At 47.8% G+C, this 72,089-nt stretch overlaps 1 long non-coding RNA gene across 1 annotated transcript; it reads right to left on the bottom strand.

Annotated features, from left to right (window-relative positions):
* Positions 1-25,347: 25,347 nt before the first annotated feature.
* LOC144768521 (uncharacterized) lies at positions 25,348-65,503 on the bottom strand. The gene is made up of 3 exons (XR_013598559.1): positions 65,425-65,503; positions 26,636-26,903; positions 25,348-26,412 (listed from the first exon to the last, which is right to left on the bottom strand). It is a non-coding gene; the product is annotated as an uncharacterized LOC144768521 (long non-coding RNA).
* Positions 65,504-72,089: the final 6,586 nt, after the last annotated feature.

The following is a 72,089-nucleotide window of genomic DNA, read 5'->3' as shown; positions in this document are numbered from 1 at the left end:
CTGCGGTTGGTAGATGCCCCACCACTGGAGGCGGGTTCCCCCCTCATACTGGCTGTAGACATAGAAAAGGCCTTTGATAGCCTGGAATGGAACTATTTATACGAAGTGATGCGCCGATTTGGCCTGGGTGAGGGTTACATACAATGGACTAGAGTGCTCTATTCCACTGCGAGAGCCAGGGTGAGGATTGGTCCGCTGGTCTCGGACCAATTCGAGGTGATGCGGGGGACCCGACAGGGGTGCGCGTTGTCCCCGCTCCTGTTCGCGATAGCGATGGAGCCCCTCGCGGCTGCGGCCAGGAGCGGGGATTACTTTACGGGCCTGACCTTCAGAGGAGACCTCCATCATATCTCCTTATATGCTGATGACCTACTCCTCTTCCTGGACAACCCAGATGGGGCGTTAACGGGCGCTGAGAAACTCTTAGAATGCTTTGGCGATATATCGGGCCTGAGGGTTAATTGGACGAAGACATGTCTTTTCCCGCTCCGGAAAGGAGCGGAGTGCCCTGCACTCCGCTCACGCCTGCGGTGGGAACCCCGCTGTCTGAACTACCTGGGGGTCCACATTTATCACGACTCGGTTGACCTCCTAGACGGTAATATTGGCCGATGTATCCGTGCTCTGAAGGGTTGTATATCCTTCTGGGCCACCTTGCCCCTCTCGATGGCCGGCCGAGTGGCACTCCTGAAAATGATTGTCCTGCCGAGACTGCTCTACTACTTCCGAACCCTCCCCGTGTGGATACCAGGGTCGACCTTCAAACACCTGAAGACTATATTAGTGTCCTTCCTGTGGGGCACGGGTAGACGTAGGATCGCGCTGGCGACGCTGACCCGCCCTAGGGACGAGGGGGGACTAGCAGTCCCGGACTTTGAGTTGTACTACTTGGCGGGACAGCTGCAGTGCTTTACGCAGGAGGTGGCGAGAGTCTATCGGGGACCAGAGCAGGACAGGGACAGGGGCACCCCTCGCCATATACTGGCGTATATCACTCTACAACAGAAGTTGTTCTTGAGGGGACTCTCTCAGGAGGAGCGAACATTCCGACAATGCTGGAATCGTGCCCAGAGGCGGATCGGACCTGGTCACCCGTATGCCCCTGAAATCCCATTGGGCATGGTGACGGCCCTACCGCATGGCGGTGACTGGTCAGGATTACGCCTTTGGGAAGAAGCAGGGCTCCAGATGCTGGGCGACTTATACGAGGACGGAGTGCTTTCCCCATACCAGACTCTACAAGAGCGGTACGACCTCCCCAGGGGTGACTATCTCTTACACGCCGCAGTGGTAAGAGCCATGCAGAGGCACTGGGGAGGAGGTCTGTCGGAACCCACGACGTCACTAGCATGCCAGTACACGATGACGGCGGCGGGTACGTTTAAAGCCGTTACGTGCCTTTACCGCAGAATGCTTTCTGAGACACTGCTGCCTCTTAGGTCACTTAAGACTAAATGGGAGGAGGACCTGCAATTAGACATCCCGGACACGACATGGGCGCAGCTAGTGGGTAGAGCTCGGAAGAGCACTAGGAATGCGCGCTTTCAGCTCATACACCTGTACATCATTCACAGGGCCTACCTCACCCCGCAAAAAATCACTACATACTTTCACGTAGCTGACGCGGCTTGCCCCAGATGCAATCACATAGGTGCTGACTTAGTCCACATGCTGAGGGGATGTCCCGCGCTCCAAGACTACTGGACCACCATTGGGGAGACCCTGAACGCGATCACAGACAGGGAGCTACTCTATGACAATGCTGTCACTATACTACACTGGTTCCCCCACACCAAAAAAAACAAGTTGTCCAGCAAGTTCATAGACATGGGTCTACTCCTCGCCAAAAGGGAATTGACAAAAGGCTGGAAATCAAGGGTGGGGCCGACTCACAGGAGATGGCTGCATGAATTCTTGAAGTGGGCCGCTGCGGAGAGCACAATCCGTTACCAATTGGCCCGCCGTCACTCAGATGATAAGGCGCGGGATGCGGCGATGGCCTGGGAAACACTAGTACAGGCCCTCAGGGATAGCACTGTAGAGGAGGAGGAGGTGGAGGGGGAGGGCATGGATCGGCCCCAACCACAATGAAAGAGCCTACGTCACTACCAGGGGTTTCACACACGCAGTTAACCACGACTGATCCGGATTCCCAAATCGAGAATGCTTATAGTTGCACCACACGCAGGCGCTGGCACCGCAGAGGGTGGGGGGGATTGGGAGTTGTAGATTAGTGGGAGGTTACAATTACACGTCACTACCTATCGCTACACTAGTTCGACAGGGCTACTTTACTCGCAGAGGATGTCAACATAATAAAAGCAGGCAACTAAGAACACTGATCGTTGTTGGGGATGTTCGGCAGGTTAGCGCAAATATTTCCAAAAGTAGGTAATAGGAGATAGCGATGTTAGCGACTTGGCACGCCCACTTTGCATGTCATTAGCGATAAATATCGCTGACATGCAAAGTGGGCCCCAAGATGATCGCTATCTCCTACTAGCAAGGTAATAGGGCCGCTTTAGCGGGAAAAACTCCCCCTTACCTACCATGAGATTAAGGAAACAGAAAAGTTATCAGAAGTCTTCTGAACTTGAGATATTGGTGTTCAGCACGTATGGGGAGGGGGATACTTTTCTAGAGTCTTGAAGCATTATATATGGTATGTAAGGTTTGCTCCAGGAAGGAATCAAATGCGGGCTATTTCCTGAAAATGACTTATGGATAATACATAGCCCCTTAAGTAGGGCAGGCGTGGCCGAAGAACGCTTGGGAATGTTCAGAAGCATGCGAGCCGCACAGTTCTGTACTGTTTGCAATCTTTTAATGGTAGCCAGAGGGGCTCCCAGGTATATAGCATTGGAGTAGTGGAGCCATGAGAGTACAAGGGCCTGCACCAGCAGCCGTCTTGCACCGAACGGGAGCCTGGGGAGTATCTTTCTAAATCTTCTTAGTGTGCCATAGCAACTCGCCGCTACTATACGTGATTACTCCCTGAAATCAAGATTGCGATCAATCCAAACTCCTAGGCTCTTTACTCGTTTTTTTGGAGGAGGAGGGGGGCCTAGGCATTTGGGCCACAAATGGTCCAAGTTTAATGGAGCAGACTTCCCCAGGAGCAAAAGTTCAGTCTTGGAACCATTAAGTTTCAGAAAAGAACCGCTCATCCAGATAGAAACTTTCTGCAAGCAAGTGGCTAAATCAGGGTCAAGTTGGTTAGATTGCTTCAAAGAGACAATAAGTTGAGTATCGTCGGCATAGGTAACGATCTGTACCCCACATGGGAGCCAACAAACTCATATATACGTTGAACAACGTGGGGCTCAAGGAAGATCCACCAAGTCAACGGAATAGATTTTGAAGAGCATTCCCCTTCAAAAACCGAATAAACCCTGTTTTGAAGAAAGGACTGTAGCCACTTTAGTGCCAGCCAAGTCACACCAGCATCACTCAGTCTTTGTAGCAGGAGCTGTTGATTCATAGTATCGAAGGCTGCGCTGAGATCCAATAGGATAAGAGCAGCGCAACCTCCGTTGTCAAGGGTCCTCCTTATTTCTTCTACTGCAGCTAAAATGGCTGTCTCTGTGCCTTGTTGGGGTCTGAAGCTGTCTGCGTGGGGTGCAGAAGATTATTGTCTTCCAGGAATGTCGATAAGATCGAATTGATATATTTTTCAGCAATCTTGTTGACTCCGGGCAGCAAGGAAATAGGACCATAGTTTCCCCAATTCTCTGGATCAAGGTTTGGTTTTTTTAGAAGCGCGTTCACCCTAGCATGTTTCCATTGCGGTGGCACAATCCCTGTTTTAAGTGATGAATTTATACAGTCAAGAATAACTGGTGACACCAATTCAGACATTTTATGGAGAATAGTAGGTGGGACAACAGCAGGGGGGAACCCAATTTAAGTTCTCCAAGCAATCTTTGCAGAGTGATAAGATCCAGAGAGTCGAATTCCTTCAGTGAAATAGGGAGATCAGGAGTGATTGTATCACTTGTTTCACGTCTTTGTGGGACGATAACAGGAGGGAAAGAATTATAGATGGTTTGTATCTTTTCTGAAAAGAAATTGGCAATATGCTCACACCGCGATTGAGCATTATTGGTATCTATAGGAGGGGTGGGAAGGGTAAGAAGAGAGTTGGCGATTTTAAAAATCTCACGTGAGGAGATAAAATCTTTCCTTGATATAGAGGGCTTGAGTGTTTCTAGTTTCATTTTTATATATTTAAATAGCTTCTCTGTAATTAATTCTACTAGCGACAGAGAAGTCCTTCCTCCAACTTCATTCATGCCTTTTACATGTCTGTTTTAACTGGCGTAATTTTTGAGTATGCCAAGGGGTTTTCCTCCCCCATCTCTTCTGAGATTACCTTTTTCGGGAGTACTCCATTAAGTGCAAGATCAAGCCAATTGTTAAAATTATCGTTGGCAACAATAGGATTAGGATGAGAAAGGGGAACGGTGTCCTTGAGATTACTAATAAAAGTAACTAAGGGGAGTTTAGACCATTTGCGAGCCATTTTTGTAGTTTTAACAGTTGGTATGTAAGTATCTGATAGCGTCCAATTAAAAGGGAGTCGGAAGTGATCTGACCATGGAATAGGAACAGCCTTCTCTACCAACAGAAGGTCTATGTTGGAAAATATAGGATCCAATAGATGTCTTTTGACTTGAGTGGGACTGTCCGATTTTGACATGAATTGGAACATTGCCAATTCCTCAACTAATTCCTTTGTGGGAACAGATAGATCATCATCAAAATGCATATTAAAATCCCCCAGGATAGTAAAATTGTGGGAGGCACTGGCTAAATTTGCTCCTATATTCGATAGATTCTACCTAAAAAGACTAGAAGGGTCAGGTGGGCGGTAGATCAAAATTCCTGAAAAGGTATATGTGGGGGCTAGCTCAATCACAAAGGACATACTTTCGCAATCCGGGAGAGGGTTTGCAGTTGTCCTACAAATTAGGTTGTCTTTGTGTATTATGGCTAGACCGCCTCCACGGCCTATATTGCGGTCAAGCCTTTGAATGGCATAATTTGGGGGAAGTGATTGAACAATATCAAAGTCCGTGCCTATATTCAACCAAGTCTCGGTTAAAAATAGAGCATCAGGCTTTCTCTCTTCCAGAAGTAGATACATTTCACTAGATTGTTTGGGGAGCGATCGACAATTAATTAGCAACATCTTAATCTTTCTTTCAGTGGGGATATCTAGCAGAGTATGGGTGGAGATTTGAAAGCTAAATTTACAATTGGGGCAACATGAGCAAATAGTATCTGTCAGCATGACATGGGCACACTTACTATGCGCTTCAGGTCTCAGGGCATAAAGTTGTGCAGCATTAAAGGTGATTTTTCCGCTCTCTGGACTGGCAGAAATTCCTGCCCCAGGCCCCGTCAGGGAGCGGACGGGCACAGATGGGCTTGCCTTATGCGCGCCTTTGGCGCGCCAGCGGCGCGCCCGCTGCGCGGCCGTGTCATTGGCCAATTTATCGGAGCCGAGATTACGTGCGTTAGTGTCAGAAAACTAGACCGCTAACCTATGCCCAGGAAATATTTCCTCCCCGCGCTTCCCCCGAGCTATAACACAGCTCTACAGTGAAACGGTAAGGGATTCTATAAAGCACACAATCAGATTATTTAAAATCCAATTTCAGTTAAGCGAGGCTAAGTGATTAAATATTCAATTTGAAATTATATGAAGCTGAGCAGAGTAACACCTGTAGCTTCACTTAAAACCACTGGGCCCGATACAAGGAACGAACTTAAGACAAAATCCTAAACTTACTACTTTTGGTATTCACAGAAGTTAGGATTTTGTCTTAAGTTTGTCTTAAGACAGACTTAAGACAAACTTAAGACAGACTTAAGTTAGGATTTTGTCTTAAGTCTGTCTTAAGACAAACTTAAGACAAAATCCTAACTTCTGTGTAGTAAGTTTAGGATTTTGTCTTAAATTAGTTCTGTGAATCGGGCCCACTGTCTCTTTGGGCCTCTGGCACAGCGCCCCGGGTGTATATACAGGTGGCTTTGGCTAAGTTCAAGTGTAGTATTTACTCCCTATCACCTCCCATGACACCCCCTATGCTCCAATAGGCCGACCCTCTGCCTCTTCATTCCCCTACTCCCTCTTCTCCAATTCTTTACCCCTCCCATTGGGCCCGATTCACAGAACTAACTTAAGACAAAATCCTAAACTTACTACTTTTGGTATTCACAGAAGTTAGGATTTTGTCTTAAGTTTGTCTTAAGACAAACCTAAGACAGACTTAAGACAAAATCCTAACTTCTGTGAATACCAAAAGTAGTATGTTTAGGATTTTGTCTTAAGTTAGTTCTGTGAATCGGGCCCATAGTGAACTACCTCTCAACCCGCCAGCCATACCTCTGGCTAGCACTCTCCTTTTCCACTCTGCAACTTCCCAAGTACTTCTATGTTACATCTTCCCACCTAACCCTGCCCACCACCCCCTTATTTAGTCCACCTGTCCTACAACCCGACTTCCCAGTTACCGTTCCATACTGTTCCCCTTCTCTTCTTCCCTACGCACCCCCCCTTGTACCCTGAACTCTTCACATTTTTAAAAAAAATTGTATTTATTTTATTTTTAAAGTTTTCTATAGCGCGAACCAGACCCAAGGTAGGGTAACAGAGCGCTTTACATGGTGAGCAAGGAATGAATAGCACATTTGGTACCAACAAAGCAGCAGCAACCTTTCATCTCTCTTCATCATCCCATTCCTCCTGTAATGCTGCTCAACCCTTTATCCCCCCTTTGGTAATCCCCTCCTTTACCCTCCCTCGGACCCAGCAGAACCATGGGGCATATTATCAAGCAGGGCGTTACAAAATTATCGCCATTTTAACGGCGGAAAACTACTGCTAAAGCAGTGATAATGGGCTTGATAATATGGCCTTGTGAATGCCAATAGAAACCCATATTCTGGTGTGAACATGGGCTTCTATTTGAATTCTCCAGGGCATATTCTCAAGCCCTTTATCGCCGCTTTAGCGGCAGTTTACTGCTGCTAAAACGGCAATAATTTTAACACCCTGCTTGATAATATGCCCCCATATTCTTTCGTCAACTACCCTCTAGCCCAATCCCCTCCACTCTGCCTGGTGCCTGTCCCTTCACATTCACCTCTCTAAGTTTACGGGACCTTTCCAGCCCCTTCTCTTCTCTTCTTCCCAAACCTCTTCCATTCTATGCCTCCCCTCTTTCCTCTTCCAGCATTCCGCCCTCCCTCCTCACCTGTCTCCTCCTAAATATGATCTCAATTCTTCTCCTCTGTTCAACATCAGCAAAGGTAACTCTCTTTCCACCTTTCCATCTCTTGACCCCAGATACTTGGAAGGATACAGTGGTATGTCAGCATTGTAGTGCTAAGCTTATTCCTGTATTAAGCTCTCATGCCCATTTTCACTCTACTGTCCTTCGAGGGGGGCTTCTTAATGCCAGATCGTTATGTAAAAATGCCCAGCATGTCCATGACTTGATCATCGAAATGGACTTGGATTGCTTATTTGTCACCGAAACATGGCTTCGGCCGTGGTGCAATCCTGATTTAGCTGTAGCTTTGCCTCATGCCTTCTCAATCCAACGATTGGATAGACCATTGCAGCGGGGAGGCGGCTTGGCTATTATTTATCGTACCACTTTCAAATGTTCTACATTTGAATTGCCTGACATTAAAGGAGCTGAGGCTATGGCTTTTTGCCTTACCATCAATGACACCCTCTCTTTTTCTGGTGCCCTAATCTATCGTCCACCTGGCCCTCGGACAGATTTTATGGATAGTGTGGGAGATACTCTGAGCGAGCTTACTCTTAGGTTCGCACATTGTACAGTGTTGGGAGACCTTAACCTTCATCTGGACTCCATTAAAGAGCCAGGAACCAGTGATTTTATGGACATTATAAACACACTCGGACTTACTCTGCTGACATCGGAACCCACGCATGCAGCAGGCCATGTCCTGGACTGCATTTGTACTAATATGGAGGGTTTGTCAGTTAAGGCTCCACATACCTCGACTTGGTCAGATCACAAACTCATCCCATTCCACCTTTCTGCAAAACAGAAGGTTCCGATTTCTAAGGCAGACTCGAACATGGCCGGCTATAAGCCAGATTGGATCCATGCCCTGGCACGCCCGCAGCTCATGGAGAAGTTGAGGGCTAGTAAACCCGGTTTAACAGGGTGTACGTTAACAGATAACCAGCAATACTGCGAATGGTTAGCAACATTTGGCTCATCTTTAGATGCAAGGAAGAAGTGTGGTAACACACATGGCTCCACAAATAAAAAGAGCGCCCCTTGGTTCACATTAGCTTTGAGAATGGAACTGAGTGCAGTAAGATCCCTGGAGCGCAGATGGCGAAGGAAATATGAGCTAGCTGCTCGTGACATCTATATAGTTGCACGTAAGAACTATCATACGGCAAATAAGCTGGCTAAAAAAACCTACTATCTGGAGGCTATCTCTTCCTCGGAAGGGGGACAGAAGGAAATCTTTAAGATAGTTAAGAGTTTTACCAATCCCATCGCACTTTCCCAGGAGATCCCCCCCTCGCAATCACTGTGTAATGATATAGCTAATTATTTTGAAAAGAAGATCTTGGACATTGTTAGGGACTTTCCATCGAGTGCCTCCATTCCGGTTAATCCGGACAAAATGAGGACAGACGCTTTGACATCCAATACTTCTTGTTTGAAATCATTTGCACAGGTCTCCCTGGAGGACTCATACCAGGCCATCTCGGTTATAAAATCTGGTTCCCCATTTGATCCATGCCCGCCCATAGTCCTTCGAACTCTGGTTGCGGAATTAAATCCAATGATTAACAGTATCATTAACTCTTCGCTGGCCACTGCTGTAATCCCAGATGATTGGAAATGCACAGCGGTTATGCCACTGCAAAAAAAAGCCCTGTCAGACCCAACCACCCTGTCTAACCTGCGGCCAATTTCCCTACTCCCGGCAGTATTTAAACTGACAGAGAAATTTGTCAATCACCAGCTGTCAAGTTTCCTAGAGGAGAATAATATTCTACACTCCAACCAATCAGGGTTTCGGTCCAAGCACTCGACTGAGTCCGTTCTTTTGTTCTCGGCCGAGACATTACGTACGGCATTGGACCAGGGGAAGAAGGCCGTCTTGATTTTACTCGATCTATCGGCGGCCTTCGATACGGTCGCTCACTCAATCTTGACCGACCGTTTGAAGAATGCAGGTGTGGGTGGAATGGTGCTGGCATGGCTTACTAATTTCCTATCTCTGCGTCGTCAGGTAATAGTACTAGGTGACTATAAATCTGAGGAAAAGACCATCAACTCAGGGGTCCCACTGGGCGCCAGTTTGAGTCCTGTTTTATTTAACCTCTATATGGTCCCCTTGATAGAGCTGATTGCGTCCTACCAGATTGAAGTCATATCGTACGCTGACGATACTCAGCTGATTTTAGTGCTGGATAGGGAGTTGCCGGGGGCAGAAGAAAATCTGAGGAACTGTCTCCGGGCCACATTTGAGTGGATGACTAACAATCACCTCAGATGTAACTCGGGGAAGACAGAAATAATATCTTTTGGTTCTCTAAATACGTTCTCCCCCTCACAATGGTGGCCTGAGGGCGCTGAAGCTCCCCCTAACACTATTGCCTCTGCACGAAATCTTGGAGTCAAATTTGATGACCAACTTTCTTTTAAACCGCAGGCAGTAGCTGTGGCGGGCTCGTGTTTTCAGATCATCAGATCACTGAAGAAGTTCTTTGATCTACTGCCCCTGGCGGCCAGGAAGACTGTTGCAGTGGCCCTTATAACATCTAGATTGGACTACTGCAACAGTCTTTATGCAGGCACCAATAAAGCGGTACTGCATAGACTGCAGATGGTCCAACACGCTGCAGCTCGCCTGGTATTACGCTGGCCGAAAAGATCATCTGCTTCGGCGGCACTAAAAACTCTACATTGGCTGCCTATTCACAAGCGGGTACTTTTTAAGATTCTTGTGATTGCCTTTAGAGCCTTTCAGTCTCAAGGCCCTAGATATCTTCTGAGGGGCTTTCAACGCTATATGCCAACACGCTGTTTGAGGTCTACTAATCAAAACCTTTTAGTTGTTCCCAGATTTAGATTAGCCACCAAGGGAGGGAAGTCTCTCTTTGTGCTGGGATCAAAAGCTTGGAATAAACTGCCAGCTCAGCTCCGCTGTATAGTCAAGGAGACTGACTTTAGGAGATCATTGAAAACATGGATCTTCTCGCTCTCTGATGTAGCCTGCAGAGCATTGGTGTAGTGATTGTACAGTGTGTTACTGCCTTCTGTCTACCAACCTATTTCATCAGGGTTGGGTGTAGAGCGCCAAGATGCTCCTCGGAGCGATAGCCGCGCTATAAAAATGTGTGCTTACATTACATTACATTACATTACATTACATTACCTCAGATGCACCAACAACCCCTCTCAGTCACCATCTATCCCCACCTTTTACTCCTGCACCCAAATAACCCCACACCCCCACCTCTCCCTGCCCTCTCTCGCCAATTGCACTCCCTCCTGCATCCATGGAGCCACCTAACTCCATGCTCAGCCCTACTATCTCTATAATAATTTTATATATCTAATCTCCTCTATATTATGGTGTTTGCCTTCAAATCACAGATTTCTGAGCACAGTTCTACGCTCTCTGCCCCACAAAGACCTCAATGGGGTCCAGGGCCCTGGAAACTAAACTCTGAGACGCTTGCCAATGATGATTTATATACGAAATACACAGGGGCAGATTTACAAGCCCTGTATGCCACATTTGCGCCACCGTTGCGTCACTTTTGTGACGCAGTGGCGGCGCAAAGCCAGCGCCATGCTGCGGGGTATTTACAACGTGACTCATCTGGGAGATGGGTCACATTGTAAAGCCCTGCGCCACATGTGGGTGTTCCGGCGCAGGGGGGGGGGGCATTCCGGCGCAGGAACGCCTCCTAAAAGTGGCTTAGTGAAATCTACAAGTTTTCACTCAGTCACTTTTACGGCCATGCCGCGTCAAAACCCTGCGCCTGCTTGAAGCAGGTGTAAGGATTGACGCAGCATGGTAGGCATAGGGCACCCCCGAGCCTTGCTGGAGCTGGGTCACGCTTGCAACGCAACATCAATGCATCACCTTTAGGGCAGCAGGTGCGTCATGCATCTGTCTATTCTTGCCCCATGGTGCGCCGCATTGTAAATGCTTAAAGTTCCAAATTATTTGTGAGTCAGTTAAATGTAATTAGACTCTCAGGTGTCCCACTAAGACAACCAAAGTAAATGTAATTAACGAAGCACAAAGAAAACAAAGCACACAGAAGATCCTAGTCATAGAAAATGAATTTATCAGATTTTGGCATTTTTTAAAATTGAGAAGGGTACAGTTGAACAAAGTGGATATCAGCAAATAAAGTTATGACAAAGATGTACAAATGAATTTGGACACGCAATTCATAACCTACGTTAGCTCCTAAATATAACACAGCAAATATTATCCAAACATCAATAAATATTGCTTGAGAAAGAAAATTTTCTTGGAGTTGGCGGGACTGTCGACGTTTCAGTCTTTGTGGCTTCAGTCCATTAGACCATCCTCAGGACAAATAACTATATGCAGGATATACAACCTACTATGGTAATCACAAGGAGACAAAAGTTGACCGTGAGTTTTGAAAACAAGTGAAATCCCTTGTAGACATTTTTACTTTGATTGATTTTATTGCCCAAGACTACAAGGGTACATTGGGTTTACCATTCTTCTTTAAGCATTGCAAATGTGTCTCATCCATGGTGGCGCAAGAGGTGTCGGCTGTGACGCACAATAACTGGCGCATCCTTGCTGATATGCAGGGATGCGCCAGTTATTCTAAATCTGCCCCACAGTGGTTACTTTGAATGGGTGGTTTCCAGTGCTCGGTTCCAGCACATAATTGTCAGCACTGGCAGTTATGAGAAGCTGCCACATGGTGGCGATGTTTGTCTAATTTAGAGAAGAACACAACAACTGCTGGTTATGATTTCAATACACGTTAAAAATTACGAATACCTGCCTCCCAAGGCATTCTTATAGCTTTGGGGACTGGAATAGTCAGAATTGTCACATTTGTAGCAGTGTGATAATCAGTAGTTGTGTTGTTATTGTCATTGGCAGCGGTAGCAGGGGCAATGGATGGCATATGCAGCAGTGGCCTCCTGACGATAGCCCGGCACTTATGTTTTTTTTGGTGCAAATTAAGCACTTGAAACATACTACATGTTACAAAAAATGGGTGCACCAAAACACAGGTTCCCATCTGTCTACCAATAGTGGAAATGGATAAAACTTTAAACGAGGGATTTTTTTCAGGCTCAGGGACAAGCCTCTTGCACAAGGTGGCCTGAGAAGAAATTCAGAGGCAGATTTACAAGCCCTTGCGCCACTTTTACGTCACTTTTCCCATGTTAAAAGTGACGCAAAAGTGGCGCAACAGGCTTGTAAATCTGCCCCTCAGAGATTACAGAACTGGATCATCCTCCTGCAACAACCAGGGGAAGCTGGCAAGGATTTAAGGGTGGATGTTTGGCTCACAAATTACTCACCATGTAGCAAAATGAGCTCGTACCCATACTGCAATGAGTGCATGCGTGTCAGCAAATTGCTTATGATTTTTATAAAGATTTGTATGCGTGCCCCCCAACACTCCCTCAGAGCAAGACATTGCCGATTATTGTGTGGCTTTGACTGATGGCTTCACCAGGGAACAGAGCGAGTACCTTGGAGAACCCTTCATGGGTGAGGAATTCCTTTCTGCCTTAGGGACGCAAGTTTTGGGGACTTAGCACAGATTTGTTTTATCCATGCTGCTAAGTGGTTTTGAACATGATGGGCCATATTATCAAGAACAGCGATAACATTATCGCCGCTTTAGCGGCAGGAAACTGCCGCTAAAGCGTCGATAAGGGGCTTGATAATATGCCCTTGAGAATTCCCATAGAAGCCCAGGTTCACACAATTCCCACAGACGCCCAGGTTCACACCAGAACCTGGGCTTCTATGTGAATTCACAAGGCCATATTATCAAGCCCCTTATCGCTGTTTTAGCGGCAGTTTCCTGCCGCTAAAGCGGCGATGTTATCGCTGTTCTTGATAATATGGCCAGATGAGTTTACTAACGATTTCCCTGCAGGGGTTATAAAGTGACTATATAAGAAAGGAGATGAAACCTCTCTCCAGAACTGGCACTCTATCTCACTCCTAAATGTGGATTACAAGTTGCTATCTAAAGTGCTTGCTTAATTGTCCTCCATAAATAGTCCTGGGAGGTGAGCAGGGCTGGCAGGGAGCGGGAAAATGACGAGGGCGGGCGGCAAAAAGCAGCTAAATGAATCCCATATTAAAAAACCCCAAAGGAAAACAGAAGTACAATGCACAATGTTCAATGTAGATAAAATACAATTTACAACAGGGAGGGTCTTCAGTCGGACAGTTTTAATCTGCCCTGTGGGGTGCCGCAAGGTTCAGCTCTGTCCCCAACATTGTTTAATGTGTATGTGAAGCCGTTGGCTAGGCTTGTAAGGAAGCATGGTTTTACCCTCGTGTCGTATGCAGATGACTCGCAGCTGGTGGTATCCGTTTCAGACAGGCCGGAACTAACCGCGGAAGGATTCCATTCCTGTCTGAAGGACGTCATGGAATGGATGAGCTGGAGTTTTCTAAAAATTAACACGGAGAAAACAGAAGTGATGGAATTTGGGACCGGATCACCGATCTGGTGTAATCTGTGGTGGCCGCTGAAGGCCGGGGAATGTCCTTCACCAGTAAAAAAAAAGTGAGGAATCTTGGGGTCATTTTCGATGACAAACTGAATATGTCAGCTCAGGTGAATAATTTCACATCAGCTAGTTTCTTCTTACTCAAGATCCTGCGTAAAATCTTCCCTTTCATTCCCCTGGCACTTCAGAAAACAGTTATGGATGCCCTTTTTATGTCCAGACTGGATTATTACATTGCGATGTTTTTAGGCATCAACAAGCTCTCTGCTTGGTGCACAAAGCAGGGTATGGGGCTGGCTCAGAGGATTGTCAGAATAGGTTCAGGCTCTATACCCCCACGCGAGACCTTTGGTCGGCCAATCATGGTTTGATCGTTACTCTGAGGTATAGACGTGCTAGATGGGGTGGCCGTCTATTTTCTAGCTGCGCTGCCCAAATGTGGAACAAACTGCCGGTGGCCCTTAGACTTCAGCCGAACCTCTCATCGTTCAGGAAAATCTTAAAATCCCGGCTGTTTAATGCTGGGTAGTTGTCAGTGTTCTCTTTGCTCTGCTCCACTTATGCACCTCAGCGCCAAAACGCCTCGGCATTCCATTGCTTTATCAGCATTTTTATTACATTACATTACAACTGAACACAATCAATTACCCGGATAGTGGGTCCGATGTCGTGGGCTCGAGGACTGTGGCAGAGCCTCAGAGCCTGTTGATCTGTCGCAGCAGTGGTGGGAGAGTGTGACTCTTGACCCTAGAGGCTGAGGACTGCCCTTATGCCCAATACTCTCTTCCCAACCCTGTTTGCCCTTTATCTGCCATTCCTACCTGCTCTGAGTGGGGCGCCCTTGAAAGGGCCAGTAGCCTACTGGCAGCCCACTGCGGTAAAAACTGTTGGCGTGGATCGCGGGTTCCATTGTATGAAGCCACAAGTCATACTACTACTACATGCTACGGTGTGTAGGAGTGTCGTAAGAAGCGTCCTGAGGCGGAAAGCCGGGACTTTTTTAAAGCATAACGCTAAAAAAACTCTGCTAGCGCTTTTAATCAAACTGTAAATTCCATTTTGTTACTACCGTTTTAAAAATAATTTGTGAACTGATTTTAAAGTTGCAAATTTCATTGTGTCCCATTTTACTGTGTTTTTAACCGCCGCCGCCTCTCAAAATCTCTGGTGTGCTGGTGGCTAGAAGCGCCCCCTGCTCTCCCCCTCTGCAGCCGAGTAAACGCTGCTAGGGCACCCGCCATCTTAGGTGAGGGCACGAGAAGGGCGAGCAGACGAGTGCTCGGCCCCTCCCACCCTCCCGCCCTCGCCAATACAAAATGGAGCCACCACCCCGGAAGCGCAGCGGACGGGCGCAGCGGGCGCGCCAAAGGCAAGCCCGTCTGCGCCCGTCCGCGACAGGCCGGGGCCTGGGGCCACAACCCCTGTTCCTCCCACCAGCCACCCACAAACACTGATGAAAGGCATCATTACATACTCAGGCAGCGAATTAAGGAAATTCAACTCCACAGGCACATCGCACCATGCTTCATGTGCACAACTGGGACCCTTGAACACCATGGGCCCAGTTAGTTGTCGGAGTTGCCACTGGCTGAGTAACCCCTGGCACTGTCCCACTAACCTCACTACCCCCGACCTGGTCTTAAGATGCATCCTACTAAACGTAAGGTCCCTCCCCAAACATGCCATCGAAATTTGGGACATACTCGAAAACGACCAACCAGACCTAGCCTTTATCACAGAGACATGGCTGGACAACCACAGTACCCCGGATATCGCTGCGGCCCTCCCCGACAACTATAAAATACTCAACCTGAATAGGGAGAAAAAGAAGGGGGGTTGGGTAGCTTTACTGTTTAAAGACTCCCTCACTTGCAGACAGGAGGCAATCACACAAGCCAGCAGCCATGAAGCTATGGCATTTTCAGTATCCACTAACACCACCATTTTATTCGGTGGCGCCATCATCTATAATCCTCCTGGCTGCACCTCTGACTTCAACGCTCAACTCCTAACACAAGCTATGCCAATTTGCCTTCAGGACAAAAACATACTGCTCATAGGGAACTTTAATATCCACTATGACGACAGTAACAACCCCCTTACCAGACAACTAACCGAGAATATGGAGATCCTTCAGTTGTCCCAGAGAATCAATCAGCCAACGCACAGGACTGGACACACCCTTGACCTGCTGTTCTCCAATATTAACTCCATCTCTATTTCTGCTACAAAACCTTTATTGTGGACAGACCACTCTTTGGTCGAGTTTAACTTCCACCTACCTGCCAAAAACCCTAGGTCCTCCCACCAAGTAGCAACCCATAGGAGAAGTTATGCCAACTTCAAGGTTGAAACTTTTCGTTAGCACTTTGACCACCCCCCTAGAGGTAAGTTAGGTGTTGACGAAGCAACTGATAGACTTCAGAGCCACATCGCGTCGGCTCTTGAGCACTGCTCACAGCTCCGCCGCACTGCCAACCCCAGGCGCACCATGTCCGAAAACTGGTACGGGCAAGAACTGAAGTCACAAAAAAGGAAATGCACAATGCTCGAACACAAATGGAGGTTAACAAGAACTCAGGAAACGAGGGCCGTCTACAAGAAAGAACTGTCACATTACACTAAAGCCATCAGGAAGGCAAAAAAAGATTACTTTTCCAGCAGAATATTAGAGAATAAAAAATCCTCCAAAGAGTTTTTTAAAATTGTAAAGGAGCTCTGCAGTCCTACCAGTCTCTCATCTAATCTGACTCCCTCTCAAACAGGCTGCGACAAAATGAATGACTTCTTTTGCGAAAAGATAGACAAGATCTACTCATCCTTTTCTAAACCCATAACAAGCAGCCCGGCGGATTACGAGCCATCCACCCCCCAAGCCTGCTGCACTAGCTTTGGCCCATACTCCGAAGAGGAAGTAGGCAATGCAATGCTTGAAATAAAATCTGGCTCCCCCCTGGACCCCTGCCCTCATCATATCTTCCGGCAGCTCATCCCCCTGATCTGCCCTGCAGTGACTCAGGTACTTAATCACTCGCTAGATGCTGCAGAGTTCCCATCCAGCTGGAAGAATGCCACAGTCACTCCCCTTCTAAAAAAAGCGGGCTTAGATATCAACAATCCGGCCAACTACAGACCCATATCCCAACTTCCCTACCTATCGAAAGTCCTAGAGAAACTGGTCAACAGGCAACTGGCCAGCTTTCTCGAAGCAAACAATCTGCTGGACATCACACAAACGGGTTTTAGGGCCAACAACAGCACGGAAACAACTCTCCTAGCCGTGCTGGATCACATCAGAATGCACGTAGATCAGGGGAAGACAGTTGCCCTAATACTGTTGGATCTCTCGGCGGCATTCAACACCGTCCCTCACCATCTGCTTCTGGAAACCCTAGCATCTAAGGGCATTAGGGACAAAGCACTGGTTTGGCTGCGGTCCTTCCTATCCGATAGATCACAATCAGTGCGCATGGGCAATTTCTCGTCCCCATGCCGGAACATCAAATACGGGGTCCCACAGGGGGCCTCATTAAGCCCAACTCTGTTTAATGTTTTTGTGTCATCCCTGGCAGGAATAGGCAGAAAGTGGGGTGTGGAAATATGTTCCTATGCCGACGACACTCAACTCACTGTCATCCTGGATGAAAAAAACAACCCTAAAGACAGGCTACTAAACTGTCTTTCAGAATTGGCTGAATGGATGCACCAGCATTGCCTAAAACTCAATGCAGACAAATCAGAGATACTTCTGTTCGGAAGTCACACTCAGCTGTGGAATGACAGCTGGTGGCCAGAAGCCCTGGGCACTCCGCCGGCCCCGACACAAACAGCTAGGAACCTTGGAATATCCCTAGACACATCTCTATCCATGAAGACTCATGTAGCTACCATGTGCGGAAAAGGCTTCGCAATACTAAAAATGCTCAAGAGAGTCTTCCCCTGGATTCCAATGGAGTGTAGAAAGATCCTGGTCCAGTCTCTCCTGATGAGTAGGCTGGACTACGGAAACTCCCTGTTCGTTGGCATGGCAGAGTATCTCTTCACCAGGCTCCAAATGTTGCAGAACGCAGCAGCCAAGGCCATTTGTATGAAAAGGAAATATGACTCAGCCAAGAGCTGTCTACATGATCTCCACTGGCTACCAATGAAGCAAAGAGCAACTTTTAAAATGATGTGTATTACTCATAGAGCACTGCACAAAATTGGTCCCCTTATCCTTAGAAATAGGATTCAGTTCCACGCTCCCACCAGGAACCTCCGCTCTCAATTCTTGGCGCGTGCAAAAACCCGTCGGGTAAAGAGAGCCAGGATGGGCGAGCATGCCTTCTCCCACATCGCTGCTATCAAATGGAACGAATTACCTACAGCCCTCCGTCTTACAGAATGCCACCTGGCATTTAGGAAACAGCTAAAATCTTTCCTCTTCCCCCATCTAGAATAAACCCTTCCTGATTCTTACCTACGCCACATGCACATCAGCAATCATAGCGCCGTGATATCCTACCCTGGATGATTGTTAGCGCTTTACAAGAGCCAAATTAAATTAAATTAAATTATCGAGTTCACCCCACTTGCCCTCTGCATCTTCCACGAAACGTGCCTTGAATTCCTCATCATACTCACCCATGCGTATCCTCCAAACATTATGTGAGCTTTCATATCACATCCATGTACTTGAACAAAGCAAAACATCCCTACGGAAATTTTTCACAGTACACCCTGGCGCATATACAAAAAAAACATATTTCAATGGTGACTGGTACTCTGGGCCTCTTTTCCAACTCACACTCCTCCTCTTTCGACCATTCCTTAGCACATATCTCCCTAAGCAACAATTTGAACACTTCTTTATACTCCCCTTTCCAAATTAGTTCTTTTGTGGCCCCCCATTAAGTGTGTCATCAATGGCTTCGTAATCCACATGTAAGACAATGTTTTTATTTAACTCCTTGCTTTTCTTTTTCAACCCTTTTTCTTCCCTTTGTTCTTCACTACATTTGTCTGTCAATGTCTGAGCATCTTTATGCCCACCTTTTGATGTCACCTCTGCACCACCCCCCACCCTTGTTGCCATTGTCGTTCTGTCCATCTGTATGAGCCTCCTTCTTTGCTCCCGTCTCATACGTTCACACTCCTCTGTCCATTACAAATGTGCCTTTCCACAACCACACAACCCTGGCTGTTCATCCCTCGCCTATGCCATTCCCTACCCCTTTCAACACCATCAATGGTTGTGCTTTCACCTGTGTTTGCTTACCTACCTGCAAGGTCACTGCCCACGCTCAAGCTTGCTGTCACGCTGACCCCCTGCCGCCCACCACCTCAGCTTGCCGCACCGTTCCCATCTTCTCTCCACTTCCATCCTGTGAAACCCTAGTAGAACTGTGTTTACTGGGTCCTCCAACTGCAGCACCCTTGCCACTGCACCCTTCATAACACACCTGAACATCTGTCCTTTAATCCAACTCAACTAACACCCCTTCCTCAAGATCTGCCTCCTCATAACTAAGGCTCTCAGGGGGCATATTCACAAGGAGCTATCGCCGAATTAACGGCACTTTATCGCAGGCAAAGGCGTAATAAATTTACCACCTCATTCACAAGCTGGTGCTAACTGCCCACAGCACCAGTTTTTCAGCGCTAGGAGCAGCAAAAATCATCGCCACAGAGGACCCCCGCAACTATCGCTAATGAGATGCGGAGTGCAAAAAGCCACGACAACACAACACCTTAACATTCACAGCGACCAGCCAGATCCCTAGAGGGAGTACCTAGGGCTGCGAGCCTTTCGAACAACTTAAACTGTTTTTACCTGTTCCGAATTATTGCTGTGTTCTATTTTTAACTTTTTAACTTGCGGAGCATTTCTGTGTTCTCTGAACTCTGGGGGGCTTTTCTGAAGATTAGGGGAAATAATAATTGCCAGGCACACTAACACGCTACCCACCTCTTCTTTACTTTGCCCAGCCGCCTTGGACCGATAATCGGCGGCGGTGGGCGCCATCTTGGGTCAGGCAGGAGGAGCGCTCTAGTCGCGCCTTCCTCCCACCCTCCTCGCACCTATATAATGTGCCTAGGGACCAGACGGCGCAGCGGGCTGGCTCAGCGGGCGCGCCGGTTGCGCGCCGAAGCCGCGCCTAAGCCAAGCCCGTCTGCGCCCGTCCGTGCACATCCGGAGCCAGGGGCCAGGCACCATGCCCAAAAATATGCTTACTCGAGCTTGCAACTTCAGGCTCTCAGACCACCCGACCATCTATGCCCTATCGTTGTCCCTTATGTACGTAAACGCATTAGCACTTACGGCATTGCCTCGCACATATTTGTAGTGCCTGAGCTACCCCCCGAGACCCCCCGGCACGTCGGCAAAACTCCACCTACGCCCCTCACCAAGACCCTTAATTGTATGTACCTTAATACGCGCTCTATGGTACAACATCAAACAGATTTGTTTCTATTACTCACGGAGGAAAAACCGGATATATTGTACCTGACGGAGACCTGGCTAACCCAGGACTCGCTACCTGATATTCTGGCCACTCTCCCTGGCGACTACTATATTTTTGCTGTGAACCGCCCCTCAGGCAAGAGAGGTGGCGGAGTTGCCGCCATTTTCAAGAACTCCCTTAAACCCCTACTGTTACCCTCACTTGAATTGCCAGGCATTGAAAACCTTGTCTTCAAAATTGATACGGACTGTGGCGCTATTTTAACTGTTTTAATTTACCGTCCCCCCTCTTCCATGCCTGCTTTCCCCTCAGCCCTAGCGGAGCAACTTGCCCCACTGGTTACAACTTATTCTAAAACCCTTCTCTTAGGGGATTTTAACCTTTGGTTCGACGCAGTAGAAGTAGATGCTCAAGCAGGTGAACTAAAAGACCTCCTGGTCGACCTTAACCTATGCCAACACATTGAGTCTTCCACTCACCGGAAGGGTCACAGCCTTGACCAGGTATGGTCCTATGACCTTAATATATCCACGTTGGTCGCCGAACCATGCATCTGGTCAGACCACTACCTCATCCAATTCACCGTTTTGGCGAGCTGTGACAAGGCCTTGAGACCCCAGAAACTGGGGAAAATTAGGAAATGGAAGAGTATCAGTACTCCTGATTTTCTACACTCGCTAATTACAACCTTACCTTCTATTGGAGGTAGTCCAGACGAGATGGAGGAATCTATTTTCCATTGGATTGGAGGTGCTGCAGATCTGCACGCCCCATGGACTCTCCCTCCCCGCTCCCGCCCGAATAACACACACAGATGGTTTACCCCACAATTGCGGGCGGAAAAACTTGCAGTCCGTAAAAAAGAACGGATCTGGAGATCTAACTATTCTAAGCAGGATAGGGAGAATTACCGCGCTGCTCGCAAAGAGTATCAAAAATCCATCTCGTCACAGAAAACCACTTATTTCTCTGAGCTTATCGCAAATTCGCAAAACAAAAGCAAAGATATCTTTAAGATGGTGAACGAGTTGTGTGACAGCGATAGAACTGTTCCTCCTGTTGTCCCCACTCAAGATATGTGCGATTCTTTAAACACATTCTTCATCAGTAAAATTCTGGATATAAAACAAGGCATTATCAACTCCCCGGTCCCTCCTTCATTGGAGGACGCTTTTTTCAATCCTCACACACTTGAAGTTTTCCCATCAATTGACAACAAATTGCTGTCCCAACTGCTTACCCGAGTTAAATCAGGCTCCCCTGAGGATGTTTGTCCTCCACATATATATAGAGAAATAGGACAAACCTTGCCTCAAACTATTCTATCTGTACTGAATTCCTCACTGGTGAGTGGCATGGTCCCCCCCCGATTCAAACAGGCCCTCCTTATTCCTCTATTAAAAAAACCTGGGGCTGATCCTCAAGCCTTGGTCAACTATAGACCAATCTCTTTACTTCCATATTTGTCGAAGATATTGGAAGCGCACATCTCCACATCCTTTTCCAAATTTATAGAGGATAGTGACTATCTTGAAACTAACCAAGCAGGTTTCCGTCCCTGTCACTCGACGGAATCTGTCATTTTGGCCGTTCAAAACACATTAAGATCAAATGCGGATAAAGGCATCCACCAGGCACTGGTTCTCCTTGATTTGTCGGGCGCGTTCGACACGGTTGATTTTTCTATTCTAATTAGCCGTGTCGAGCAGGCCGGCCTCAGTGGCGCTGCCCTTGAGTGGATCACTTCCTTTATCTCGAACCGCACTCAAGCGGTTCGCTTAGGGCCTTTCACTGCTTCAAGAACCACCTCCACTTGTGGGGTCCCACAGGGATCCTCACTTTCCCCTTTGCTTTTCAATTTGTATCTGCGCCCCCTCCTTCACCTCCTAAAACAATTCAATGTCACAATCTTGAATTATGCTGACGATTTACAGCTAATTTTCCCTCTGAATACTCCTGATTCAGTCGCCCACTTTCACCAAACTATGCTTATGATACAACGCTGGATGAGCTTAAACCACCTCAAGCTCAACCCGGGTAAAACCGAGTTAATTCTTCCCGGGGACAGCAGTATCAGCTGGGGCCCTCATTATTGGCCTTTGAGCCTTGGTCCTGCCCCAGTCCCTGCTTCTTCAGTGAAGAGCTTGGGTGTTACACTTGCATCGGATCTTTCATTAAAAGCTCAAGTCGGAGCAGTTGTTTCTGCTAGTTTTTACCAGATTAGGAAAATAAAAAAGATTGCACAATTTCTGACATACTCAGCCCTTATCCAGGTCACCATCGCACTGGTACTCTCCAGGCTGGACTTGTCTAATAGTCTGTACCTGGGCCTTCCATCTGGCCTTTTAAAAAGACTCCAACTAGTGCAGAACCAGGCTGCCAGACTTGTTCTTAAACAACCTAGGCGGTGTTCCATCAGGCCTGGCCTAGAACAATTACACTGGCTGCCTGTATCTCAAAGAATCATGTTTAAGTCCGGCTGTATCATATACAAGAGTCTACAAAACATAGGGCCTCAGTTCATCAATCAGTTGGTCTCCAAATACAAGCCCACTCGCAATCTTAGATCCATCAATAAAGACTTGCTGGTTGTTCCCTCTTACAGGAGAAAGCGTCAGGGCGGCAGCTGTTTCCATAACTTAGCTGCTGTCCTATGGAACTCCCTACCACTTTCCCTTCGGCTCAGCCCAGACTTTCTAACTTTTAGACGTACTTATAAAACTTGGCTGTTCAGACAGGCTTATTTTCAGTAAGTTGTTGTGTTAGGTTCCTACTTCAACAGCGCCATGAAGCCCACGGGCGTACGTGCGCTTTACAAAAAAACCCTAACATAACATAACATAACATAACATCGGCGATAAGAACACAAAACAAGTGAAAAGGCACGCTAGCAGCAGGAAATTAACACCTGCTCTGACCTGGTGTAAAGTCGGACCGCAGCCTTCACCACAAAAGGGAGTCCAGCCCACAGCCACACCTGAAGACAAACAGATGCCATGGAGCAACTGAACATGCAGCACGGACACCCGAGAGGGCCACAACACCCACCAACACCACCCCAGGACCACCCCTCCCTGGCACCCTTGACATGCCACATCGGCTACACATAAACATGTACGAAATAATCCGCCTGATGTCGCACAATTAAAACTGGTGGCAAGCAAATAATGAAATTTTATTGAAATTAACACAAAAATGAAGTGAAGACACATGGCGGCTCCCCTCGGGACAATCCGTAGGTCACAGCCTGCAAGACAAAAAACATGATGAGAAGGTGTGTCCTGCGCTCATTAAAGGACAGAGAGAGAGCAAAGGAGAGAGAGAGAGAAGAAGAGAGGGATAGAGAGAGAGAAGAAGAGATGGGGGAAAGAGCAGAAGAGAGAGTTAGAGGGAGGGAGAGAAGAAGAGAGGGGGAAGCGAGAGAGAAGAAGAGTGTGGTAGAGAGAGAAAGAAGAAGAGAGGGGGAGAGAGAAAGAAGAAGGGAGGGGAGAGAGAGAGAGAGAAGAGAGGGATAGAGAGAGAGAAGAAGAGTGGGGGAGAGAGAGAGAGAAGAAGAGTGGGGTAGAGAGAGAGAGAAGAAGAGTGTGGTAGAGAGAGAGAGAATAAGAAGAGAGGGGGAAAGAAAGAGAGTAGAAGAGAGGGGGAAAGACAGAGAAGAAGAGAGGGGTAGAGAGAGAGGGGTAGAGAGAGAGAGAATGAGAAGAAGAGAAGGGGGAGAGAGAGAGAAGAAGAGTCGGGTAGAGAGAGAGAAGAAGAGAACGGTAGAGAGAGAGAGGAGAAGAGAGGAGGAGAGAGAGTAGAGAGGGGTAGAGAGAGAGAGAAGAAGAGAGGGGGGGAGAGAGAGAGAGTGCCACCCCTGCGCACCCAGGCCACACTGCTCACCTGCTGCCACCGGTGTGTTGCCAACCACTTGCCAGTATGTATAGCAGTACACCAGGTCACACATCAGTGTCAGAGCTGTCATCTGAAACAGAGTCCAGATACATGACTGACACAGTACACACACTTGCACAAGACAACATCGCCCTCCTGCCCATGCACACCCAGGCAGAGGCACCCTAGCCCCTCCAGCCGCATATCGGAGCATGCCCGACCATGCACACCCAGGCCTCACTGCTCACCTTCTGCCACCGGCGTGTAGATAGGATGTCCCACAACGTACCAAGCAGAAGCCCGGTGCCCGCAGACATGGCACCCTCCACACCATGCAGCCACGCAGCGCAGGCCACCGGGTCTCACATCTGGTGCTGGGTCTTGATTACTCCATGGCATAGGACATACCAGGGCACCCGGCACCATCGCAGGCTGCAAACACGCTCAGCCCAATGGGTGCCACTAACTCTGTGTACCCAGAAGCAAGGCCACGTGGCGGTAGGCCCGCGCAGTCCACTGGTTCAGCCTACACCGCGGTCCAGCAAGGCACACAAATCCTGAGCAGTCCGGACCGCCAGGATGGGGCATCATCGCAGGCTGCACACCCGCTCAGCAGCTTAAGGTGCCAATGACTCAGTGCACCCAAAGTCACTGTCCCGTGTCATGGGGCCTATGCCAGCCGCAATACAGCGTATGCCACAAATCCTGTTCAACCCCAGTCACCGTCCCGTGGCGGGGTGCCTGTGCCGGCAGCAATGCAGCCTGTTCCACAAACCCTGTTCAACCCCAGTCAGCGCCACGTGGTGGTAGGCCCAGGCCGGCCTCAAGGCCTCCGGTCCGTGGCTGTGACATGCTGACAACTAGACCAGTGACCTGCACACCACCAGCGAGTACGCCTGCGATGGGTAGCAGTGAGTCCCCTCTCAGAGCGTTAGCGAAGTGGTCTGGTCTGCCGTATGCCGTAACAGCGCAGGGCTTGCAAAAATGACTGAGCACTGGTTGTGGTTCAGTCCAGGTCCGGGCAAGGAAGTGGCTGAAGCATGTGTCCCTGTTTTGTTGTCCACGGGAACTGTTACACAAAACGCTATGTAGCACCCTTTGACTGGCATCCCACATGATTAGCATCATTGACGCAAGGGAAATCACTGTCCCTACATTCATCCACACATACATACATAAATGATGAAAGACATGACACAGCAGTGCATCACTGGATGTTTATTGCACATCCAGTACAGTTCTGCAGCTGGAGCGGTACAGGGCAATGCCGAGCACACTACACAATATGGGCCCATGGTGGGCCAGCCAGAGTCCATCCAGGTATGACAAGTCATGCGGAAGAGGATGGGTACAGTCCGCGGTCTGGTCGGCGTGTCATTGCTCATTAAACAGGATGTGGCGGTCCATATCGCTGTCCAAGGTGAGTGCATCTGAGTGAATCGGGGGTCAGTGGAAGGTCATGAGGCCATGTGCGGGACCAATCAGAAACAGGCCAGGTAGCGTAAATGAATGCTACTGAGTCCTTCTGATCGCAGGCACATCCACGTCCTCGTCCCGGATGAGTGATCTGCCCCACCTGTGGGTGTTGCTGTACCGGCTGCGGCACTGTGTGCCACAGACACATCAGGGGCCGGAGTGGTTAGGCCTGCCGCACTGGGAGGCAGAGACACACCAGGGGGTGGAGATGTGGATGGTGTAAGGACAGCAGCATTCATCATCGCCACGCCTTGTGGCAACAATGCCATGATGAGGATCTTCAGGGCATGGTAGATCCCAGCTACACTCCGCTGATGTGCAGCGGTGACTGCCATCCTTTGCGCCTCCATCCGCACCATGTCCTCCATGAGCCTCCGCATGTGTGACAGCTCATGGCTGGTATCGCTGGAGCCACTCTGAGAGGACAGGTGTTATTCTCTCTGCATCATGACTCCAGCGATGTCAGTCAGGGCTCGTTGGAGACCATGGAGCGGGCCTACACACCCAAGGATGGCGTCAAGTTTGGTTGCCAAGATGGCGAAGCCCAACCGCACCTGCTCTGCGGTCTCCCTCTGGCACTCGAGCACAGAGCTTTGGAATGCCATGTGTTGTTCCTGGGGGTTTTGGGGAGCGCCGGGCTGTGGGTGCCTCCTGCTGGGTGCCTTGGGTAGTGAGTGGGGTCTCCTCAATGTAGCTGGGCTGCCCTGATCCTAGAGGAGAGTGAACGATGAGGTCAATGATGTCTTGGATGGTTTGGGTGTCGATGCTGGTGTTGTCCTCCTCGTCATCAGTGAAGCGTGGCTGGGACTGCTCTGCAGGAGGTGTTGACGGTGCCCCTGCGATGTGAAGGGGAGATGGTGTATTACAATGTGTCCACATCTATGTAGCCGCATGGTAAATGTTGACATTCAGACAGTATGGGATTGTACATTGTGACAGTCTGTGGATCTGGGCAAGGACCCAGAGTCATTGTGGGTGTGCTCTGTGCTCTGCTTGATTGTGCATGTGTGCCATTGTGCCCATCTCCACCCGACCCCCCAGTACCTGGTGGTCACTCACCCTGTTGCGGTTGTGTTGTGTCCTGTCGAGCAGTGTCCGATCCCCGACTCCAGCCACAGTCTCCACACTGATGACTGTCGACATCAGCTCCTCCATGTCATCCAGCTCAAGCTGTGGGGCTGGGCCCCCACCTCCAGTCTGCGTTGCTGCCTTCTGGTTGGCGGAGAGTTTCTCCTTGGTCCACCGCTTCATGTCATTCCATCGCCTCTTGACCTTGTCCTTTGTCCTCTTGTGCTCCCCGACGACATTCACCTTGTCCACGATGTCCCTACAGATTTCATTTTTGATGCCCAATGACACAAACAGTTTTTTTGTTTTTAAAAAAAAGTTTTTATTGAAGAAGACAAGATGAATTTTACATAAATCGGGTGTCATACATAGAATACAATATAGCGATAGGTGAGCGAATAGACCAATGCAAAGAAATCAATTCACAGGAGTATGCAACGTTAGCAAAGATAGGTACATTAAAGAGGAGAAAGTACGATCAACAATCCAGCGAAGCAGCAGCCTGCAAGGTTCGCCCACCCATAATTCAGGATAGTGAAGACCAAATTAGACACCCAGAGAAATAAGAAAATCGATACAGGATAAACTCTTGTGAAAGGAAAAAGGAAAGAAAAAAGGCCATATAACTAAACAAAGGCAAAATAACAAACCCCTCCCCATTCCCCCCACCCTGCACCCCTGCAATGGCTACGGCCCATCCCCACTAGCAGTGTGCCTGTCGCCCCGGAACTAGACCTAAAAGTAGGAAAAAGAGTGGAGGAGGAAATATCAAACAGGCCCCCGGCCTCCCTTACCCCCCGCCAGCAGCAAACCACCCCTACACATATCCAGAATAATAGAATGCAACAATTAAAATCCAAAGGGGGGGAGCTTGTAAGAACCACCCAACTCCCGCGCCATTATAAGGTACAAGTCCTGTATCAAATGAAGTCATTGTTTAAACCCATCCAGTCAAAGTCAACCCTGGCCACTACGATTTTTCATGCGAGCCCTGTCCGCTCGAACCGCCATCTCAATAGGAGAATCAAAATATAGAAAAAGTTCAAAGTCAGTACGGAAGGATTGAAACCAGGATAGCGGTACACAAAATCCCAAAGTCAAACAGAGTTCACTGCCCACCAGAAATAGGTCGCCAGAGCGTATTTGAACCATCTGGGAAAAAAAGGGCGAGGTATCAATCCGACAGTCACTGGAGAACTCACTCTGAAATATAAGATCGTCCATATCCATCTTGGGCGGTATCGGCATAGGGCAGGAGGAACTTTTGATAGTCCCGGGCTCGCTTGCTGCCGTTCGGGAGTCGACAAAAAATACAAAGTCTGGCTTCAGCGCGGGGCCCTCTGTCGCAGTCGGAGCTTGCTCTGCGGGTAAAACAGCTTGTTCCAGAACCCTCGAAGGGTCGTAGTCCGGTCTCCGGCAGATAATATCGGCTGTTACGACCATCCTCTGGATGATGGCGGTGACCTGTGAGTGGAGCTCCCCAATGGTGGCCATTACAGTGTGCAGCGACGGCATACATTCCACCCGTTCCATCGCCACTCACGAAGCGGCAGAGCAAGTATTTGAACCCCGGAGGTCGACTACTCCGGGGTACCAGGCACAGACAGTTCCAATGACAACTGTGGGCACTCGCAAAATCGTGATCTCAACGCCGTCGCCGCCAACGAGGATCCAAGCCCGTCGACCCAGGGAACCCAACGGGGCCTCCGTGCAGCGGACCCCCGACCACAGCAACCGGTGCGTCATGCCGCCATAGCTGCAAAATCAAACTGCCACAGTATCACCATCCAAAACGGTCAGGAAACACTCCACTTCGGGAGACCGGACGCTACCCACGTCCCGCGGCCGAAGTTATTCAACTCCAACCCGGTTGGGTTAGAAATCGAGGCCCCGGCTTCCACGCTGGGTTAGGCCGAGAATGGAACACGGCGTATCTTCGTTATTCGAGTAGATGGAAATCTCGGGATTGCACCTTTCGACTCAGTAACACCTCAGCTACACGGGAGTCTGGTGCAAATTCAGGATAATCGTCAGGATTTGTGAGCAACTGGCGGATGTCGGCGGAGCCGGGAGCTTATGCGGCCATTTTGGTTGCAAGCGTAGCTCCTCCTCCCAACACAAACAGTTGTTGATGGTGTTTCATCACCTCCGTGACTATGATCCTGTTCGCCTGCGGACTAAACTTCGTCTTCCTCTTCTTCTTGTCCTTGCCCTTCCCTGCCCCCGAGGTCCCAGGCTGGTCGTCTGGGGTGCTTGTGGGGTTGCGCTCGTCCACTGCACCTGCTCCGACTGCCTCCATGGTGCTTGGGTGTTGGTTAGTTTGTGTTTGGGTGTTTCTTTGACTTTTATGGTGATTTTTCCCACCTGCCAGGTGTGTGTTGCAGGCCTCGAGCTGCTTATTGCTGATTTCCTCATCGCGCTTTTGGCCATCGCAGGTTTTTTGGTGTTGTGGTTGTTGTTTTTGTCTCCATCGAGGTGGTTGTATCGCGGACATTATCCACGGTTTCGGCAGACTATCGCATGCTACCACCGTGTTGTGTATTCTACGTTGTCAAGGAGTTGTTTCCCCGCGATAGGCTGCAATGTTGGAAGTTGCGTTACGCTACTCTTGTGGTAGTTATCACACGTTCTTGTGAATATACCCCTCAGTTTTCCATTTGTACTGATTTTTACAGATAAATACAGACAGAAAAACTGTTTCCTGTCCGCATTTATTTTTAAAGGTGGAAAAGTACTGAACATTGTGCGTCTTGTGAGAGGCTCTCTATGCTGTCTTTCGCACCTTCTATGCCAACAGCAGAGCAGATAGAGAGCATGGGGAGTTAAAAAACAGGATGTGATTTCCTTAAATATAGGCATACATTGGCATATGTTTGTAGAGAAGAATGCTAATGTGCCTGTGGCTGTATTCTTTGAGTGCACTTGTATCTATTAAATAAATGTGGAAATATATAATTTTACAAATCCATTTATTGTCAAAACACAAAATAAATATGGATAAATACCAATAACATTCCCAAAAAATAAATACTGATAAATACAGACAGAAATGTTACCCCAAAAATACCTTTAAACCTGAGCCCTACTCATAATCAAGCATACAGTACTCCACATCTGTCCCTAACTTACATTGTGCACCCCTTGAGCCTGACATTTCATTATAGATACTCACCTCCCACCACACATCGGGGCAATTGTCAAGTCCACATTGATGTCCAAATCCATATCAGAATCGACAGTGATGAGGCTTTATGTTCTGGGCTGAACTCCCTCATAACCCCTGTCCACCCCACCCTCTCTCACCCAAATCAATCTACCTTTTGAATCTAGCCTCCTGTCCCTAGTTCCTCCATGCCCAACCCACCCCCTCCTCTATCCAACCTACTCTCACTTTGCCTCTCATGACCCCAGTGCCCCCTGTGAATGCCCCCCTCTCCGATGACCTTCTACTGCCCGTTCCTTTCCTCCCATACACTTTTAATGGCTTCTTCGGTGCTCCTCCATCTTTCCCTGTCCCCTCTCCTCCAACCAGCACCTTTGTTCCCCTCATCCCTATCACTCCAATGCAGCATGGCTTGTACGATTGTTGATGATGGTCCTTTAGTGCAAACCATGGCAACGGTCAGTCCCAGGGCCCCCGAGCATCATGCAACCCACCTCAGCCTCACCCCCTTGGGCTGTGTCCACTATTGTGGCCCTCTCCGTGAAAACATCCCTCCAGCCCCACTCTTCTCCTTTCACGGCTCAAAGTCCCACCTGGCTGCGTGCCTGCCCTTCTGGCTCTGACCAATGAACCTGCTCCCCCGCTGTGGTCCATGCCCCCGTGGGCGGTGGCATTTTGACTTTTCCCACCATCTCCCGTGTTATGCACCTGTGCGGCCACGCGGGCCGCAGCCACTGGTTCCTGACAACTGAAGCCCGCTCTGCCCCTGCATACTGCCTCTCCTTCTTCACCAGCAACTTGGCGCAGCCCACCACCACCTTTATTAGCCGTAGCACCCCAACAACCCACGGATGCCCCATGTTTTCGCCTCCAGTAACCTACTAAACAAACAGGCCTCCACATCCAGCCCTGCCCAGCCGCCATCTACAACCGATCACAAAATGGTGGCTAGTAGGCCAACGACTCCTCCTTTATCTATGTGCCTTCCCACCTCCCCCACACTAAACTATGCCGATTCCCACCATCAGTCCTCTGGACTGAATCAAGATGCCCAAAAAGCCCAGGGTGGCACAAATCCCCATTTGGCTGCCCCCCAAAACCCTATTTTACTGTGTTTACGTAGACACTTAGGGGAATAAGCACAAGGAAGTGGTGGAGAGAGGCATTAACCTTCTTGGCTTAACGCCGCTCTCTGCCACTTCGGAAAAGCAACGCTGCACCATATTCACAAGGACATGGTGCAGCCTTGCTTTTACCCCTGCGATGGCGCTAAGTTTCACAACTTAGCACCAACGCAGGCACCCTTGAACCAGAGTGCAAGGGTGTCTACAAGCATGGATGGGGTGTTTGTGCACAGGAAGGTCTCCGGGCCCGATTCACAGAATGAACTTAAGACTCAATCCTAAACTTACTACTATTTTGCTATTCACAGAATGCACTTACTACTTTTGGCATTCACAGAATGAACTTACTACTTTTGGTATTCACAGAAGTTAGGATTTTGTCTTAAGTCTGTCTTAAGTTTGTCTTAAGACAAACTTAAGACAAATCCTAACTTCTGTGAATACCAAAAGTAGTAAGTTCATTCTGTGAATGCCAAAAGTAGTAAGTGCATTCTGTGAATACCAAAATAGTAGTAAGTTTAGGATTGAGTCTTAAGTTCATTCTGTGAATCGGGCCCATACTTCTTATAGCTGTTCTATGATATATCCATACCACATACTCTTAAGTGCATTATAATCCTCGCGGTTAATGCTAACTTTGGTTTGGCTTTATCAAAACATGTCAAGTAAGGTGTCAAAGACTTTGGAATACTACCCCCCGCCAGTCCCCGCCAGATTCCCAGGTTCTTTACAGGCGGTAAAGAACCTGGGGGTCTGGCTGGACACTGCCCTCAACTTTAGAACTCAAACTAAGGAGGTGGCTGGGACGTGCTTTGGGCTGCTGCGGAGGCTTAAACCCCTTCTGGGCTTCTTTGATCCCTCAGTCAGGCAGGCTGTTGTCCAGGCTCTGATTTTGTCCAGACTGGACTATGCTAGCGCCCTCTACATCGGGGCTAATCAGACCGAGATTGTTAGACTTCAAAGGGTTCAGAACGCAGCTGCCTGAGCGTTCCTTGGCTTGCCAAGGCGTTGTTTCAAATGCTATTCACCGCCTTTATTGGATGCCCGTTGCTAGGCGTATTGAATTTAAGGCCCTTTGTATCACCTTTATAATTTTCAACTCCTCATCACCCAGCATTTTGTCTGACTTGCACTCCTTCTATACTCCCTCCCGCCAACTTCGTTCCATGGGACAGAACCTGGTGGTTGTCCCAAGGGTGAGGAGAGTGCGTGCTGGTGGCCGCTCCTTTCGAGTGTTGGTTTCTAGACTTTGGAATTCCTTCCCCGTCTCCATTTGTAGTCTACAGTTCTATTTGCCCTTTCGTAAAGCGATTAAAACATTTTTGTTCCCTTCGTAATAAATTGTTCTGTTGTCTTCAGCAGTACTAATCTGGTTTCAGCGCCGGGACGCCCCTTCGCTGGGGCAGCCGTGCGCTTAACTAATCTGCCTAACATAACATATAGATGGCTCCCGTGTCATGGAGGGCCCTGAACGCCAGACCCGAGCTTCAAACTGAATCCGCTTCCGGACTGGCAGCCAGTGCGGGGACCCCAAATGGAGGGACATACGTTCTCTGGGCCCTACCATGAGAATTGCTCTAGCCGCCGCGTTCTGGTCCACCTGCAGGCAGTTTAATAAGTACACAGGAAGCCCAAATACAAGATGTTTATGTAATCCAGTCTAGATCCAGTCCAGCAAGACCACTGACTCATTGTCAGTGAAATTGCTCTCCCACCCTCGCAGCTCCGTCATTAAGTGAGGTGCCCCTGCCCCTGCACTCTTGAGTGTTGGTGATCGAGGCCCTCCTCCACCCGCAGGTTTCCCTGCGCCTCATCCCTGGTGGTCCAGTGGACCTCTGTCTCCTTTCTTTCTTTCTGCTCCTTCACTCGTTTTTCTCCCCTTTCTATCCTTCACCTTTCTGCACCTCTGCTCTTTTGCGCCTTATTTCTGCCCATTTCCCTTTCTCTCCCTCTGCTCCTTCACTCGTTTTCACTCGTTTTTTTTCCCCTTTCTATCTTTAACCTTTCTGCACCTCTGCTCTTTTGTGCCTTATTTCTGCCCATTTTCCCTTTCTCTCCCTCTGCTCCTTCACTCGTTTTTTTACCCTTTCTATCTTTCACCTTTCTGCTCTTTTCTGCATCTCTGCTCTTTTGTGCCTTATTTCTGCTTATTTTCCCTTTTTTCTTTATCCCTTCTTTCCTCCCTTTACCTTTCCCCGCCGCTGCTGCCCCCGCGGCCCCTCCCCCCCAGCACGACCGGCCCAATCCAGCTCCCCTCCCCGCTCCCGCCTCCCAGCTGTCCAGCCCTCCCCGACCCCTACTTAATGGCGGCCGCGGGCTGCGGGCGCGCCGCTGGTGCACCGAAGGCGCGTCAAAGGCAAGCACGTCTGCGCCCGTCTGCGACCCGTCCGCGACCAGCACCAAGAACCCTGGACCTCCGCCCCGCCAACGCTACGACCCAGCAGTACTCCACGCACTCAACCCAGGCTGCAACAACAACTGCAAGCTAGCATCACCAGCCGACACCCATGGACCCTTCAGCTGTCACCGCTGCCGGCACACCTGCAGCACCGCCAAGAACACGGATCCAGCACAACCCGCCCACAAGAACACAACCAAACCGAAGACCCTGCAATGCATCCTCCTCAACGTCCGATCCCTCCACAAACACGCCACAGAAATCTGGAACCTCCTCGACAGCACAACCCCAGACGTAGCATTCTTCACCGAGACCTGGACCAACACCACCTCGGGACCGGACATCGCCATCGCCATCCCCCAAGGATACAAGATCTCCAGGAAGGACCGCCCCATCCACCCAGGAGGAGGAATCGCCATTGTCCACAAATCCAGCCTCCGCCTGAGCACACTCCCTGACGAGTCCACAGAACTGATGGAACACCTTCACTTCAAGATACTGGCCAGCCCCACCGCCGCCCTCCGAGGAACCCTCATCTACCGACCCCCGGGACCCCGCGGACCCTTCGCCAACTCCATCACGGACATTATCTCCCCGCAGGCCATCGCATCCACCAACTACACCCTGCTGGGAGACCTCAACTTCCACCTCGACAATCAACTGGACCCCAACACCACATCCCTCCTGGACAACCTCCACAACATTGGACTCCGCCAGATCGTGACCGAGCCCACGCACTCAGCAGGACACACCCTCGATCCCCTCTTCACTACAGGAAACTCCATCACCTTCAGCCACACCACCGAACTCCCATGGACCGACCATCGTTGCGTCCACTTCACCTTCAGAACACCCCCCATCCACAGACACCAGCACCTGCTTCCACAAAGAAACTGGACCAAAATCACCGATGACCAGCTCACCTCCTCACTCAACAACTCCACCCCAACCATCGCGGAAAACGACGACCCCAACACCGCAGCCCGAACCCTGCATAGATGGATCTCGGACAGCACCAACACCATAGCCCCCCTCAAGAAAAACAACAATACCCGTGCCAAGAAAGCCAGATGGTTTACCACCGAACTTCGAGAGTCCAGGCGTACATGCCGCCGCCTCGAAAAGGCCTGGAGAAACACCAAATCCACAGAAGCCCACAACAACTTCAGAGCCGCCACCAACGCCCACCATCAACTCATCAGAGAAACGAGGAAAAAAGCGATTGAAGACAGAATCTCCACCCACGCACACAACAGCAAGGAACTCTTCAGCATCATCAAGGAGTTCGCCCAACCCACCAGCGAGTCTACCGACATCCCTCCCTCACAAGACCTCTGCGACAAACTCAGCATCTTTTTCCACCACAAAATCAAGAGCATCTACGACAACTTCGACGAAGACAACCAACACACTGAACCCTCACCAACCACCCCCGACACCCGGAAACCAACGATTGATGACTGGACAGCCCTCACCACCGAAGACACACTGAAGACAATGAAGTCAATCCACTCAGGGGCCCCCACGGACCCCTGCCCCCACCACATCTTCAACAGAGCCGCCAACACCATCGCACCCATGCTCCGCCAAACCATCAACCGCTCCCTGGCGACCGCCTCATTCCCCGACGACTGGAAACACGCCGAGGTCAACCCCCTCCTAAAGAAACCCTCAGCGGACCCCACTGACCTCAAAAACTACAGACCCATCTCCCTGCTCCCGTTCCCAGCGAAAGTCATTGAGAAAGCCATCAACAGCCAACTCGCCACATTCATTGAAGAACACAACATCCTCGACTCCTCCCAATCCGGCTTCAGAAAAAACCACAGTACGGAAACTGCCCTCCTCGCCGCAACAGACGACATCCGCACCTTACTGGACAAAGGAGAAACAGTAGCCCTCATCCTCCTCGACCTATCAGCGGCGTTCGACACAGTCTCCCACCGCACCCTAATACGCAGACTCTACGACGCAGGAATCCAGGACAAGGCCCTCGACTGGATCTGCTCCTTCCTCTCCAGCAGGACGCAGCGGGTCAGACTCCCCCCTTTCCTCTCGGACCCCACACCTATCACCTGCGGAGTCCCCCAGGGCTCCTCCCTCAGCCCGACGCTCTTCAACGTCTACATGGCTCCACTTGCCCCCATCGTCAGAACCTACGGACTCAACATCGTGTCATATGCAGACGACACCCAGCTCATCCTCTCCCTATCCAACGAGCCCAACACCGCCAGACGCAACTTTCGAGAAGGCATGGAAGCTGTCGCCAAATGGATGAAAAACAGCTGCCTACAACTAAACACCAACAAAACAGAAGTACTCATCATGGGCCCAAACCCCGACGCCTGGAGTGACACCTGGTGGCCCACCGCCCTCGGAAACCCGCCAACCCCCACAGACCACGCACGCAACCTGGGAATCATCCTGGACTCCGAGCTCAAAATGGACCGCCAGATCAACTCTGTCTCATCTTCCTGCTTCCACACCCTCCGCCTCCTTCGTAAGACCTTCAAATGGATCCCCCTCGAACACCGAAAGACAGTCACTCACGCCCTGGTCACCAGCAGACTCGACTACGGCAACGCACTCTATGCCGGAATAAACAAAAACCTCATCCGCAAGCTACAGAACATCCAGAACGCCGCCGCAAGACTGGTCCTCAACCTGCCAAAACACTGCCACATCTCCCAGCACCTGCGCACACTCCACTGGCTCCCCGTCGAGGCGAGAATCACCTTTAAGATGCTCATCCACGCACACAAGGCCCTCCACGGCACCGGACCAGCATACCTGAACAGCCGACTCAAATTCCACGCACCCCAAAGGACCCTACGATCAGCCCAGCTTTCCTACGCTGTGGTCCCCCGCACCAGAAAGACCAGATCGGGAGGCCGCGCCTTCTCCTTCCTCGCGGCCAAAGCATGGAACGCCCTTCCGCTCCACCTCAGACAGACAACATCGCTCCCCATCTTCGCAAGAAACCTCAAAACCTGGCTCTTCGACAGACCCCCTCCTTGATGGAATGGAACCTGCACCCCCCCCGCCCCTAGCGCCTTGAGACCCTTACGGGTGAGTAGTCGCGCTTTAACAAACTCCTGATTGATTGATTGATTGATAGATACAATTAGGGTCTGGACTAAAGTCTTCCTGTACTTAACCGGCAATAAGGGAAGATATTTTTTTAACATTTTTAACATGCCGAAGCAGGTGCCGGTGACTGTTTGGATCTGAGCCTTCATGGATAAGTTGGCATCTATCTTAACCCCTAAGTACTTTGCAGTGCGCATTGAGGCTGTGGGGGGGGGGACATATCCAGGGGCCACCACTAGCGCCATCCAAAAAAGATAATCTCAGATTTTTCTGGTTTACATTTTAATTGGTTCCGCCTTAGCCAGGAGAAAACCTCCGTCAGGCAGATGTTAATTTCAGTACCTCTGACATCGGCAGCTTTATCGCAAGTTAACAGCAGTCTGCCTAGGATACTATTTTAGCGCTGCATGCCTCAGCTAAAAGCGCAAGGGGGGCCATATAGATATTAAAGTGTGACAGGCTCGAGATAGACCCCTGCGGGACCCCCTCCTTCATGGAAGGAATGGGGGCCGTAAAGGGAGGGGGCCAAATTGTTTGCTGCCGGTCACTCAGGAAGGACGAAAACCACTTGAATACCGTGACCCCTATGCCGCACTCCCGGAGACTCTGCAGGAGCCGGTCATGGGGCACTGTATCATAGGCCGCAGACAGGTCTAGCAATATCAGCACTGCATTTCCCCCTTTATCTAGTGTCTCTTTAATAGTTTCAGAGACTTCCAGTAGGGCTGTTTCAGTGCTAGGATTGGCTCTAAAGCCAGACTGACTGTTGTGGAGTATATGGTTAGCTTCCACATATTCAGTCAAAACTAGATTCATGGATTTTTCCAAGACTTTGGAAAAGTAGGGCAATCGCGATATCGGCCTGTATTTAGAGGCTACCCCTGGGTCAGCTGAAGGCTTCTTAAGTAGAGGCAGAATTTTAGCAATTTTCCAGCTATCATGCACCGACACCGTTTGCAGTGAGGTGTTTAGGTTTAGATTGACAGCTGGATTAATAATCTCAGCTATAGAAAACAGTATTTTAGCTGGGCAAGGATCCCGAGGGATAGCCTGACTTCAAGATTTTCATTATCTCCAGTGACTTTTCCAAGGGAATAGAAGGAAACTGTGTGAGACAAGACCCAGCCCCAGAGTTGACAGAGAGTAATGACTTTGTGGTTACATCTTTAGCCGGGGAAGGAATCTCAAAAGAGTGTTGAATAATTTAAATTTTGTCGTAGAAGTAACCTGCCAGATGTTTGAGCCACTCGTTTGTGGGGGTAAACTGATTTTCCATCTTACTAGGGGATGAGAAGTCTTTTACAATTTTAAATATTTCTTTACTTTTGTTCCCGGCTGCCTCAATTTTAGAGGAGAAAAAAAGTTTCTTTTCCTCACGGATTTTATTGTAATGGGCTTTCAGCGAGTGTTTGTATCTGGCTTTATCCTCGGGGTCGAAATTATTCCGCCACACTCGCTCCAAGTGTTTACAGGCACTTTTGCTCTTTCTAAGGGCTTCTGTAAACAAGGGAGCAGAGGCACAAATGGATTTATATGCCACATGAGTGGTGGGAGGGGCCACCTCCTATCACTATCACTTTCCTTAGGCGGTTGGCCATCACCTTTACAAGAATCTTGTAGTCCACATTGAGGAGAGAGATGGGCCTCCAGTTCTTGAGGTCTTCTCTCTCTCTCTTCTGTTTGTACATGAGTTTATCATACCCTCTCGCAGGGATTGCGGCATACTACCCTTGCCCACCATTTCCTCGTAGAGGTCCAGCAAGTCCAGCCCGATCAGGTCCCGCAGTGTAACATAAAGTTCCGCTGGGGGTCCGTCATTTCCAGGGAGCATATCAGCAAACAATTATCGCCGCTTTGGCGGAAAGCGGCGATAATTGTATCGCCCTATTAACAAGGTCACGCTATTGCGTGAATCCTTGCCTCAGTGCCCTTTATCTTAACGCCCAGCTTTGCATTTCTAATGAGATGCAAAGTGGGCGTTCCTCCCCAGAATAATGGAAGAAAAGCCTCACGTTAACCTGCAGAGCGTTAAGAAAAGTAGCGCTAACCTCGGTTATCGCTACTTTCCTTACGCCTGCTTTTCATCTCGGTTCTGAGCGGCAAGAAAGCGCAACGTTACGATCCACCTAACCTGATCCTTCACACTTCTGACGTTTAGGGTGAACAATGATACAGCCATTGTCTCTGCGCTAGCAGTCAATGTCCTGTTCGAAACCTACTGGGGTTGAAGGCCCTGGGTAGCTCTACTTGCGGGTGCTGAGCTTCCTGCTGGTCCTGCTCTACCTCTCCTGTGCTGTCCTGGCGTTTCTGAACAAATCTCCTGTTCCCCCGTCTGGGATCCACTGATCTGCCCACGTCCGGGATCCACTGTTCTATCACTCCTGTGGCATCGATGGGTCCCATCATTCCACCTCCTCCTTACTCTTGTTGTGGATGATGATGATGTTGCCGTCATCCTCTTCTCTTCCTGGCTTTGTAGGTATGGAGATTGCCGGTGACGCGCTTCTTGTTTGCTTTGGATGAGCCTGACCTCTAGCAGCAAGAAGAAGCATTGCACCTATCGCTCCTTCAAGGAGCAGATTGCTGGTGACGCACTTAAGGTGACCAACCGTCCGTAAATTTCAGGAACCGTCCGTTATTTTAGTATGATGTCCACAAAGCGTCCTTAATTTGGGGTCCAAAAATTACGGACGCCTTGCAGACATCATATTAAAATCAAATTGGGAAATTTCAGTAAGGTATGCTGTTTCCCTGCGAGAGGCTGCATGAGTTCAAAAGTTTTAACTCAGGGCCTCACACACTTATCTTTTAAACTGAAGAGGCTGCATGCAGCGACCTCTCTGGGGCCTCCCGCAGACTGTGGAGTGGCCCATTGTCATTCTGAGACTACAGCTGATATAATGACAATGGGCCCTATTGTAGTGCCAGCATGTGGTGTGCCTTCACCTGCTTCAGACTAGGACAAGGCATTCTGCTTTTGTTTTGGCGCCATGCTGGAGAAAATAAAAATTAAATAACTAACAGCATTTTCACAGTACATTTAAAGTTCAGATTACAACATTCAAATAAAAATATACTATTTAATGTTTATTGTTACATTAGCACAATTTTGATTGCAGAAAGGGCCTGATGTCGCTTTGCAAAGCTGCGTGCATACTGAAAAACTGTGAAGTGCATGAATGTCTCAAACTTATATAAACTTATATTGACTTGTACTTATTTTGGTTGTCTATTTACTTACTTATATTTTATTATGCAACCTCTTTTGATATGTCTGTAAAACGTATGTTTTATCACAAATTTTTGTCCTGAATTTTGAACTTCTGTCCTGAATTTTGGTCCTGAATTTTGACCCTTTGTCCTGAATTTTTACACTGGCTGTCATGAATTTGCACCCATGCCAGTTGGTGGCCCTAGATGCACTACTTGTTTGCTTTGGAGGAGCCTGACCTCTAGCGGCAAGTAGGAGCATTGCACCTCCCCCTCCTTCACCGAGGCGCTTGTCAGTCCTCACCCATAGTGCCTCAAGCTCCGCTTCCTCAACTTCAGACGTTCATCCTCAGGTCTAATCTTATCCAGTGTTGTCTAAAACTGGTGATGACAGCTTCCTGAGCAAAGCTGATTTAACCCCACAGCATCAAAAATCCCAAACACTTAAGCTCCCACAGAAATCACAGGTGGGATCAAACCAGGGAATACTCTAGAGCGGTGCGATCGGTGCCACCGCACTGGGCGCTGACTTGGGGTGGGGGTGTCATTTTTGCACGTATATTATCATCTTAAAAGCACCTGCTGCCACGTTTATGGCCTCCAGCAATTTAATTAAAATGTCAAGATAACTGTGATTAATCGTCTTCCTAGAAAGTGACCGGAGGTTTGTCTAGTGGAAGTTTTGACTCGTCCTAAGGTAGTGCAGAGGGTTAAAAATGCCTGGTGCTAAGAGCGTGTACCATGGAGTTACCAAAGTGCATATAATGTAAATAGGTCAGTGGGTTACTGCTTCTGTAAGAGAGCTCCTTTTGTTACTTGTTGTTTATAAGTCAAAATCCTAATATAGAACATTGAGCTATTAACTGTCATCAAAGAGCTGCATGCAAACTGAAAGGTATATGTTAGAGCTATATGTTTATTGCCCAGTCTTTCATTGTCCTAATCTTGCCAAAAGGGTTCATTTGGCTAGAAAAAAATTCTTATTATTAAAGAGAACCCCTAACAATGATGTTATGTTTTCAATTCTGAATGTGTGCTTTTCCAGAATAAGGACTCTTAAACTATATTGCCTACCAGTATCAGACATGTCACTCCTACATTACACCATGTAGTCCTGACTGATGTAACATTTCCTATACACTGCTTTACACACATATGATTGACTCTGTGCAATGTGTGTGTGATGTAAAGTGATCTGACACCTTACACTGGTACGAGTGGCGCTATAAAAATAAGGGCCAGATGTATGAAGCGTTTTACCGGTCGCAAACGGGCCGATGGCCGGTTTGCATACGGTAAAAAGCCTTTTGGGATGTATCAACCCAAAAGGCATTTGCAAAATAGGTAAACACAATTTTTTGTGATTACCTATTTTGCGAATGCAGTTAGGGAATCGCAATTTGTGATTCCCTAAATGCAATGCAAAAAGCATTTTAAAGATGCGACTTTGTTTTAAGGAATCGCAAATTACCACCAACTTCAAGTTGGTGGTAATTTGCAAATCCTTAGAAAAATGCACAAAATTGCATTTTTCTAAGTGCCATGTGGCGCATACACATGCCCTTATGGCATGTTTGTGCACCACATGTGCACACATGATATTTTTGGGGGTGCATCAGGGTGGCCTTTTGGCCCCCAATTACCCTTGAAATTGCATTCGCAATTTGCATTTACCAATTTGGCCTCTAGGCCCAAAGGAATAAATAGGAAAGCATTCCTTAATAGTGAATCGCAATTTGCGATTCGCTATTAAGGAATATGTAGGAATCGCTATTTCTTTTGTGAAACCTACATACATTGCGTGAAAGGGCAGGAATGCACCATGGGGCTTACTGACTATAATATATGGCGCATTCCAGTCCTTTCATAGCGTCAACACTGAACGCCCTTTGAGCCCAATGGATGTTGCGCTCCTGCCTCCTGCACAACAATTCTTAGAGGCTTCGCCTCTGTCACTTTGTGCAGCAGAAAGCCACTTGTTGAGATATAATACAGACAAAGAAAATTTAGAGCTTATTTCCCTCTTTACATCTATAGCATTTTTTATGTAAATAACTCCACTTAGTTTCTTTCAATTAACTTATATACTTCCTTTATTTTATTGTGGATCTCGCGCTCTGCAGGGATCCTTCAAAAATAAAATCACTGCCGTTTTTCATCGCCACACGAAGTACAATTTTTTAATTTTTTGGGGGTGTGAAAACCTTTTTTTTTATAAAGGCACACATACAGGAAAATACATTTTTACAATATGATCATGAGTTACAGAACAGAAAGTCCATAATTACATTTCTCCTAGATATAGATTAGGTACTCATAAAAAACCTATACAAGTGCCAATCCTTATTCCTCAGTGGCAGGGATGGAGCGCAACTGAAAAATCATCTAGAATTTCTAGTAACCCATTCCTTCCATGTTGCCAGAGCCTGGTCATCCCCCAAAGGTTCTCAATCTACAGCCACATCAGTGATTGTATTTGCTAAACAAAGGTTTCTGCATGGTTTTTTTAAACCACAACGTGAAAGTAAATATAATCTAATAAAGAAAAAAGGAAATCCCTCTTGCCTCATAGTCTTGAATATCACTTAGGAAAATTACAGTCACTTTACAATATTATTAAAGGTTTCAAATGTGTTGCTATTTTAGCAAACCATATACACGTATTTCTCATTCTCAGTGCTAAAAAATAGACTATTTCACCCGTGACAACGAAACGGAAGTGGTTGCGGTCCTATAGTGCTTTCTAGGTATGCGAGTTTCCTGAAGAGTATTAGAATAAAACCGATATCCTGTTTTTCCAGACAGACTCATTTTCATTTCTAGTTGGGGAACAGTTGTAATACTTCCACCGCTGGACTTAATTTTAAATGATACTCTACCTTAAACTTCAATTTAGATCTCACTAGTTACTGAGACCCTTCAAAAATTAGATTTAATGTCGTTTATCATCATCACACGAAGTACGATAAACTTCGACACAGTTTACCATTGAACAATATGCTGTAAAGGGCGTCCCAACCAGGTCATATCATGAATATCACTTATGAAAATTAATGTCACTATCTAAATTTATTAAAGATTTTGTTATCTTGACAAAACAGAAACACATTTAAACGTATTTCTCATGCTCAGTACTAAAACAACTATTTAACCTGTGACAATAAAACGCAGGTGATTGTGGCGTTGTAGTGGCTTCTGGGTATGCAAATTAGCCCAAAAAAACAACAAAAATTAACTTGTTGCTTTCAGGCAGACTTCCCTCTAGTGACAGAGGATGGTACTGCGCCTGAAGCTTCCTGGACAGTTCAATCCCCCCTCCCTCGCGCGCTCTCGCCCTCTCTTTAGTTCAGATGCACACAACAAACAAGGGGGCATATTATCAAGAAAGGGCGATACATTATCGCCGCGACAAAGCGGCAATAATGGGGTTGATAATATGCTCTATGGAATTCCAATCGAAGCCCATGTTAGATGTCTTCACATCTAACATGGGCTACGATTGGAATTCATAAAGCATGTTATCAAGCCCATTATCGCCGCTTTATCGCCTGCCGATAAAAGCAGCGATAATGTAACGCCCTTTCTTGATAATATGCCCCTAGCATTCGCAATGCAATCGGTCTCGCAATTGTGAGATTTTGAGCTATTGGCATTGTACATGGCAATGCCTTTTATAATAGTAAAAGGCATTGTCATTTACAATACCAATAGGTCAAAGTTTGGCAAAAGCCAGACCTATTGTATTGCAGAGCGCGGTGTCCCTGAAGCGGGCGTTGTGCTCAGTATGAACGTTTAAAAAAAAAAAAAGAACGAAGACACAACAAAGGTGAACACACTGATAGAGACACTCACAGATGGGCACACGGGCATGCAATGACAGATAGACGCTGGGATACAGACACACCCACTGACTAATGCGCACACACATGCGCACAGAGACATACACACCGATACATGGATGGAAACAGGCATAACATGCCAGAGAGACACCAAATTAGACATGCATACAACCCACAATTGGGCACACAGATGTACGATGTAAGACAGACACACACTGACAGGTGCATTCAATGAGAGGCATTCAATGAGAGGCAGATACACAGATAGAAACACACCCACACCTCGAAGGATGGTCACACAGACAAAGACAATAAACAAGCTTTTGCAATACAATAGGTCTCGCATTTGTATAAGTTTGAGTGATTGGCATTGTAAATAACAATGCCATTCTATTTATCGATTTTGAAAAAGAACACATAAATATAAAACATTGGGGCATATTATCAAGGGGGTTTATCTCCGCTTTTTTGGCTTTAAAAGCCAAGAAAGCGGAGATAAAATTATCTCCCTATTACCTAGCTGTCGCTAACACCAGTTAGCGACAGCTAGTAGGAGATAGCGACCATCTCGGGCCCCACTTTGCATGTCAGTGATATTTATCACTAATGACATGCAAAGTGGGCGTGCCAAGATGTTAGCGACTGGAAACAGTCGCTAACATCGCTATCTCCTATTACCAACTTTTGGAGATATTCGCGCTAAGCGCGAATATCTCCAAAAGCTAACACCTGCCCTGAGCAGTTCTTAGCCATGTTATCCAATGGGAGGTGGATAACATGGCTAAGAGCATTAGCTCGGTAATGCATGAATATCGCTGACTTTTCAGCGATATTCATGCATTGCGGACGTTTTTTATCGCATTTGCGATGTAATACCAAGGTTTATCGGCGATAAAAATCGCCGCAGCTCAGCTGTAAAATTTTGTCTCTAACCAAGCAATAGCGATAATTAGCGCTATTGCTTGGTAATATGCCCCACTGTCATTTACAATGCCAATAGCTCAAACTCTGGCAAAGGCGAGACCTATTGCATTGCAAATTCTTGTTTTTTGTTGTTGATGTTGCCCACAACAATAATACATATACATTATTTAATTAGAGCACAATATATATCTACTGATTTAATTGCCGAAATCTCGTTTAGGCGCAAATGGTACACCCACCATCTTTGGATGACAAATATGTACAGAGGGGCAGATTTACAAGCCCCTTGCGCCTCTTTTACGCCGCCGTTGTGTCACTTTTGTGACACAGCGGCGGCGCAAAAGATGCGCCATGGTGCGGGGTATTTACAACGAGACGCATCTCTGAGATGCATCACGTTGTAAAGCCCTGCAGCAGAAGGAGGCGTTCCATCGCAGGGAGGGGCGTTCTGGCGCACGAACGCCTCCTATAAGTGGTTGCGTGAAATCTACCAGATTTCACTCAGTCACTTTTGGGCCCATGCTGCGTCAAAACCCTGCGCCTGCTTGAAGCAGGTGTAAGGATTGACGCAACATTGTGGAGATAGAGCCCAACAGAGCATTGCTGGAGCTGCGTCACGCTTGCGACGCAACTACAGCAATGCGCCGCCTCTATAGCAAAGATGCTACACGCATCTGTGCTGTTTTTGCCCCATGGTGCGCCGCATTGTAAATGCAAAAACAACAGTTGATGGACAGAATGTAGAACAACGTCATACATTCACCCCAGTACAGAGATCTGGGCCTAAATCCATCAGGCCTCATTTATGAGCACTTGCGTCACTTTTACGTCGCTGGTTCGTCACTTTTTGTGACGCACCAGCAGTGTAAAAAATGCGCCTTGTTGCGCCACATATACAATGTGCCAGCCCGAATGGCTTGGCAGTTTGGGCTGGACTGTTCCCATGAGGCACAGGGTCAAGGCTGATTTGCATATGGCCATGCCTGAACTGGGGTGATGTGAAGTGCAAAAAATCAATGGATTTAGGCCCAGATCTCTGTACTGGGGTGAATGTATGACATTGTTCTGCATTCTGTCCATCAACTGTTGTTTTTGCATTTGTCACCCAGAGTGGGACGGGTATGCTCAGACATGAGTCCTGTGCTCTCCAAACCACTGGAGTCAAGCTATATTGGCTGATCATGGCTGATAACCAGAAACTGGTCCAAGGATGCCTGATTGCAGTCCAGGAAAGTCATGGTTTGACAGTTCACCCAGGACTGTTCCCATGTTCTCATGGGTCAAGGCTGATTTACATATGACCATGTCTGAGCTGGGGTGGTGTGGAGTGCATAAAATCTATGGATTTATGCCCAGATCTCTGTACTGGGGTGAATGCATGACATTGTACTGCATTCTGTCCATCAACTGTTGTTTTTGCATTGTAAACGCGGCGCATCCCTGCTGATATGCAGGGATGCGCCAGTTATTGTAAATCTGCCCCAGTTTGTTTTATATCCACTTGTGTAGCTCTTGATATCATTTATATGGACCGGTAGAGCTTTCCTACTCAGTAAACGTTGATGGGAGTGACATTCATAGACATTGCTTCCCTGCAGTACCTCTTTGAAGTATCCCGAAGGCGAAAGGAAGCGCTTTATAACATTTGAAAACATTTTTTACTTAACGCTCCTCTGGTCTACTTGGAAGCGCTTTTTGTCCACCATGACAACATTACTGCTTTCTGTGCTGGTGGCGCGGATCCACCACAACAGAGGGCCGATGTCTGTACGAGAGGGATTGTGGAGAGCGGGGAGGGGGTCCCAGAGCACATGTCCAGTGTTGCGCTTACACAAATCTGACAACATTTACAAGGCAGGACAAATGCCTGGATAATCCGGTCAGGTCTTCAATTTATGTAAGTCATTAGTGAAAGTAGCAGGTTTAGGGGATGAAAGAGGACACCTTCCATTGTTTATTCCAGTAAAGCCGTGACTGGAAGTGCGGGCGAGGCCCCACCCCTGACACAGAACGACACCTCTCTGGGGTCACAATATTACACGCGAAGCTCGACCTACAGAGGGGTGGTTAGGCATGTACTCCACCTCCGCTACCCTCATGCTCCTAAGCTTCATTCCGGGCACAATACAACCTCCAAACTCAGAAGGGACAACATAACACACTCCAAGCCAAAGGGGCACAATGAAACATCCCCACCCCAGGGGGCACAAGATATCCCACTCCCGATATGTGAAGTGGGGCGGGGGACTGGTAAAATGTGACACATTTCCCACATCCGGGAGGGGGCACCAGGGCTCGAGTCGGGGTACCACGTGGACAGCGTCCCCCACTTATTTTACCGGGAGCTCGATAACTGGAGCAAATGGAGCCATACATTCACTCTTTGGCCTCTCTGGGGTGAGATCGAAGCCCATTCAGAACGCTGCACATGCGCTGACTTCTCTGATGCAATTGCATCTAAGAAGTGAGCGAGGGGAGGCAATGAGTGTGATGGTGCAAGCCACCTTTTGTATTGTCACTTCCTATCGTGACGTCAGCGACACCCCACTTCTTTTTTTAGGACTTGTGCCCTGGGGGCACTACTACCGGGCCCACTGGGCACAATAGAGAACACTCAGCAACTCAGAAGGCAAATTGTAATACAAGTCCACCCTCAGAGGCCCTATATAATGTTATTAAACACACCTCTCTCAGGGCGATGCTGTGCACTGCCCACAGACAGGTGTGTATAACTTACCCGAGGGAGACATGATGCGATGTCACCGAGGCCTCTTAGGGGTACAAGACTTACAACTCAGAGCGGTGTGGTATGCGTCATCATAGGGTAACACATTACACACACACTCAGCTTTAAGGAGTCCCAATGTATACCTCTCTCTCTCTACCCCGCCCCCCAAACACACAAACACACAAACACACACCTCAGAGCGGCACCTTGTACCCTACACTGATGGAAGCGATGGCAGAACTCACCGAGCATCGAAGGATCACACTGCACACAACACCCCGGCCGTCCACGCCCCCCCCACCCCCCTCAGGGTGATATGATGCTGAATGGCTTAGGGGGGCTGATCATAACTACCCTCCACACACAAAGAAGCAGGGGAACATCATATTCATATATTAACCCCCCCCCACACACACACATAAACTCACATGGGCTCAGTGTAACATATTCGGGGAAGAGTATATCCGCTAATCCCAGATAGGGGCGACATACACCCACTGAAAGTGTGTCACTAGAACAATTGTGCACACCTCACAGGGACATAACGACACACTCTCCTCAGAGGAGCGCAACATACGCGCACACGACACTCTACGGCAGATCTTTCCAAACTCTGTGGCGCGACACAGTACTGTGTCGCCTGCCATGTGTGAATGTGACGCATGACGATGATGTCTTCGGGGGGCAGATAAGGGTGAATGCTCTCTTGGACGTTTGCATTGTGATGCAGAACGCGGAGAAAGGAGAGGTGACGTGCGTTAAACGCCCTGTAAGTCCACGGAGATGCCTTTGCTCTCCATCCCCAGGTGCTGGACCTGTAAGTTTATACATTTAAAAACTCGGCATTCAATTGTATCCCCAGAGCCCCATAGAAACGGAGAACCCGTGGGTGGAATGCGCTGTGTGTCTCTGGAAACAAGGGGGCATATTACCACGGGCCTTTTCGCCACTTTAGCGGGACTTTTTCCCGCTAAAGCGGCGAAAATTTCATCGGCCAATTACCAAGCTGTCACTAACACCAGTTAGCGACAGCTTGTAGGCGATAGCGAGCAATTTGGGGCCCGCTTTTCATGTCAGAGATAATTATCGATAATGACATGCAAAGTGGGCGCGCCAAAATGTTAGCGACTGAAAACAGTCGCTAACGTCGCTATCGCCTATTACCTACAAAGGCGAAGCGATGGAAATATTCGCACTAAGCGCGAATATCTCCAAAAGCTAACGCTTGCTAATACCAGTTCTTAGCCATGTTATCCAATGGGAGGTGGATAACATGGCTAAGAGCTGTTTCACGCTAATGCGTGAATATCGCTGTATTGTCAGCGATATTCACGCATTTCGCATGATTTTTATCGCTTTTGAGATAAACCTTGCTAATAGCAAGTTATCTCAGCGATAAGAATCGGTGAAGAGTGGCGATAATAATTTTGCTGCTAACCCTACTTAGCGATAAATATCGCTGTTTGTAGGTAATATTCCCCCTGGTATTTTTCCAAGACTCTATGGCCCAGGGAAATTTTTTGCCTAATTCAGCCCCCTGCCCAGCCCCCACCCCCATCTTTACAAACCACGAGGGCAGAGTCATTAAAAACTTGTCCAATATCACACGATTTGTTAACACAGGGAAACTAACACTCTAACTCAGGTTTCGTAGGGCCTACAATTTAAGCACTTTTAAACCAAAACCCCATCCTCTGTCATGAACACTCTGGGGCAGTCGCTTGGAGATTGAGGAACAAGTGTGATTGTGTTTCATGTTTCAACACTAAATGCAATTGCATATTCCCACCCCCCTCTCCCACTAAAAAAAAGCAGCTGCCCCTCCCTCCCCATACCTTGAACTCTTGTAACCTCCTGTGACATCTGAGGGAAGCCCGAACGGTAACAGCTGGGAGACAATTGTGTGCTGGCATGGAATGTGGAAGGAGTACGCAGGAACAGGGCTGAGGAGGGAGAGCTTTCTCGGAACACAGCCCGAGTTTGGAAAGCTGTGGGAGGTGTAATATAGTTGACAGTCTAGTAGCTGGGATGGGAGGAGCTAGGTGGGCTGAGGGAAGAGGAGGAGTCAGGACAGGATAAGGGCGGTTAGAGTAGGGACAGGAGACAGGTTGGATGTACTAAAATAAAGCTCCAGGTTATATAGCAATAAGTGTCTGTGTTTATTGTAGCAGGATGCTACAACTGGCGACGAGGATGGGATTGCACTGACAGCAGCCCACAGGATCACAGAAAGGCACCCTGTCTCCTGCAGCGTCGAGGGAAGAGCTCCGCTGCCGAGTAAAGCTAAGGCCTGGTGTTTGTGGCCGAGAGCAAGTGACTGCGACCCTAGAGAAGCCGGGGAACCCCGAAGAAATCCCGACCTGCGAGCGCTGAAACGCTCGGTCGAAGAAACCCTTGAGCGCTGAATGCGCGAGTCCCGCCGGGTGTGTGGGTGACCGAGCAACCGTGAAGAGACACGAGTCGGGAGCCCACTCCGACCCTGTCCCGCGCCACACGGCGAGTGAAGAGGTGTCCTGGAGGAGAGGACGCTGCCCCGATAACCTTGCAGCCAAGCGCGGCTAAACGCGCCAAACCGGAGCTTGAATACCGGTGAAAGTAAAACATCACGCCCGATGCGTGAGGTTTGGCATGCTGTCGGCGTAAGTGAGAGCGGGAACTGTGACAGTGAGCTGGGAGCCCACCCCAAGCTCACCTGAGGACTGCTGTGGCCTGCTGTGGCCGAAAGAGAGTGCATCCTGGTGTGGACTGCCCCCACGAAGGTCCACTGTCAAGCGCTGCTGAGCGCGGTAAAATTGTGCCTGGCGTCGGAAAACCTCACGCCGGATGCGTGGGTTTTGGCACGCCGCTGCCGAAGGACTCTGCAAAGTAAGGCGGGAGCCCACCCCAACCTCACCTGACTGCAGCCTTGACCAGAGAGAGCCAAATCAGGAGTATGCTGACCCTGGGAGCAACTGCCGGTGAGTCCTGTGTGAAGAAACTGGGTCGAATGAAGAGAGAGAAAGTAGTGCCTGCAGATAACCACGGCGGCCATCTTTGAGTCAGGCAACTTTTGGGACATCCTCCCTGTGCAAACTGTAGGCGGCCATTTTGAGGTCAGGCGAACTGAGTTTAGCAACAAGCATTGGCGAACATAATAGAAACAAGCATTGGCGAAGACCAAACAAGCACTGGCGAAGACCAGACAAGCATTGGCGAAGACCAGACAGGCATTGGCGAAGACCAAACAAGCATTGGCGAAGACCAAACAAGCATTGGCGAAGGCCAAACAAGCACTGGCGAAGGCCAAACAAGCACTGGCGAAGACCAAACAAGTACTGTCAAGAGCCAACAGACAAACCGTGGCGAGTAGGAACCAACAAGCAGTGGCGAAAGGAAACAAACAAGTATTGGTGCATGCAAATAAACAAACATGCATTGACAAAACAAATGTCAGCACGGGTGGAAATGCGAACATTGAGAAACGCAAGCGAATACGCAGTGGCGAATGCAATGAAATAGCACGTGTCTCTAAAATAAAAGAGGCACAAGCAAACACAAGGACCAAGCAAAGACAACAGCACAATGGAACAAGCATAAGCAAATGCAAGAGACCGATAAAGACGACACTGAGCACAAACCAAAAGCGCCAAAGAGAGAAGAGCTGCTGGGCAGAACTGCAGAAGACCCAGAGGAGGGCAGTCCTACAGAGGACCCCGGAGAAAGTAGAACCATCCAAGTTCGCTCACCAGCTCATACAGCGCATACTGGGATGGTTACAAAGACTATCAATTTCTAAGCAAACAACCAGACCAAAGACCTTGACCAGAATCTCCCTCTCTCATGGCGGGAAGAGACGTAGCACAGCGGGTCACTCCAGACACTGAGGTACCGCCCCCAACAGTGCAGACTGATGAGTGGATCTCGGATCTCAAACGACACTGGTGGCTCGAAGCTTTGGAAGATTTCTTAAAAGCCAATGGTGAGCAAAGAGAGAGAAAATGTCTGATACTACTCCTCCGTCTGGTGGGTCCTGAGGGCCGCTGCCCAATCAGGACATTTTCCAAAGAGGATACAGATATCTACAAAAGACTCCAAAGGGAGCTCTGTGCCCATCTCAACGCACAGACAGATGTGGATCAGAATCGCATAGTTTTCAATACAGCACGGCAGGAACCAGGCGAACCGTTGCCAAACTTCATCACTCGGTTACAAAGTCTGGTATGAGGCTGCCACTTCAACACTTTTACAAATGAGGATGCGGTCCGACTTCGGATCGTTGAAGGTTGCATAAACCCTGACACCAAGCGCAAGATCCTGCAAGGGCATTGGTCGTTAAAGGAAATCATCAAGAAGGCCGAAATTGGAATGCAGATAAAAGCAAGAGACAGATTCAGGGACGTGCAGCTGAAAGCAAACCATCAAGATACCTGGGAAGATAGAACTCAGAAAACAAACAAAACTGAAAGGAGAGAGAGGGAAGGCAGACCATCAAAAAGACAACGGAAAAGATACAGTGACAAAGAAAGTGACAAGGACTACTCAGAATCAGATGACTCAGAGTCAACCATCCAAAAGACAATTCCAAGGAGTTATTCACCCCCCAGGAGCTCCTCAGGGAGTCATTCAAAAAGACAACGGGAAAGATACAGCGACAAAGAAAGCGACAAGGATTACTCAGAGTCAGACTCCTCAGCGTCTGACTACTCAAAGTCAACCAAGGATTATTCAGAGTCATATGACTCAGAGTCAACCATCCACAAGACAATTCCAAAGAGTTATTCACCCCTCAAGAGTTCCTCAAGGAGTCATTCAAAGCATGACACACAGTACTCTGATGAGGAAAGAGAGTCTAATGGGACAGATCGCACTCCTGGACAAGAGGGCATCCTGCACAACAAGTGGGAGAGAAAGACAAACCCTAGAAGAAGGGGTCGCACTGGTCAACACCTGAAGTCGGCGCAGGAACATCAGTCGTCAAGCAGTGAAGACGAGGCCAAGGAAGCATCTGGCAGGAGACCACATCACCCCCAGATCAGAGGTGTTAGAGCATCAAACAAGCGTGAAGGAGAAACAGATCGCACAAGACAGACTGATCTTCCACAGCAACGAATCAGAAAAGATCCATGCATATTTGGCTCCCGCGACAATGAAGAAACGGAGAGGAAATCGTTAACTTCAGGCGAGAAGGACAAAGAGGCAAAAGCTTGGGATCAAGCACAAGGAACAAGCACGGGGTCATCAAACGAACCCCCAAATGAGACAGCATTGAAGATGCTCCAACAAAGGCACACGGAGAAGCATATCAAAGACAATTCAAAGGGAAAGAGCAATTTGTCGCGGACTACGGACTTCCAAAATCCATTACCCAAGACAGTTTCAAAGAAATGTTTGAGAAGGAATGGGAAGAAGGATCTCTCTGATGCGGAGCGCACATCCATTCAGCCCTGGAAGTTGACAAAAGACTTCTCTGACCCGGAAAGCACGTCCATGGCCAGGAACTCCTCTGGTTCAGAGAGCACATCTGTCCGATCCTTTAAAAGGGGTATGGCCCGGACCTCCTCTGATTCAGAGAGCGCATCTGCCCGATCCTGGAGGTCGACAAAAGACTTCTCTGACCCAGAGAACATGTCTGTCCAATCCCGTGAGTCGACCAAGTCATGGTCCCGACAACAGACATGGCGTCAACCACCCGAACGCACCATGGAACCAAAGGACATCCTTCCCGTCAAAAGCAACATGTCACACACTAAGGTCTCTGAATACTTAGCCACCTCACCGGATAACCTGTCATGTCAGGCACAAGTATATTCAGACACAGATCAGACACCGTCACCCCTGAAGGGGTCCGCAAGGCTGACTCACAGGACCTACAAAAGGAAGACAGAGACAGTGTACCCCAGTAACCGGATGGGAAAGGACCAGCCAGTCACTCCGCAAGGAAAGCCGGACGTGTCAGTAGAGAAATATCATCAGATGAGAGAGAAACATGCCCATGCACCGATAGCTCACAAGCTCGCCAGACAACCCGAGGCCGTGAATGAGTTACCAAACCAAACCAAGACAGTCTCATCAGGTAACACCGTACTGTCTGGTATACATGACTCTGAATTTGAGGGCAGTGTTGCCCTCGGCCGGACAAGACAAAAGGAAGCAAAAGTAGATGAGGGCGCTCGGAAGAGGACCGGAACATTATCCACTCGTGAAAGAGATCGAGCATTTGAACCAACCGTAGTTACACCACCGGAAGGAAACATGGGGACTGCGGACCGCGAGAGTCAACAGTTTACACGCAACGTGATCAAGAATGCCTTGATCAAGGCAACAGAAAGATTGACCAAAGCCAAGCCCACCACTGATTCAACACTACTGAAGCTTGAAAAACAGGCCGTCCGCCGACCCGTGTGGTGGATTGAAGAATTGCGAACACTGAAGACATTAAGCTCATTTTGTTAAGAAGGGGGGAGATGTAATATAGTTGACAGTCTAGTAGCTGGGATGGGAGGAGCTAGGTGGGCTGAGGGAAGAGGAGGAGTCAGGACAGGATGAGGGCGGTTAGAGTAGGGACAGGAGACAGGTTGGATGTACTAAAATAAAGCTCCAGGTTATATAGCAATAAGTGTCTGTGTTTATTGTAGCAGGATGCTACAGGAGGTATGACATGATTTTACTAGGGGTAGGCAGATTAACTGTCCGCATGTTACAGGTTTGTCCTGCGGTGGTTCCCGTCCCTCAGCCCTCACAGACTTGTGGGGGTGACATTTTTATTCCTCGCCATTTTCGATCCTCTCACAGCACAATATTCACTCTTTCAGCTCTCTATGCACTGTAAAAGAGGTGTCTGTCCCTGACCAGGAGGGAGGGGCAGAGGCCCTGGAGGGGGTCCTACGCTTTGCAAGGTCAGTGCTCCTTCAGCTTTGGAGGTGACAATATGGCAGTCTTGAATTAAACAGCTCTGAATGGGTGAATGGATGCCATGCTGGGGTCCTGTCTGTGAATATGCCCTTGGTTTTTATAAGTTCTTACGTTGAGCACATTTGACTGTGCTCACACATTGTCAAACCACTGAACAGAGACACAGGGAGAGTAGGATCTGCCCAGGACCATAGTGCCAATAGCAGCAACATACCCCTCCAGCACAGCACAGCAATCTCATAATAAAGAACACACAAGACACATTGGGGCATTTTATCAAGGGATTTATCTCTGCTTTTTTGGCTTTAAAAGCCAAGAAAGTGGAGATAAAATTATCTCCCTATTACCTAGCTGTCGCTAACACCAGTTAGCGACAGCTAGTAGGAGATAGCGACCATCTTGGGCCCTGCTATGCATGTCAGAGAAATTTATCACTAATGACATGCAAAGTGGGCGTGCCAAGATGTTAGCGACTGGAAACAGTTGCTAACATCGCTTTCTCCTATTACCAACTTTTGGAGATATTCGCGCTAAGCGCGAATATCTCCAAAAGCTAACACCTGCCCCTGAGCAGTTCTTAGCCATGTTATCCAATGGGAGGTGGATAACATGGCTAAGAGCATTCGCTCGGTAATGCATGAATATCGCTGACTTTTCAGCGATATTCATGCATTGCGGCTGATTTTTATCGCATTTGCGATAAACCTTGGTAATACCAAGGTTTAGCTGCGATAAAAATCGCCGCAGCTCAGCGGTAAATTTTTTGTCTCTAACCAAGCAATAGCGATAATTATCGCTATTGCTTGGTAATATGCCCCTTTTATGCTCGGAATGCGCGTCATTAGTGATAAATATCACTGACATGCAAAGTGGGGCCCAAGATGGTCGCTATCTCCTACTAGCTGTCGCTAACTGGTGTTAGCGACAGCTAGGTAATAGGGAGATAATTTTATCTCCACTATCTTCGCTTTTAAAGCCAAAAAAGCGGAGATAAACCCCCTTGATAATATGCCCCAGAGTGATATGCTAGAGCAGAGCTTTCCAAACTGAGGTTCTTCCTTGCACTAATAATCAAATTTGTATTAGAAGCCAATCTGGAGGGGGTGCTATGTGATGTTGCGGTTGAACCCTATGGTGTGTTGATCTCTCCGCAAGGTTGTGTAGCTAAGCTTGCAGGGCTCTTGTTCTGAGATCCCATCTGTTAATATCTGTCCACAGACACGCAACTAAACTCTGGGACCTACTCGACAATGCGTCACCGGACATCGCCTTCCTTACAGAAACATGGATGAACACATCATCAGCACCCGACATCGCCATAGCCATACCGGACGCTTACAAGATCATCCGAAAAGACCGCACCAATCAAACAGGAGGAGGCATCGCCATCATCCACAGGAACACCATCAAAATCACGACCAGCTCCGACGATAATTTTGCAACCGCCGAACATCTCCACTTCCAGATCCACACCGATCCTAGGACCACACTCAGAGGCACCCTCATCTACAGGCCTCCAGGTACCCGTACTCAATTCAGCGATGACATCTCGGACTTCATCAACCCACATGCCCTCGCCTCCGAGAACTACATTCTTCTAGGAGACCTCAACTACCACCTTGAAAACAAACATGACAGCAACACCACCACCCTTCTAGATAACCTGGCCAATTTCGGACTCAAACAACTTGTTGACACCCCCACCCATGCAGCCGGACACACGCTCGACCCTATCTTCACCTCCAGCAAGCACATCTCCTTCGATCGCACCACAGCTCTCCATTGGACGGACCACAGCTGTGTTCACTTCAGCTACAAAACCACCCTGAACCACAACCGCCCACAACCTATTCCTCGAAGGAACTGGAACAAAATCACCTCCGACCAACTTCTCACATCTCTCAACCAAAACCCTCCCACCCTCTCATTGGACCCAAACCAAGCTGCCACCAATCTCAAGCAATGGATCACCCACAGTGCTGACGAATTAGCACCCCTGAAAAAGCACCAGATCAAATCAGCCAGTAAAAAAGCTCCCTGGTTCAATGATGACCTTAAGAAATCCAAGAAGCTATGCCGCACCCGGGAGAAAACATGGAGAAAAAACCCAACCACAGACAACATGGCCACCCTCAAGGCAGCCACCCGCAAACACCACCAACTGATTCGATCCGCCAAGAAATCAGCATTCAAGGATCGTCTCGACAACAACACTCACAACAGCAAGGAACTCTTCAACATTGTCAAAGAATTCACCAACCCCACCGCAGCATCTAACGACATCACTCCCTCCCAAGACCTCTGCAATGCGTTATCCTCCTTCTTCTACAACAAAATTGCCGACATCCACAACAGCTTCGAGAATACTCCCAGCGACCAACCCTCCCCACCCCCCCCAGGTCCTTCTCCCCCAACTAACAACCTTAAAGACTGGAACCCAATCACCACTGAAGACACCATCCGCCTAATGAACTCAATCTACTCTGGCTCGCCAACCGACCCCTGCCCCCACTACATCTTCAACAAAGCTGACTCCATCATCGCACCCCATCTCTGTGATGTCATCAACTGCTCGTTCAACTCTGCCACCTTTCCAGATAGCTGGAACCACGCCGAACTCAGCGCCCTTCTGAAGAAACCCACAGCAGACCCCTCTGAACTTAAAAACTACCGACCCATATGCCTCCTCCCATTCCCGGCCAAAGTCATTGAGAAAGCCGTCAACAGCCAACTCGCCGCCTTCCTCGAATCCAACAACTCCCTCGATCCATCTCAATCCGGGTTCCGAGCCAAACACAGCACCAAAACCGCCCTCATAGCAGCGACTGACGACATCCGAACACTACTGGACAACGGAGAAACAGTGGCCCTCATTCTACTCGACCTCTCTGCCGCTTTCGACACAGTCAGCCACAGCACCCTTATACAACGCCTCAGCAACACCGGCATCCAAGGAAAAGCCTTTGGACTGGATCATCTCTTTCCTCGCTGGGAGAACTCAAAGAGTCCGACTTCCCCCATTCAACTCTGAGGCCACTGAAGTCACCTGTGGCGTACCACAAGGATCTTCACTCAGTCCCACCTTCTTCAACGTTTACATGAGCCCACACGCTTCCATCGCGCGTCAACACAACCTCAACATCATCTCTTATGCCGACGACACCCAGTTAATCCTCTCCCTCACCAAAGACCCCAACACCGCCAAAACCAATCTTCACGAAGGCATGAAAGAAGTAGCCGAATGGATGAAACATAGCCGCCTAAAACTCAACTCAGACAAAACGGAGGTGCTCATCCTAGGATCCTCCCCATCTGCCTGGGACGACTCTTGGTGGCCTTCCGCTCTGGGCGCAGCACCCACACCCACAGACCATGCACGTAACCTCGGCTTCATCCTAGACTCCTCTCTCTCGATGTCCAGACAAGTCAACGCAGTCTCATCCTCCTGCTTCAACGTACTTCGCATTCTCAAAAAGATCTTCCGCTGGATCCCCCGCGAGACAAGAAAGACTGTCACCCACGCACTGGTCACGAGTCGACTGGATTATGGTAACACACTATACGCCGGAATCACAGCAAAATTACAGAAAAAACTCCAACGCATCCAAAACGCATCAGCGAGACTCATCTTAGACATCCCTCGCCAAGATCACATCACCGGACACCTAAAAGACCTCCACTGGCTTCCCGTCAACAAAAGAATTACCTTCCGCCTTCTCACCCACGCTCACAAGGCCCTCTACAATCTAGGACCCGAATGCCTCAACACTCGACTGTCCTTTTACAATCCTACCCGCCAACTAAGATCGTCCAATCAAGCCCTCGCCACAGTCCCGCGTATCCAAAAATCCACCATGGGCGGCAGATCCTTCTCCTTCCTTGCTGCCAAGACCTAGAACTCACTCCCCACTCACCTCCGCCTTACTCAAAACCATATCTCCTTCAGAAAAGACCTCAAAACCTGGTTATTCAACAAATAATGAACCCCTTCCCCAAGCGCCTTGAAACCCTCCGGGTGAGTAGTGAGCTATATAAATGCCTGAACTTGAACTTGAACTTGAACTTAATAAAAGAAAGGGCGTCATAGGCCCAGGGCTGATATTATGTTGCTTAATGTACTTCTGCCTCCGTTATTACAATGCTTGTGTTCCAAATTCTAAGCCTGTGACGACTCTGCATTATGTTCCTGCTTTGTATTTATGTTGTTATCATTTGCCAACTTGAGCTGTGATTGAGAGGTATAGTTACAGAAGAGTGAAAAGATAAAAGTAAAGATCCTTGGAATATTATGTTTTTTGAAACAGAGAAGCAGATGCACAGTCATCGCTGGGATTAGTCATCCTTTTTATCTTCAACCCTTCGAACGTTTTTATGATTTATAGTTCTTCACAGAAACTCATTGATAAATATTGCACATTTATGTCTAACAAACACTAACAGACCTGGGGCTGACCAGGCTACTCCAAATTTCAGAAGATACATTTCCATTAATGTGAATCGTGTAGTCACAGAAGCAAGCTGCCTCAGTTCGGCTTCTGTACTTAGTAAAACAATTATTCCTTCCTTAATTTAGACACAAAAAAAGAACAAGGGTGGGTTTTTCAAGAGTTGATGCAGCCGGGCTAGGGTGGCCTTCTTGGTCCTGGGCTGTCTCAATTCCTTGAGCTGTCCTCATGATGTTCCATCATGTCAGCTGGGTCTTCCTCGGATCATGCCACTCCTCCTGGAAGGTACAGTCCAGCTTCTTGTGCATGCAGGTAGGATTCCTTCGCTTTGCATATTAAATAGCAAGACCGTTCTGTAGGTAGTTTCCCGACCCTCCAACTCTGGTTGTTTGTACATTCCGAAAGTCCCATTTCAAGCAAGATGGGTTTATTTTTGCTGTTAAGTAAATTCTTTGTTTATATTTATGACTTTCAAAATTGGTTGAGATTCCAGCTCTGTGTTTACTGCTTACTCTTCCAGTGTAAATTCATTGTCATATAGCTGGGTCGGAACTGAGGTGGCGATTTTGTTTTTGTGCCGTAAATCACTGGGGCATGTGTCATAGTGTGCATGATTATATTCTTGTTTCAGGCCGAACCCTAACCTTGCTTACACCCAGTTTTGCCAGTCACTGTCTTTGTTAGAACAGATTCACAATTGCTTTATTTCCGTCCTGATTTCTCAAATTTGCTTGAAAATGCACATTTGCCTACTATTTTGACAAAATGTTATCGGTTAATGTTAGGTGGTTCGGACTTGCTCGCTCGCATTACCATGTCACAAGATGAAGATTGTCTAAAAGGTGTGTCACCAACATGAAAAGTTTGGAAAGCTGTGATCTAGTGTCTCTTTAATAGTTTCGGAGACTTCCAGTAGGGCTGTTTCAGTGCTATGAATGGCTCTAAAAGCCAGACTGACTGTCGTGGAGTATGTGGTTAGCTTCCACATATACCGTCAAAACTAGATTCATTAATTTTTCGAAGACTTTGGAAAAGAAGGGCAATCACGATATCGGCCTGTAGTTAGAGGCTACTCCTGGGTCAGCTGAAGGCTTCTTAAGTAGAGGCAGAATTTTAGCAATTTTCCAGCTATCAGGCACTGACCCCGTTTGCAGTGAGGTGTTCAGGTTTAGATTGACAGCTGGAATAATAATCTCAGCGATAGAAGACAGTATTTTAGCTGGGCAAGGATCCCGAGGGAGAGCCTGACTTCAAGGTTTTCATTACCTCCAGTGACTTTTCCAAGGGAATGGAAGGAAACTGTGTGAGACAAGACCCAGTCCCAGAGTTGACAGAGAGTAATGACTTTGTGGTTACATCTTTAGCCGGGGAAGGAATCTCAAAAGAGTGTTGAATAATTTAAATTTTGTCGTGGAAGTAAACCGCTAGATGGTTGAGCCACTCGTGCGTGGGGGTTAACGGATTTTCCATCATACTAGGGGATGAGAAGTCTTTTACAATTTTAAATATTTCTTTGCTTTTGTCCCCGGCTGCCTCAATTTTAGAGGAGAAAAAAAGTTTCTTTTCCTCAAGGATTTTATTGTAATGGGCTTTCAGTGAGTGTTTGTATCTGGCTTAATCCTCGGGGTTGAAATTATTCCGCCACACTCGCTCCAAGTGTTTACAGGCACTTTTGCTCTTTCTAAGGGCTTCTGTAAACAAGGGAGCAGAGGCATGAATGAATTTAGCCACATGAGTGGTGGGAGGGGCCACTTCCTATCACTATCACTTTCTTTAGGCGGTTGGCCATCACCTTCACGAGAATCCTGTAGTCCACATTGAGGAGAGATATGGGCCTCCAGTTCTTGAGGTCTTCTCTCTCCCTTCTGTTTGTACATGAGTTTATCATACCCTCGTGCAGGGATTGCAGCATATTACCCTTGCCCACTATTTCCTCGTAGAGGTCCATCAAGTCCAGCCCGATCAGGTCCCGCAGTGCAACATAAAGTTCCGCTGGGGGGGCCGTCATTTCCAGGGGGGCATATCAGCAAGACAATTATCGCCGCTTTAGCGGAAAGCGACGCTAATTGTATCGCCCTATTAACAAGGTCACGCTATTGCGTGAATCCTTGCCTCATGACCTTTTCTTTAACGCCCAGATTTGCATCTCTAATGAGATGCAAAGTGGGCATTCCTCCCCAGAATATTGGGAGAAAAGCCTCACGCTAACCTACAGAGCGATAAGAAAAGTAGTGCTAACCTCGGTTATCGCTACTTTCCTTACGCCTGCTTTTCATCTGACTTAGCTATGATATCCAAAGGAAGGTGGATATCATGGCTAAGTATGCCCTATCCTATCACTAATGTAGCACCAAACGTTGTGCGATTATCGCTGGAATCCCAGCGATAATTGCACATTTGGCAGCTAACTCGGTTGTTTTTATCGCTCTGGAGGTAAACGTCGCTGATAGCGTGCTATCTCCGTGATAAAAATAAGCGATCGCCGGCGATAATTATCCTGGCGCTAAGTGCGCTTAGCGGTAATTATCGCCGGTTGTTGGTGATATGCCCCCAGGTTTCTTGCCTCTCTTGGAGGTCATGGCCGCCAAGTTCAGCTCTTCTAGGGCGCAGGGTGCTTTCAGGCCTTCTCTCTCTTCTGGACCCAGTGTTTTTGAGATGCCCTACAGGAAACTATCCGCCTGGGCTCTCTTTGACAACTTCGGTGAGTAGAGTATGCCATAAAAGTCAGGTATGACTCTCATGACTTCCTTCTTCTCACTTTGGAGGTTGTCCTCCGAGTCCCGAAGCTCTACCAGCGGTGTGTGGGCTGTAAGTTCCCCCTCGAAACTGACTGCTCTTTGGTCAGAGAAGTGGATGGCGACCATGTAGCCCAGGCTTTACCGTTGGAGAGGTGAATAGGAAGTCGATCTGTGAAAGCACAATCCGTACAGCCTACTCCAGGAAAAATTCCTTCCATGCTTCTAATGACATCCCAGAGAGATGACTCACCTATCATCTCCACCAACAGCCTGGACGTCACATCCATCCCTGCAGAGCATGACCCAGTGCGTCCATCCAACTCTACTATGCAGTTGAAATCACCACCCATCAGGATGGTTCTGGAGGTCACGAGTTGCATCCTTAGCACCCTGAACATCTCGAGTCGCATTCTTCCCTGGGAGGGCATAGACATTGATGAGCCTAACATGCTCACTGACCCACAAGCCGTCCACGACCAGCACTCTGATTAGAATGTCAACTCCAGACGATTTGCAATTGTTACCTCCAGACCAAAAAGATGATGCGCAGTGTCCACTGCTGTTCGAGCTGTCTCTATAACTAGGCGTACGAAATCCTACATTCCTGAAAGCAGATATCTCGGTTCTGAGCGGCCAAGAAGCGCAAAGTGTCGACCCGCCTAACCTGATCCTTCACACTTCTGATGTTTAGGGTGAACAATGATACAGCCATTGTCTCTGCGCTAGCTGTCAATGTCTTGTTCGAAACCTACTGGCTGGTCCTGCTCTACCTCTCCTGTGCTGTCCTGGCGTTTCTGAACAAATCTCCTGTTCCCCCGTCTGGGATCCACTGTTCTGCCCACGTCGGGGATCCACTGTTCTATCACTCCTGTGGCATCGATGGGTCCCATCATTCCACCTCCTCCTTACTCTTGTTGTGGATGATGATGATGTTGTCGTCATCCTCTTCTCGCCTGGCTTTGTAGGTATGGAGATTGCCGGTGACGCGCCACTTGTTTGCTTTGGATTAGCCTGACGTCTAGCAGCAAGAAGAAGCATTGCACCTATCGCTCCTTCAACAAGCAGAATGCTGGTGACGCACTTAGGGTGACCAACCGTCCGTAAATTTCAGGGACCGTCCACAAGGCATCCTTAATTTAGGGTCCCATAATTACGGACGCCTTGCAGACATCATATTAAAATCAAAATTGGGAAATTTCAGTAAGGTATGCTGTTTCCCTGCGAGAGGACCCATGAGTTCAAAAGTTTTAACTCATGGCCTCTCGCACTTATCTTTTAAACTGAAGAGGCTGCCTGCAGCGACCTCTCTGGGACCTTGCACAGACTGTGGAGTGGTCCATTGTCATTCTGAGCTGAACACTTATAAAATGACAATGGGCCCTATTGTAGTGACAGCATGTGGTGTGCCTTCACCTGCTTCAGACTAGGGCAAGGCATTCTGCTTTTGTCTTGGCGCCATGCTGGAGAAAATAAAAATAAAATAACTAACAGCATTTTCACAGTACATTTGAAGTTCAGATTACAACATTCAAATAAAAATATACTATTTAATGTTTATTGTTACATTAGCACAATTTTGATTTCAGAAAGGGCCTGATGTCGCTTTGCAAAGCTGCACGCATACTGAAAAACTGTGAAGTGCATGAATGTCTCAAACGTATATAAACTTATATTGACTAGTACTTATTTTGGTTGTCTATTTACTTACTTATATTTTATTGTGCAACCTCCTTTGATATGTCTGTAAAACGTATGTTTTATCACAAATTTTTGTCCTGAATTTTGACCTTCTTTCCTGAATTTTTTTCCTGAATTTTGACCCTTTGTCCTGAATTTTTACACTGGCCGTCCTGAATTTGCACCCATGCCAGTTGGTCGCCCTGGATGCACTACTTGTTTGCTTTGGAGGAGCCTGACCTCTATCGGCAAGTAGGAGCATTGCACCTCCCTCTCCTTCACCGAGGTGCTTGTCAGTCCTCACCCATAGTGCCTCGAGCTTCGCTTCCTCAACTTCAGACGTTCATCCTCAGGTCTAATCTTATCCAGTGTTGTCCAAAACTGGTGCTGACAGTTTCCTGAGCAAATCTGAATTAACCCCACAGCATCAAAAATCCCAAACACTTATGCTCCCACAGGAATCACAGGTGGGATCAAACCAGGGCCGGCTCTAGAGCGGTGCGATCGGTGCCACCGCACTGGGCGCTGACTTGGGGTTGGTGCGTCATTTTTGCACGTATATTATCATCTTAAAAGCACCTGCTGCCACACTTCTGGCCTCTAACAATTTTCAGGCATCAATAAAATGTCAAGATAACTGTGATTAATCGTCTTCCTGGAAAGAGAACGGAGGTTTGTCTAGTGGAAGGTAGTGCAGAGGATTAAAAATGCCTGTTGCTAAGAGCGTGTACCATGGAGTTACCAAAGTGCATATAATGTAAATAGGTCGGTGGGTTACTGCTTCTGTAAGAGAGCTCCTTTTGTTACTTGTTGTTTGTAAGTCAAAATCCTAATATAGAACATTGAGCTATTAACTGTCATCAAAGAGCTGCATGCAAACTGCATGGTATATGTTAGAGCTATATGTTTATTGCCCAGTCTTTCATTGTCCTAATCTTGCCAAAAGGGTTCATTTGGCTAGAAAACAATTCTTATTATTAAAGAAAACCCCTAACAATGATGTTATGTTTTCAATTCTGAATTTGTGCTTTCCCAGAATAAGGACTCTTAAACTACATTGCCTACCAGTATCAAAGACATGTCACTCCTACATTACGTTACCAAGGAGAGGACTGGGCTGTTCCTGGGTTGAAGGTGCAGGTCACAGGGGTGTGGATATGTAGGGGCGGTTAAATACTAACCAGCCTGTGGATATCCATTTTGTTGGATATATTGGCCTCACACACCTTTGCAGGTGTCATGCTTCATCATGGGCAATGATCCTCATTGGGTGGGCGGTGCAATACCCAAAGGACAACACCTCAAAGAGGGGCTCTTTAACAGAGATCTTTTAATCCAACTGCCCATGGGTGAAGTGTGGGTGAGGGGCCAGAGTAGTAGTAGACGGAAAGTGTATTAAAATAACGCAGGAGTACCAGAAGGAACTTTATTCGGGTGGTCCCATGCGCTAACTAAAAACAATAGTTAGTCTGGGAGGTCAGGAAAGTGATGTATTCCGCACTCAGGACTATACTAAAAAGTGAAGGTTTTGGTCGACATGTTTCTCGCATCGGGTATATTCACACACGATTGATCAGGACCTATGAGTTGGCTGTCTACAGTATAGCTGATCTAGCTAAGTATCAGTACTTAAACAGTAGTTCCGAATTAAAGTAAAATACCTGCTAATACATTGTCCCATGCCTGGTATTGGAAACAAAAAAGGAGACAGGGAATTACATCTCGCAAGCAAGTATAGTTCAGTAATACACATACGTTCTGACCTGGTGCACTCTGTGGCATGCTAGTGTAAGTGGCTACTAGCGCGTCGTGCAAAATAAAAACATCAAATCCCACTAGTGCAACATCTCCAGGTGGAGTCGTGGTGAGTGACATGCTCACCCGCATGAAGAGGATGGAGCCATTACTAGTGACATTAAAAACAAGAAGAACTGCAGCAGTGGTGTTGTTCTAAATGGGTCAAAGTAACCCCACTCACCTAAAGGTCAATAGACTAATGTAACAGCAGTGCCTGGCGGGATAGACATCAGTGAGTCAAGCCTCTGTAGCTAAGGCTAAATTAAAGGAAAACAAGGAAGGAAAGCAAACAGCATGCATTTACATCTCATATTTTATATTATCCTGAGCCTTATTTGGTAAAAAGGACTATAGTCTGCAGTCCTAGGCAGGCGAGTACATTCTGAAAATTGTATCTCAAACAATCCGGCCATGTAGTGCTCATTAGCTATGCTTTTCACTGTTTCCCATGGAGTAATAATATCGAGTGTACATGGGAAAAGCGAATTGTTTCTATGAGGGTAGTAATTGACACCAACAGGTTGAGGTCACAAGGGGTCGGTGCGCCCATCACGGGCATCGGTGAGTGAATGGGCAACTGCTGTTGCCCGTGCAGACCATCTATTACAAGGGAACCCTTAGAGGCAAAAAAGGTTATGCCCGCCCGTGTTAGGATTGAAAACCTCGATAGTCAGTGATCAGTGGTATCGTCAGTACTAGTGGGGCAGGGACGTTCCTGTAGGGAGGTGTCCACTGCATGATCGTCAAAACACTTACTTCTTGCTCCCGTGCCGCTGCTGTGTCGCCTACCCTTCACCGCCAGGACCAGATAGTGCCGAGTGGTCCGGCGGTCGTGTTGATAAATTAGATTAAGGGCGGGGTAGGAGAGGAGTGTTTCCCGGGTCGCTGCGGGTCATGCAGTGAAGTCAGTAACTAGCGCGGCCATTTTGAACTGGTGTAGAGAGGCTTGATTTCCCTACTGCTAAGTCATCTACCTGACGGGCGAAGTCTTGCGTCTGGTATGTGATGCTCTTATAAGGGGGCATTACTCAAGTGGCTTATAAAGCGGAGGCAGAGGTATAAGGGAACAGTGTTACCCCGAACCCTGCGGGTGATTCGTTGATGGATTTCGAGGGTGAGGTCATATTGGAATAGTGTAGGAAGGGGCTATCCGACTACGGTCAAACAATAACTGGTGTTGACTCTCACGTGTCTGGTGTAGGCTTATGGAGTCAGAAAGTCTCTGTTTAGGCTCTTTACATATTTATAACCACATGAACCCTAATGGGGGGATAGGAGAGCAGTGTTACCCCGATCCCTGCGTGTCATTCGCTGATGGGTTCCGAAGGTGCGGTCATTTTGGAGTGATGTAGGAAGAGTCTATTCAACTATTGTTAAACCAAAAACCGGTATGGACTCTCATGTGTCTGGTGTTGGGTTACGGTGTCAGAAAGTCTCTGCTTAGATTCTTTACATATTTGTAACCACATGAACCCTAATGGGGGGGTCAGATAATGATAGTATCATCGTTCTTTCAATAAAAGTGTAAGAGTTCTCATGTCTAATATGACTTGTCACCCGGAGTCTGGTGGCTCACAATGCCACGGTGTTCTGTGTGGTCTAATTTAAGTAGTTAATAGAAACTGGAGGCTGCTGGGACATATGCCATGTGCAATAGTCCTCATGCAGGTTATTAAGCCAAAGGTTTTAGGCTTTTCTCAATGGGAGTGCCGGGGCTCATGTGTCATAGGTGCGTCACATGTGGTACAAATACGAATAAGTTTAGAGGGAGCTCCAAGGGATGTTTTCATTGAGCCCCTTCCTGTCTGAGGCCAGACGATAGATCCACCTTTGTTCCCTAAAGAAGAGGTTCTGTTTCGTTATGCCTGGGTTTGCTTCAATAATTAACCACTGTAAGGAATCAGCTGTGTGATTGGTCTCAAGGTAGTGTCTACACATCTTTGTATTCACCTTTCTGCAGCGGAAGTTACTCCGGTGCACAGAGATACGTTGTTTGATAGGTCGAGTGGTCATCCCCACATATTGGAGACCGCAGGGGCATAGGAGTAGATATACACAATTCGGTGTGTTACAATTTGTGTGTCCCCTTAGCTCCCACGTAAATGAGTCTGTGAGTTGGACAGTCTTATGTGTTGTAGTGAAGGGGCATGCACTGCAAGAACCGCAGGGATAATGTCCTTTCACAGGTGGTAATTGCCACAATGTAGTCTGGACTGCTGACTTTTGTTTTTTTGGTCTGGTACTGATGAGTATGTCCTTTACATTCTTGGATCTCTTGTAGGCAAACCTGGGAGGTTCAATGGAAAGTTCCCCCGTGTTAAGGATTTGCCAGGTGCACAAGATGATCTTTCTCACCACATTGGAGGCTGGCGTGAAAGTGGTGACACATGTCATTGGTTCATTGATTACAGAGGAACGGACCCTATGCTCTAAAAGTGCTCCTCTGTGATTATTTTGGGCTCTTTTCTTTGCTCTTGCTACCTCTCTACAAGGGTACCCCCTATCAGTCAGATTCTTGGACAGAATATTAGACTGGGTAATGTACTCAGAGAGGCTGCTGCAACTGCGCCGTACCCGCAAGAATTGCCCAAAGGGTAGGTTGGCTCGGAGCGCTTTGGGGTGGTGGCTATTGTAATGGAGTAAGCTGTTGCGGTCTGTTGGTTTTCTGAACATGCTGGTACTTAATTGGGCTGCAGATAGTTTGATTGTCAGGTCAAGAAAGGAAATCTGTATGGCAGACGCCGTCATTGTGAAGTGCAGGTATGTATTCAGTGTGTTCACCCATTCGAAGAATTCATAGAGGGAGTCCCTAGTCCCGGTCCAGAAGATGAGAATGTCATCGATGAATCTCCTCCACAGTTTGATGTTGTTGTGGTAGGGATTGGTGATGGGGTCGATATGTTTGCTCTCAAAAACGGCCATGTAGAGGCACGCCACTGAGGGGGCAAAGGTACTCCCCATCGATGTCCCTTGAGTTTGATGGTACATTACACCTTGTAGTCCTGACTGATGTAACATTTACTATACACTGATTTACACACATATGATACGTACGAGTGGTGCTATAAAAATAAGGGCCAGATGTATGAAGCGTTTTACCGGTCGCAAACAGGCAGATGGCCCGTTTGCATACGGTAAAAAGTCTTTTGGGATGTATCAACCCCAAAGGCATTCGCAAAATAGGTAAACACAATTTTTTGCGATTACTTATTTTCCGAATGCAGTTAGGGAATTGCAATTTGCGATTCCCTAAATGCAATGCAAGAAGCATTTTAAAGATGCTGCTTTGTTTTAAGGAATCGCAAATTACCATCAACTTCAAGTTGGTGGTAATTTGCAAATCCTTAGAAAAATGCACAAAATTGCATTTTTCTAAGTGCCATGTGGCGCATACACATGCCCTTAGGGCATGTTTGTGCACCACATGTGCACACATGATATTTATGGGGGTGCATCAGGGTGGCCTTTCGGCCCCCTATCACCCTTGAAATTGCATTTGCAATTTGTGTTTACCATTTTGGCCTCTAGGCCCATAGGAATGAATGGGAAAGCATTCCTTAATAGTGAATCACAATTTGTGATTCGCTATTAAGGAATATGTAGGAATCGCTATTTCTTAAGTGAAACCTCCATACATTGCATTTTGCGATTCTATATTAGCGAATCGGTAAAATTCGCTATTATAGAATCGCAAAATGCAATGTTGATACATCTGGCCCTACATGAATCTGAGAGACAGTGGTTATGGAGACTTGAGGGGCACTGTAAAAGAGTGTAGTGAGGGAATCCGTGGCTGAGGTGGTCATTGGGGAGGGCGCCAACAAACATTGTCACACAGGACGCCACCAGAAGACTCGGCCCATATTTATATCAAATTCACGCAACACAGGGTCACCTTGGTGTGCTGCGCGAAAGCGCAGGAATGCACCATGGGGCTTATTGACTATAATATATGGCGCATTCCAGTCCTTTCATAGCGTCAACACTGAACGCCCTTTGAGCCCAATGGACGTTGCGCTCCTGCCTCCTGCACAACAATTCTTAGAGGCTTCGCCTCTGTCACTTTGTGCAGCAGAAAGCCACTTGTTGAGATATAATACAGACAAAGAAAATTTAGAGCTAATTTCACTCTTTACATCTATAGCATTTTTTATGTAAATAACTCCACTTAGTTTCTTTCAATTAACTTATATACTTCCTTTATTTTATTGTGGATCTCGCGCTCTGCAGGGATCCTTCAAAAATAAAATCACTGCCGTTTTTCATCGCCACACGAAGTACAATTTTTAAATTTTTTGGGGGTGTGAAAACCTTTTTTTTTATAAAGGCACACATACAGGAAAATACATTTTTACAATATGATCATGAGTTACAGAACAGAAAGTCCATAATTACATTTCTCCTAGATATAGATTAGGTACTCATAAAAAACCTATATGAGTGCCAATCCTTATTCCTCAGTGGCAGGAATGGTGCGCAACTGAAAAATCATCTAGAATTTCTAGTAACCCATTCCTTCCATGTTGCCAGAGCCTGGTCATCCCCCAAAGGTTCTCAATCTACAGCCACATCAGTGATTGTATTTGCTAAACAAAGGTTTCTGCAGGTTTTTTTAAACCACAACATGAAAGAAAATACATTCTAATAAAGAGAAGAGGAAATTTCTCTTGCCTCATAGTATCTTTAATATCACTTATGAAAATTACAGTCACTTTCAATATTATTAAACTTTCAAATGTATTGCTATCTTGTCAAAAAATATAAACGTATTACTTATTCTCAGTGCTAAAAAAAGACTATTTCAACCGTGACAACGAAACGGAAGTGATTGTGGCCTTGTAGTGCTTTCTGGCTATACGAGTTAACAAAAAAGTGTTAATAATAAAAAAGCAACAGCCTGTTACTTTCAGACAGACTCATTTTGAGTTCCAGCCGGACAACAGTTTTAAACAGACCTCCGCTCGACTTTCTTTTCTATACTAACATAATAAAGAGAGAGCCCAAACCTTTGAGGCGGGTAATCTTAGGAACCACAGCTCCAATCACAACACCCAATACAGCATTGGAAAGGGCAGTTGCAGCAGAAGGACATAGGCTATGCAGAAGCTCACCATATACATTTAAAAGGTAAAAGAACCGTGCCAGCAAAGTAGTCCCTTGTGGGCGTGTCTGCATTGTGCTGTGGGTGTGTGCTGGGGCGTGACAATCGCTGGGGGCATTCCGTCACGAGTGTTGTTTTTTCTTCCCAGGTTTTATACTTTCCTGCTCCCTTTAAATAGTAATTCAGTGGAGGTCCCATTCTCTTAGAACCACCCCAAGCACAGTGATGGGCAAAAATACAACTAAAAGGCCTGCAAAGCATTATGGGATAAGATTAGCATCATTTTTAGCATTCATGAAAGGGTTTCAATGTTTTTAAATTTTACTCATCAGGGACATCTTGGGACGACGAGGTGAACTGCAGCTTAATGTATAATCAGACCCTCCAGCTTATCGCGATTTCGCGATTCACGAAAAAATCGCGAAATCGCGGGACTAGCGCGATTGCCGCGATATTTACATTTGTGGCCGCGATATTGTAAAAGTTTCTACTGGGAGACAGCAAAACACATAAATCTTCATTTACTGCTGCCGTCCAATATCTGCTTCCTCCTGGCCAAGCTGTGAAAGGCGATCAAGCAGAACAATGCGTGTACAGCTCTCACAGTCTCTTTTTTTTTTTCTCAGAAAGAGCCTGTTGAAAATCGGAGCCTTGATCAGCAGCAATTGAGCAAAAAAAAGAACCACACGTTAGGTTCCCGGATATTTTCTTCAGGCGTCCACAGCCTCTTGTGATGTTTTGGAAGTTGCAGCAGTTTGAATTCTAAGCTGCCCTACAAAACCATCTGCCTACACAGGGTTTTGAATCATTTGGTTGTTTTACCTGCCTTGTTGTAACGGCACGTGCTGTTTTGCCAACATATCTTCCACAAAGATATTTCGAGGCATGAGCTGCTGCGCAACTGTTGTGTTAAGAGAGGTATTTTATTTTGAAAGCTTCAATGCTGTCTATTAAATTAGAATTAATGTGCACACACATACAGACAAAAATAGATCTATTTCAAAAAGAAAGAAACATTTCGGCTGCCATGTTCCCAAGCTTATCCAGGCACCGTTTGGATATAATAGAAATGCAGTGGAGACTGGGCGGATGCATGAATGAATGATGTATGGATGCAGGATGGGTGGGTGGATGGATGGATGGGTGGGTGAATGAATGAATGATGTATGGATGCTGGGTGGGTGGATGGATGGATGGATGGGTGGATGCATGAATGAATGATGTATGGATGCAGGATGGGTGGATGGATGGGTCGATGCATGAATGATGTATGGATGGATGCATGCATGATGGGTGGATGCATGATGGGTGGATGGATGAATGAATGATGTATGGATGCAGGATGGGTGGATGGATGGGTGGATGCATGAATGAATGATGTATGGATGCAGGATGGGTGGGTGGATGGATGGGTGGATGCATGAATGATGTATGGATGGATGCATGCATGATGGGTGGATGCATGATGGATGGATGGGTGGATGCATGAATGAATGATGTATGGATGCAGGATGGGTGGGTGGATGGATGGGTGGATGCATGAATGATGTATGGATGGATGCAAGGTGGTTCGGGCTCGCTCGCTGCGGTGCAATATGCAAATTAGTTTACGCCACACCACTTTCAAATGTCACCAGCCGCCCCTGCGTGTTGGTTCTATAAAGTAACACTGGAAAATGTTTTTCCTACCAAATAGAGCAGTTTTCCGCAGTAAAGAACGCAATGCTGTCTGAAACAATAATGCCTAGAAAGTAAGGAGGGGCAACATCGAGACCACGTGCCACCTGTCGCCTATTCTAACTTCGATCAGCTGGAGACTGCTGTCCCGCAGACTTGCACCTCCCTCAGGGACTGCACTTCTGGGCATCGTGGGAGACGGGTGGGGACTGAGGGGGGAGGGATTGATCCACACGTGACGGCCAGACACACACGTAGCCTCTCGTTTCGTGAATGGCGAGCTATCTTTAGCCTCCGACCCGAGTGATGTCATTTAATGCTCATGGAAACGCTAGCGGCAGCCAGACATGAAACCTACCGTAGCTGTGAGCCTTCACCCACCGCACCACATTGTAAATAAACCAAATAAACATAGCTTCATGTTGTTAAATAACTAAAAAAACTAAGATATCTGTGTTTGTTCTAGGAAAAATGGCCACATAAAATGCCGCAAAATTGCCGCTAAATTTCCATATTTGTGCCGCTAAATTTCCATTTTTGTGCCGCTAAATTGCTAATCCATGCCGCTATATCCTGGGGGGTCTGTATAATATTTTAAATGCTGTTGCATTTGCCTCATCAGGGACATCTAGGGACGGCGAGG

The sequence above is a fragment of the Lissotriton helveticus genome, chromosome 1_1 (genome assembly GCF_964261635.1).
Source record: "Lissotriton helveticus chromosome 1_1, aLisHel1.1, whole genome shotgun sequence".
In the NCBI taxonomy this organism is placed as follows: domain Eukaryota; kingdom Metazoa; phylum Chordata; class Amphibia; order Caudata; family Salamandridae; genus Lissotriton; species Lissotriton helveticus.
Note: the sequence above shows the minus strand (reverse complement) of the source record. Positions and strands in the feature narration are given on the sequence as shown.